Here is a 72089-nt window from a genome sequence, read left to right on the forward strand (position 1 = left end):
CTTTGAGTTTATGGAGGTGGAGGCTTAGGCAATGGTGCCCTCGCCTTTTACACTACTGGTTCAGTATGTCAATGATGTGCTCTCTATACGGGTTCACCTCCTCTTGAGTCTCTTCCATACTATCATCAATACTAATCTGAACATCCTCATTGTCTTGAACAACATTATTCAGGATATCTTCTTCTTGCATCACTTGGTCATCATCGACAAGTCTCCTTTCACTTGAGGTGGGTGCATTCTTGACTCTTCCACTTCTTATGATAACAGCCATATCATGCCTCGTATTGTTAGCACCCTTTGGGTTCACCACCGTGTCACTTGGTAGTGTACCCTTAGGATGAGAATTTAGAGCTTGAGAGATTTACCCCATTTAAACGTCTAGATTGTGGATTAATGTGTTGTGTGAGGCAAGTTGGTCATCCTAATCGACATTCTTTTCCATCATTTGTTTTAACATATTCTCAATACGTCCCATCTCATTATTTAAAGAACTTGAACGATGGAAAGGATAAGGAGATGGGTTGCTCGGATGTTGATATATTGGAGGCCTTTGAAAACCTAACCTCGGGTTGCCTTGATTGTTTCCCCAACCACCTTGGTTGTTGCCTCCCCAATTTCCTCAGTTGATTCCACTCCAATTTCCTTGATTGTTAGAACTCCAATTGTCATGGTTATTTCATGGTCTCCATTGTTGTTGGTTTGGACCTTGGAAGTTGTTTCTTTGCTCTTGAAAATTATTCACATATTCCACTTCTTCCTCTTGCTCATTATAAGAATAATCTTGATTAAAACCGTCATCATCTTGCACATAGTTCTCCACTCGGGTTTACATATGTGTACCCTTGGTCTTCTTCTTATTTACCAAATATTAACTCCCTCCATAGCGTGAACTTGCTTAGGAACTTGCACTTAATTGAGTTGGGCCTTTACTAGTTGAGTCATGGTAGTGGTCAATTCAACAATGGCTTGCCCATAGTCTTGCAACTCTTTGTGAAGGTGGATCAGATTCGGATCACCTTGTGGGACATTTGCCCGATATTGTCAAGCTGATGACGTCTCCACCATCATATCTAGGATGTCAAACGCCTCCGCATAAGGCGTAGTCATAAAGTTCCCACCAGCTAGCCGATTTATTGTACATTGGTCGGTTATGTTAATCCTACGATAAAAGGTTTGTTGCAACATGTTTTTCATCATATAGTTATTGGGACATTCTTTAACTGTTGTTCTATATAGCTCCCAAATTTTGTGTAGTGGCTCATTCGGTTCTTGTTTCAATGCCAGGATCTCATCTCGAAGTGTAGCAATATGTCTAGGAGAGAAAAATATTAGTGATGAACTTGGCTGCCAACTCATCCCAAGTGTAAATTGAATGGTTCAGCAAATATTCCAACCCATCAAAAGCTTTCCCCAGTAGAGAGAAGGAAAAAAGTCTTAGCCTCAATGCATCCTCAAAAACATTCGTTTCTTGCTCCCCCAACATGTATCCACAAAGCCCTTCAAATGTTTGTAAATATTTTGGTTTGGTGCACCGGTGAAGAAACCCCGTTTCTCAAGTATGTGAGCATCAAGTTGGTGATTTGAAAGTTACTCGCCCTAATACTTGGAGGGACTATAACACTAGCATAAACTTCATTGGGAAATATCTGGTGTTGAGCCGCTCGTGGTGGAGGTGAGGGTGTAATGGGCACATTGTCTTGTAGTACTCGGCCTCTCCGATTAGCTTGTGGCTCTTGAGGTACCTCATCGAGTTGTTCCTCCTCGCTGTCCAAGTCCGCCAAAGGCATATTTCCGAGCTCATCGTTTGCCATGATTGTACCTAAGATTTCTTAAATAAGTTAGTAACACGGAAGGGAAAGAAGATATTCAAATAAACACACTCAAATATATAGCTAACATCATTTTAATCTCCCTGGCAACAACACCAAAAATTGATCCACTCCCAATCCACACTCAATAACGAGTGAAAGAGGTCATTGGAAGAATAGTACCCAACTATGAGTCAAGATCGATTTTCTCATGGAGCTAAGTATGGGTGTTATAGTGCACACTTGATGAGTGTAGAAGAAATAGCTTAAATACACTTCCAAACAGGATGGTTTTGCAAATTACTTTTATAAACTATACTATCAATGATTACTTAGAGAAATAAAACTAGAGATTGATTAATTCTTTTTCGTTGTTTTCAAATAGGTAAAAGGCCTAGGGATGTAACATTCACCTAGGTGTTAGCTTAATGGGTTAATTATGTTAATACTTATTTTAGTGCTTGAGGTGTATTATAGCTCTCAACTCTAAGTTACCCACTCGATACCTCTCGGTCATAAAGTAACATTTCCCAATTTGGCTTTCTCAAACCCAAAATGTGTCTCAAGATAAATATTTGATATGACCTCAAGTCGGGTTTTCCCTATCTCTAGTTCAAACCCTTTAATAAGGCTAGTCAAAATCCTTAACTAGCCCAATTTCTTGTTAGCCAAGTTTTTCTAGACTAAGTGTGATGACCTTCCATGTCATCATGCCACATAGGCATCATTTGGCATATATTAATGCCTTGTGGAAGTTTACATAAGAGGAAGACTAGCATTTGTGAGAAGATTCTAGAGAAGTATGGACATTTCCTTAGGAAGACCCTAGATCCCTTTGGATTTGCTAAGAAAGTCCTTGGAATCTTCTAGGTTTGTAGAGAGTTCTAGAAAAAGCCCTTATATTGTAAATATTAAGGATTTGTGTAGCAATTAATATTTACACACTAGCCCCTAGGAGACTAGTATATAAATAGGGGACGTTCATTTGTAATTCACCAAGCAAAAAATTCAAGTTCTCTCTAATACAAAGTTTTCTTTAACAATTCTCTTATGTTCTTTCTACCATTCTCTTAGCGATCTTGAGTGTAGTAAGGCTGACTTGGCATAGCAACAACATGAGCAAGTTGTGCAAGATCATGAGAAATTTGTCAAGTGTCGCACGTGTACTTAGTTAACAACTAAGGATGTGACAACTTGGTATCAGAGCAAAGGTTACAACTAAGGGAATGACGAACGACGAAGAAATTAACACTACCAACACCCAAGCGAACATCATCCAGGATTCTACTAGCAGGATGGGTCATAGCAGAAAGAGTAACGCCACTAATAAGAGCTAGGATATGCTACATGAGGTTGTGTCAAATGAAGGGATTAAATACCAAGAACCATCTGCCATTGAGGTGAGAGAGGATGAAGGGGAGGTCCTGCCCGAGGACGTCTCGCTCGATAAAGAGTGGTGATGAAGATGAATGCAGGGATGGATGCCGTGGAGATCTTTGGCCAACGCTTGGGGAAGGTAGAAGGAACCCTTAGCGTTCTTGAGGGTTACACTCTTGAAGAGATTGAGAGTATCTGAAATGACTTGGAGGGACGTACACAGTCTAACATAGAACTAAGGCAGACCATCACTGCCTTAGAGTGCAGACTCATGGAGTCTTTGAGTACTATCGATGCTATGAAGTCAAAGATAGAGTCACTCGAGAAGAATATTGATGCTGGCGTGATCGAGGAAGCCAACAATGTTGTGGTAACGAGGGAGGCCAAGATCAAGGCTCTCAAACCCCCGGTGTTCAAAGGTGTTCGTGATGCACAAGAAGTGGAAAACTTTCTTTAGCACTTAGAGAACTACTTTAGGCATGGCAAAGTGAGGGATGACGAGGCCATGATCAACACTGTCGTGTTGTACCTCTCAAAGATTTCCATGCTATGGTGGGGAAGGAAGATGACCAACGTGGATAAAGGTCTATGTACTATTAGCACGTGGGATCAGTTCAAAACTGAGTTCAAGCGACAGTTCTTTCCAAACAATATCTTGTACGAGGTAAGGCGAAAGCTTAGGGAGTTGAAGAAAACATGGAGCATATGTGACTATGTCAAGCAGTTCACTACCCTTATGCTTCAAATTCCCAACCTGAACAATGATGACTTATTGTTCCGCTTCATGGATGGGTTGCAAAATTGGGCTCAACATGAGTTACAATGTCGGCAAGTCACGGATATAGACCAAGCCATAGTGGAAGCCGAATCATTGATGGATTTCACGCATGACAAGAACGACCAAGGCAAAGGCAATGAATCAAATATTAACAATGTCAAAGGTGGGGGAGACCGTGGCAAAGGCAAGGAGATACAAAAACAATACACAAGACTCAAGATTTCAAAAAGTCGAGTGGCCCGTCAGGGCTATGCCAAGAAGAAGTCGCAGGTTGTGAAGAAGGGATACTATATATGCGGAAGGCTGCATGGCTTTAGAAATTATCCTGACCTAAAGAGCCTCAGTGCCATGGTCTGTGAACGAAAGAAGCGGCCGCAAGGAGAGATTTTGGGAACCGCACAGTTGGATATGATCGGATTATATGGAGCTGTCACAAAGCAAGCTATCTAACCTACCGAGAATGGAAATCAGTAGGTGGATCTCACCATCAACAACAAGTCGGCTCGTGCAATGGTGGATACTGGAGAAACTCATAACTTCGTGAATGAGGTTGCTGCAAAGAGACTAGAATTGAAGCTTGCTCCAACCAACTCTCGCATCAAGACCGTGAACGCTGAGGTACGAAATGCTCGCGGGGTAGCTAATGAAGTTGGTATCAAATTAGAAACTTGGAAAGGTATGATAAACTTTACCGTAACCACTATGGATATATTTGACATCATATTGGGGCAAGAATTCTTCAGACATTATCATACATTGATTGACCCCTACCTCCAATGTCTCTTGGTTATGGAGCGAGAAGGATCTTGCATGGTACCTACACTGACTATGCCACACGGACAGAGCCAAGAAAAACTTTCAGCTATGCAGGTTGTCAAGGGGATCAAAAAGAGGGAGCCAACGTTCATGGCAACCATTGCAAGTCTAGAGGAAGACAAGAGTTTTCAAGAGACACTGCCACCTTACATAGAGGAGTTGTTTGAGCAAAATAGATATGTCATGCCCGAGGAGTTGCCTAAGCATTTGCCTCCTAGGCGAGAGGTGGATCACAAGATTGAGTTGGAGCAAAAGGCTAAGCCACCCGCATTCGCCCCATATCGTATGGCACCGCCTGAACTAGAGGAGCTCAGGAAACAATTGAAAGAGTTGTTGGATGCTGGTAACATTTTCCCATCAAAGGCACCTTTCGGCACACCAGTATTGTTATAGAAGTAGAAGGATGGATCGTTGCGCTTGTGCATAGACTACCGAGCACTTAATAAGGTCACAGTGAAGAATAAGTACCCGATCCCGCTTATTGCTAACTTGTTCGATAGACTTGGGCAAGCCAAGTACTTTACCAAGGTGGATCTTCACAATGGATACTACCAGGTTCGCATTGCAGAAGGGGATGAGCCAAAGACAACATGTGTGACGAGATATGGAGCCTTTGAGTGATTGATGATGCCCTTCAGATTAACCAATGCACCAGCCACATTTTGCACCCTTATGAACAAGATTTTCCATCTCTACCTTGATCAGTTCGTGGTAGTCATCTACAGAAACACCTTGGAGGAGCACATGGAGCACTTAAGGAAGGTTTTTCAAGTCTTACGAGATAACGAGCTATACATAAAGAGGGAGAAATGCGAGTTTGCACAATCAAAGGTGCACTTCTTAGGCCATGTCATTAGCAATGGCGAGCTACGCATGGACGAGGCTAAGGTATATGCTATCTAGGAGTGGGAGGCACATATAAAGGTAACTGAATTGAGATCCTTCCTTGTCCTTGTTAACAACTATTCGGTTCATCAGTGACTACTCAACAAAGGCTGCACCATTGACTGAGTTGCTAAAGAAGAACAAGCCATGGGGTTGGACGGAGCATTGTCAAAAGGCGTTTGAAGGCCTTAAAGCAACTGTAACAGAGGAGCCAGTCTTGGCATTACCTGACTTTGCCAAGACATTTGAGGTGCACACAGATGCCTCAGACTTTGCCATTAGGGGTGTTGTGATGCAAGAGAAGCATCCCATAACATTTGAGAGCTGCAAGTTTAATAAGACGGAGCGATGTTAACCGATGCAAGAGAAGGCGATGACTGCTATTGTGCATTGCCTTCATACATGGCGACATTATTTTCTCGGGTTGAGGTTCGTGGTGAAGAATGATAATGTGGCTACTAGCTACTTTTAGACGTAGAAGAAGCTCACGCCAAAATAGGCTACGTGGCAGGATTTCTTGGCCGAGTTTGATTATCTGCTGGAATATAAGCCGAGAAAAGGTAACATTGTAGCCGATGCTTTGAGACGGGAAGCCGAGCTTGCTGCCATCACTTCAGTAAGTTGGGACATTCGCAAGGCTATAAAAGAAGGCATGCAGCGTGATCCAGTAGCCAAACAGCTTATCGATTTATCCAACTAGAGCAAGACGAGATGTTTTTAGGTAGAAGCCGACCTATTACTTACCACGGATCGGTAGGTCTACGTGCCTAAGTTTGGAAACATTAGACGGCGGATCATAAATGGAGAGTCATGACATAATGTGGCTAGTCATCCAGGCCAACATCGCACTAGGACCTTAGTTGAGTCAATCTATTATTGGCCACACATGCAAGATGATATAGAGTGTTATGTGCAAACTTGTCTTGTATGCCAGCAAGACAAGGTTGAGCAACAATAGCCCGGAGGACTTTTGGGGCCACTACCAGTTGCAGAGTGTCCATGAGAGAGCGTGACTATGGACTTTATCACTTGCCTACCGAAGTCTAATGGTTATGGTACTATTATGGTGGTCATAGATAGATTTTCTAAATATGCCGCCTTCATGGCCACCTCATCGGGTTGCACAGCCAAGGAAGCCGCCAAGCTATTCTTTAAGAGCGTGTTAAAGTATTGGGGCTTACCAAGGCATATCATTAGTGATCGAGAACCACCCCCCCACTTTACTAGGAACTTTTGGAGAGAGTTGTTCGACATACTTGGCATGGAACTGCACTTTTCTACTAGTTTCCACCAACATACGGATGGACAAATGGAATGGGTCAATGCCTTACTAGAATGCTACTTGAGGCATCATATACGAATGCATCAGAAAGATTGGAAAATTCTCTTATAACTTGTAGCGGAGTGAGTCCATAGGGCATGCAACATAATCTGATTTGCAAGTGTAAGGGGCCATTTCATATAGTTGCCAAGGTAGGCAAGAACTCATATAAGCTTGATATGCCATCGTATCTTAATATCTACCCTTTTTTCCATGCCTGCATGCTTAAGCCATATCATAAAGATAAGTATGATCCGAGTAGGGCCAATCAAGTCGAGCGCCTCTTATTATCACTGTATCATATGATCGAGAGATTGAGGCTATCATGGATTACCAGGCTAGGCAAAAACAAGGGCAAAAAGCCATCGTTTTGTTCCTCGTCCATTAGAAGGGGAAATCACCAGAAGAGGCCACATGGGAACGATATGAAGACTTATAGCAATTCAAAGATAAGATCCGAGAGTTTATGAAGCAACATCGCATCGCGGTCGTTACAACACTAGGTCGGGGAGAGTGTGATGACCCGCCATTTCATCATGCCATATAGGCACTATTTGGCATATATTAATGCCATGTGGAAGCTTACATAAGAGGAAGGCTAGCATTTGTGAGAATATTCTAGAGAAGTATGGACATTTCCTTAGGAAGACCCTAGATCCCTTTGGATTGTCTAGGAAAGTCCTTGGAATCTTCTAGATTTGTAGAGAGTTCCAGAGAAAGCCATTATCTTGTAAATATTAAGGACTTGTGTAATAATTAATATTTACACAGTAGCTCCTAGGAGACTAGTATATAAAGAGGGGCCAGTCATTTTTTATTCACCAAGCAAAAAATTCATGTTCTCTCTAATACAAAGCTTCTTTTAACAATTTTCGTGTGTTCTTTCTAACATTCTCTTAGAGATCTCGAGTGTAGTAAGGCTGACTTGGCATAGCAAGAACGTGAGAAAGTTGTGCAATATCGTAAGCAAGTTGTCAAGTGACGCACGTGTACTTAGTTAATGACTAAGGACGTGACACTAAGTCCCTCTTTCTTAAGTAAAGACCAAGTCAAAAAGGCATGAACCAATGTTTGCAACCATTAATTCTAAAATTAAAGCATGAACAAGGCTAAATAACAAATACCCAATCATAAATAAGTATTAGATTAATTACCTATACCGTTTACACAATAGAGTTGGGTTACAACCCTAGTAAATATCAAGCTACTCATAGTAGAAATAGAAGAAAATAAAGAAGAAACACTAATTAAAGCCATAATACAAAATTAAAATGATAAACTAATGTGTTTTTAACCCAAACTGGTCACAAATTACTAAACGTGGTAAACTACAACGACTACAGCTCAAAAAATTACAAAACTTGACCTATAAAGTGATTCCCGTCTATTTATAGTGGCCCAAAATTAACTAACTAAAATGCCCTTCGGGAGGTTCTGTGGCTGCACAATTCCATGTGTGGTCTGAACTTTGCTCGAGTCTGCAGTTTGAGGGATTCTGCAGCCGCACAATTTGATCTGCGGTCGCACAATTTTATGTACAGTCTGCACTTCTGGCAAGGCTTCGGTATTGGTCATTTTGCACACTCTTTGAACTTTTTGAATTCTTGTCAGTGCGACTATATTCTGCAGCCGTGCAAATTATGTGCGGCATGCACTTCTTTTCAATCAACTTCTGAGCTTCAATACTAGATCTACGGCCGCAGAGAGAATTATGCGGTCCGAGCTTTCTTTTACGGCTACTAAAATACTTATGCAGACCACTCTTTTGGTCTGCTATGCCCCTTCTTGACTTATGAACCGGAACACTCCTTTTTAGTTAGATTTCTTCTTTAGAGTCCAAATCTCCAACATTCCTGTAATTTGCACACTTTTATTAGTTTTGGGAACATAAATCAACACTTTCAGACTAAAACTAAAGTAAGAAGGTACTAATTAGTGGTCAAAATCCACACATATCACTTCTGCAACTAGGATTCAAACAAAGCCACTATGATAATTCATTGTTCATCAAAGAAATTGATAGTGACAGAGTTATCATCCTTGTGTACGTAAATGATCTATTGATCATAGGGAACAATAATAAGCTATTATGTGATGCTAGGTAAAAAAAAGAATTTTATTTGTCAAAGGAAGTATGCACTGGAGTTGATATCCGAAGTAGGCCCGGGTGGTGCAAAACCATCTGCTACACCATTAGAGTTAAATCAAAAACTCACATATATAGAGTATGATAAATGCATTCAGAATGGCATACAAGAAGGTAATTAAGCACTTAAGAATCCTAACTGCTATTAGAGACTAGTAGGAAGATTACTATATCTTACCATGACTAGACCTGAAATTGCCTTTGCAGTTCAGGTCTTGAGTCAGTATATGCACTACTCCAAGGTGTAACACATGGAAGCTGCTCTTGGAGTAGTGAGGTATATCAAAGAGGCCCCTAGCTTGGTGTTTCTTATTCCTACAGAAAGTACAAACAAGTTAGTTGCCTACTATGATTTTGATTTGGAAGAACGTGTAGAGACGAAGATGTCAATTATAGGATACTTGGTCAAGTTTAGAAAGGCATTGATATCCTAAAAATCAAAGAAACAGATGTATATGTCCAGGAGTTCAGTTGAAGATGATTTTAGAAGTATGGCCTCATATGCAACATAAGTTACTTGGCTTGTGGGGTTGTTCAAGGAGCTTGGAGTCAGAATTCAGTAGCCTATAAGCCTGATATGTCATAGTAAGGTTGCTATACAAATTGCAGCTATCTTCCATGAAAAGACTGAACATATTGATATTGATTGTCATTTTGTTAGGGATAAACTCTATCAAGGAATACTGAAGACAGAATATATGCATACTAAAGACCAGCTAGTAGATCTGTTGACAAAGAGCTTGGGAAGCTTCAACATGATCACTTGCTAAAAAAGTTGGGAGTGAAGAATATATATCAGCCATCATCTTGAGGGAGAGTGTTAAGTAGAGTTAGAGTGATAAGCTGATAAGTTACTAGAGTTAGAAGCTTAACTGTAGACTGTGGTTAGAAGTTAATTTAGCTAGCACAGTAGTTAGGAAGTAGTTATACTGCAGCTCTTTATAAATATGATATACATTCATGTATAGGTACACGGTTGTTCATTTCTTCAAAATAACAGAATTAGATTCTCCCATTCTCTATGTGTTGCCTTTTCTTGCATGTCATCATCCTTGAGCTCAACCTTTAGATCCATGGTTGCTAACAAGTTCTAATATTTGCAGCCATTGCCTTATACATGTAATAAATATAATACTAATGATTTTATATATGTGGGATCTAAATATAAATGGGTATACACAGTGAAAATCCAGCCAAGTGGGGAGATTGAGAGATACAAAACAAGATTAGTCGCAAGAGGATTCAAAATCAAAGGAATAGACTATGGTGAGACCCTTTGAACAGAGGCAAATGTCATTTCTATTAGAATCTTACTTTCCTAGGCAACACAACGATCATGACTATTATATTATTTAAATGTGAAAAATGCCTTCTTGCATAGGGACTCAACAAGGAGGTGTATATAGATATAACACATTGATATGGAACGAAAGGGGAGTCAATTAAAGTATGTGGATTGAAAAAAGCTATGTTTGGATTGAAGCAATCCCTGAGGGAGAGGTTTGAGAAGTTCAGTAAAGTCATAGTTTAGTTTAGCTACAAAAGGTGTGCTTATGATCACACATTTTGTAATAAAGGGTAAGAAAGTGAGTCGCATCATAGTAAATATCTATAATATTTAGTGCATGAATGAAGCTATAACAGAGCATGTTCACGATAATCAAACACGGCTTTGTCAGTTGCCTGTGATAGGAAAAAGAAAACTTGATGAGATAGTTCATGCAGGGCATTCCCCTAAAGCTCGAAGAGCCTAATTGGTCTGATAGCTGACGAGCAAACCTTCCATTCTTATGTTTACATCACTTATCTCTCTCTCTCTCTCGCATTGACCGAACAAAGTTTTCAAATGAGCATCTTATGGGGAACTCATAGCTTGTACCTTCCTTCTCACAGTCATCTATATAACTCAAACAACAATGGTTCGAGCAAAATGGCAGTTAGTCTTCCTCGTCTCTTTCGAATGGGCAGCAGAGCTCTTCTAGCATCAACATGGATTGACCAGAGACTAGGAGTAGTTATCATCTTTTTTCATAGTATTCATCCAGCAAAAAAAGGAAAAGACCACTTAGTATAGTTTAATAGAAAAGATTAGGAATACGCTCGTAAACTGTTGCGAAATCAGTGAAAATGAGAGAGATGTGAGTATCAATCATTCTGCTACCATGCTCAAAGAGTGCTTTCCAAAATATGGAAAAAGAGCACTTAAGATTGCAAGAGATGAGAATCAACTTGAAGTCTTCTTTTATTGCCTAGGTGTATTGCTGATTCTTTGTGTTATTACTATTAATTAATGGTCCGAATAAGATGAACTAGTTTATTACTCTTTTAATGGAAGGGAATTATATTACACTTGTATAAAAATGTTAGCGAGATGCATCATTATATTACTTCTGTAAACAGATAAACTAGTCATTTTATTTATTTATGTGGATATATTATTATATTTTCATAATTTTTATATGCGACTATGGTTTTCGTACTTCAAAATAGAGATGGAGAGAAATGTTACTCGAATTAATTATACAAGAAATAAAAAAAAGAGTATCCTTTTTACATTTCTTATGTGTAAAAGAGAGACCTTTTATATGTAAAAGTAAATCTCTCATATATAAAAAAAAAAAAAAAGACAGGATCATGAAACTAAAAATAAGTTTGTAGAGACTTACAAAACTATTGGACCCTATAAATTTAGATGACAAACAATTAAATTTATGTTGAACATGCTGAAGTAAACCTTTAAATAGGAGAGGGGTGTCTTCATATCACAAGTTCACATGGAGTCGACAAAGGAATTTATTTGATAATTGATCAATCGTCTCCAATTTCTACGTGTTGAGATGAGTATGTCATTATATTTTGATGATTAACAAACCATAGCGAATATCCATATTTCATGTTCCATGTTGATGTGGTACTAGCCTGGTATGCAGATGAGATATGATGTGTTTGTGCTTTTGGTTGAGGTCCCGGGGGCCTCGGGGTGATTTCGAATGGTTGACGGAAAGATTTGGAGTTGGTTGTGACAGCTGAAGTTTCCCATTGTTGTCATAACCGCACCTGCGGCTAAGGGACCACAGGTGCAGTCTCACAGAAGTGAGATTTGAATCGCAGAAGCGGAGAGGACCTGGGAAGGCAGAAACCGCAGAAGCGGTTGAAGAACCGCACCTGCGATGGCACATGTGCAGATTGTGCATCACAGATGCGAAAGTGGAGGATTTGAGTGATGACCGCAGAAGCGGTCCATTGATCGCAAAAGCGGAACCGCAGGAGCGGGATTTTGGCCGCAGATGCGAAATCCCTTGGCCAGAAGGTATAAAAGCATTCCTTCGCGATTTTTGAGTTGGTCTTCATCATTTCAAGTTGGTTTTGGAGCTTTTGGGTTATTTTGAAGAGGGAATCAAGGGATATCATCTGGAGGTAAGATTTTTGAGTCTAATAATCGATCCTATGGCATTATTTCACGAATTAGGGCTGTAATTAATGAAATTAAGGGTTAGAATTGGGAAACTAGGGCTTGGTATTGGAGACCTAGACTTGAGATTTTGAGGGACCATTTGTGGTCGGATTTTGGTACTTCTGATATATATGAACTCGTGGGGAGATAAGGAATCTATTGATGTGAATTTTATCGAATTTTGAGACGTGGGCCTAGGGGTCGGGTTTTTGGTAATTTCGGGATTTATGTTGTAAATTGATTATTTACGCATGGGATTCATTCCCTTAGCATATTTTGATGTCGTGATTCTGATTTTGGATAGATTCGACGTGCATTGAGTCCGATTCGAGGGGCAAAGGCGTCACGGGCTAGAGTTTGGATCGGATTGAGGTGAGTAATGATTGTAAATGTTGTCCTGAGGGTATGAAACCCTGGATTGCACATCGTTGTGCTATATTGAGGTGACGTACACGCTAGATGACGAGCATGGGGTCGTGCACTGTTGGGGATTGCGACTTAGTCCATCCCGAATGATTGTTTTACCGCATATTTGATTGAAAACTGTTTGTTATCATCATGTTTTGGGCCGAATGCCAACTATTTGAACCCTTATCCTCACTAACTTGACTTTATACTTGTACTCAGTCATGCTATATTCTACTGTTTTCATAACTTAGCCATGTTTACTCTACTTTAACACTTAAATGATATTTTAAATAATATTTTGGGCTGAGCACCATGTTTTACTGTTGCCCGAGTGGCTTGTGAGATTCTGACTGAGCAAGGCCGAGGGCCTATATTGTGAGGAAACACTGATTATGATTATGAGGCCGAAGGCCTGAGATTTGTACGCCACGAGGTGGCTTGTTGATATGAGGCCGAGAGCTTAGTGATGATGCCATGAGATGACTTGATATTGCGCTTGGGATGTAAGGGGCCCCTCTAGGAGTCTGCACACCCCCGATGAGCGCGGGTACCCATTGTGATGTGAGATATAGCCCGAGGGGCTGATTATTGTTCCATATGTTACCCGAGGGGCTGATTCTATTTGTATTGTGCCCGAGGAGCGTTTCTTTATGTGTTTACCTTTTCTAGTTGCCTGTCTTTTACTTGTTTAACTGTTTAAAAGGGGATTTTAAGAAGCTTAAACTGAACTAAAGAGACTTTGCATATTTTCACTGTTTTTTACTTTTACTGGCTTTTACTGCTTCCTTATAGCCTGTGATGTGCCTTACGTGATTTTTTATTTCTCAGTCTTTATTTATGATTATTACTCACTGAGTTGGAGTACTCACTTTACTCCCTGCACCCCATGTGCAAATTCAGGCATTTCAGGTCCTGCTGGCGAGGGTTGAGAGCTTCCAGCAGATTTCGAAGTTCATAAGGTAGCTGCTCGGCGTTCGCATCCCCGTGTTTTCCCCCTATCTCATTTCATTTCTCTTATTAGTGATTCTGTAATAGTTGTGTAGACTCTTCAGACTTGTAGTATATTGATAGATTCTCATGACTGGTGACACCCGATGTCGGGCTGCGTTGGTTTTAATTCCGCAAATTGTACTGTTCACTACTTATTTTGGGATTTTATCATGTTAAGGACTTCATACTTATTATTTTAATTGCTTAAAATAAAGTGGGAATATGTCAGCTAGCCTTGTCTTCACGAGATGCGCCATCACGATCAGGTCCGGGTTTAGGGCCGTGACAATGCTGATCAAAAGCGGGATGTCAAAGTGACCATGCAAGTTGGATTCCCCAAAAATTCATGTCCGTGCCCTAAAAGATATATGTCATTTGAAGAAGTTCGTGGTCAAAAAGAATTTTGTAATTAAGGAAAAGACTTGCGTGGAAAGAGAAGGTTGAAGAGTTGGAAACAAATAAGGAAACCAAATAAAGTAGGAGAGGTTTTCCTTAGCCGAAATATTATAGGTTTTGGAGCGTTAATTGAAGAAGATTTTCGGCCAACTTTGCAGCTATAAAAGGAGACTTTTTACCGCAGTTCAAGGCTAATACTATTGAGACAAACCACATAGAATCACTTTTGACAATAGCAATCACAAAAAAAAAATACTTCTGGAGAGCCAACCTAAGAAGATGAAGTTGCTCAAGTTATTTAGTTGTTAGGTTGAGTCAAGTGTTCTACTATGTAACCTATTTGCTTTTTAAGAAGTGTAATCAATAGGTTAGTGCAGAAACTTTGAGTTTTTGTTAGCTTCCTAAACTAGAGTTAGTTTGGGAAGATGTTGCTATAATTAAGTTGATTGTAGGGGTTAGGGTACTTGAGCTATTCCCCTTGGTTATGGAGTTGTAACTTAAAAGTGCTCTTTGAATTTTAGTGGAGTTTTGAGGAAAATCCTACTGGGTAGGTCATAATTTTCTCCCTTGAGCAAGTAGATTTTTCACGTAAAAATCTCTGTGTTGGTTAATTTTTCATAATTATTTTTGTTTGCATAGTTCAAAAAAATCATATTCTTTAAAATCATAAAAATCGGGAAGACACAATTCAAAACCTTTCTAGTATGTGCATCCTAAAATAACACTACGTCTACCTCAAGATGCAACACGTTTGGAATAATCACGTCATTTTACATTTCCATTTGATCATTGTATTGGCCAAAATATGCCCTAAGGGAATTTAATGTAAAGCGAAATTAAGGAAAAATATGCGATCGGGTCGACCAGGAAGTGGTGGGATTCATGGCCGGGCTATCAAAAACGGTCAAGGTCAAGTACCAAGGGCAGAATAATAATGCTAGTTTTTATAATAAAAAGATAGTGTAGGGCATGTAACATTAACTTGATAAGAAAACTTTTCAGAAGAAGACTCCTTCTCTCTAGCAAAGAAACAAACTTTACATTTTGTAATATTCTTGTACACATTATCCCATATCTTTCCATCAGATCCAAGAATAGTTCGAATATTCGAGAATTTGTCTATTATTAATCATTATCAGAGCAGACAATCATCCACCTCATTCGTTATTGGGTGAATCGTTCCCCCTATTTACATTAATACTATTTATTGCGATTTATTGCATAATATTCCTTCATTATTGCTCACATCTTTTAGAATATTAAATGTGCACTACATTTAGTTTTCCACCAACTTTATCTTACGTTATCCATGCTATCAAGTTCTAAATCAATTTAGTTTCTTCTAGATCTACAACTAGCACGGATTGCTAACACAAATAAACAACAAGAACGAAATTCCTTTTCCTTGTACACACAGATCTGATATGGTAGGTAACAGAGAAGAAAGAACTAGGATAATGGGTGACCTCACAACCAATCTCTTGCCAGGCGAGGCGGGTCACCTCTCCCACACGGCAATATCGCAACATCCCACGGTAAAGGAGCTTCCTTGTCCATGATGAAAGAGACGCCACCAGCAGTAATAAAGCTCCCTGAGGCTTGGCTAACTGATACACTAACCAGCACCCTCCACAAGCCCGCTCAGGATATAGTCTTAGAAAATGCAAGGACTTGCGTTACACCAATAACGGTCGAGCAGCATGGCCCTTTCCCTCCTCCAATAACAGGTATTACCACAACATTGTTAATAGTGTAGGTGACGACACCCTCACAGCCATTTTGAAAAAGATGGAGGAAAAGGAGAATGAGAACAGAGTGCTTCGGGACCAAATGAGAGAATACCAAGAAAGGATCAACAAAATACCAGGTGCCCCAAAACTCTTGCCAAAGAGAGATGTTGGTCGGTTTGTCGAGCAACCATACAGTGATGAAGCGGTCCCTATGCCATATCAAAGACCTTCAAAATGCGTTTCTACCTGAAAATATATGATGGTACGACCGATCTCGAGGACCATGTAACTCACTATGTCACCATCGTGAAAGGCAATGACCTTGCCAAGGAACAAGTATCCTCTATTTGTTGAAATAAATCGACGAGACCCTCACTGGAAGAGCATTAACATGGTATTCTCAGCTACCCACGCCTTCCATTGAACTATTCGAAGAGATGGCCGACAAGTTTGTAACGGCCCACACCGGGGACAAAAAGGCAAAGGCAAGAGTGAACGACATATTCGCTATCAAACAATCACCAGGAGAAGGATTGAGGGACTTCCTCGCCCGGTTCAACCAGATAAGAATGACCTTACCAAGCGTATCAGAAGGAATAGTCGTCGTAGCTTTCTAGAACGGGCTAAACAGAAATGGTTCAAGGGCAAAAAGAAAGTTGTTAAGTCGGCTTAGGAAATGCCCTCTGACTACTTGGGATGAAATACATAACGCCTATTGTGCCGAGGTCCAAGCAGACAATGACGACCTGAATGGGCCAACTCATCGATTAACCTCAGTACAAGCCGAAACCTGGAAAGATCGAAGAAATGATATTAGGAGGGACTTTGTATCTCCACGACCTAACCGAGAACGACATCTGCCATATGTCAGAAGTGCCATCGTGCCCTCTTCATGCCACGAAGAGGGACCACCAAAGCCAAGGATAGGGACTCACCGGAACAAGAAAGGTATGCCCCCTTTGTTATCTGCTCACAATTTTTGCATGTCACCTTCAGAAATAGTCTACACATTGGAGAAGCCCAGACCGAAGGTAAAGTGGCCGCAAAAGATGAGGTCAGATCGAAGCACCAGAAAGTCGGATGCAATTTGCGAGTTCCACCAAGAACAAGGACACAAACCGAGGATTGTATCGCCCTAAGACAGGAGGTCATAAACATGCTTCGACAAGGACACATCAAAGAATTGTTGAGCGACCGGGGAAGAACAAACTTTGCTAGAGGACGTGAATAGCATCAGGGACCGCCAAAATGGCCCTCACTTACCCACACCATCCAAATGATCATTGGTGGCAGCGACGATGCTTCCATCAGCGACGTAATGTTCACCATGACCCATAATCTCAAATGGTCTATCACTCACGAACGGGATGACGAACTCAAAGAAAGTATCACCTTCGATAAGTCAGATACCCACAGTTTGGCTTTCCCTCACTATGATGACCTTGTTATCACTTTATGAATTTTAGATACATATGTGAGATGCATTATGGTAGACGATGGGAGCGGCACATGAATTACAAATGTTATTTCTCTCCTTTTATAGCTATTTCTAAGTACTATGTTTCTTTCCTCTTATAATAGAGCCATTATGAGCAATTAATAGCATTAATAAAACGTTATAATTGGTACTTGCACAAATGAAACTCGAGGATAAGATAGTGTCGCATTGCATCACGCTAACAGGTTTTAACAATGTAGTTGAACAAACATTTGGATGAATCACACTCCCCGTACTAGCCGGCGGCGTCACTATGGAAACCACATTCCATATCATGGACCAGGACACGTCATACAACAGCATAATAGGGCGACCGTGGATACACACCATGAAAGACATCCCTTACAACTTGTACAAAGTCATCTAACTTCCAACTCCATGGGAAATATTCATCATATGAGGAGAACAACGCATATCTCGGGAATGCTACCGCATCGCCCTGGATTGTATCGTCACTCAACAAATGAAGGGCAAAGCAAAAGAAGCATAGCAATTAACAGGGCCGAGGATGATCTGTAATGAGAGAGAGGACGTCATTAGAGACCCTGATGTGGTAGAAGCTGCGGAATCGACCATAGAAGACCTCGACCCCGCCCAACTAGACGGCAACGACCACAGCAAGAAAGCTTACATCGGCTGCAAGCTTCAAGAACTAGGTAAATTTCGCCAATTCTTAACTAATAACGCAGACTTGTTTGCTTTTAGCCATGCAGATCTATCGGGTATCCCGAAGGAAATCACTACACACAAGTTGAACGTCGATCCATTCCACCCCCTGGTGAGGCAAGTTAGGCGTAAGTTCAACTCCGTGATAAACGATGCAGTACGCATGGAGATCAAAAATTATTGGAAAATGGCTCTGTCAGGGAGTCAAAATACCCCGATGGCTCGCCAATGTGGTCGTGGTGAAAAAGAAAAATGGGAAGTGGCAAATGTGCGTAGACTTTAGAGATTTAAATAAAGCATGCCCCAAATATTCATTCCCATTACCTCATATTGACTAACTCATCGATGCAACGGATGGGCATGAATTGCTGAGTTTTCAGGACGCCTACTAAGGCTATAACCAGATCCGCATGGAAGAGGAAGATCAGGAAAAAACCACTGTTATCAACCATCAGGGAACGTACTGATACAAAGTCATGCCTTTCGGACTAAAAATCTAGGGGTAACGTACCAAAGGTTGGTAATAAAAATGTTCAAGGACCAATTCGGTAAGCCGTTGGAAGTCTACATAGACGACATTCTGATCAAGTCCAAAAGGAAATAAAATCACATCGACCACTTGAAAGAAACCTTCAACATGCTCAGGCAATACAGAATGAAACTAAACCCAAAAAATGTGCATTCGGTATGGCTTCAGGAAAGTTCTTGGGTTTCCTACTGTCGCAGCGAGACATCGAGGTCAAACCCGACCAAATCAAAGCTATCAAAGGGATACAAGAGCACTTAACCACCAAAAAATAGGTTCAGAGGTTGACTAGACGTATCACTGCCCTTTCAAGGTTCATCTAGCGATCATTTGATAGGTGTAACAAATTCTTCGGTGTACTCAAAAAGGATAACGACCTCCGGTGGACCTCCGAGTTCGTCCAAGCCTTGAAGGAATTAAAGGTTTATTTGTCGCCGCCACCATTGCTTTCAAAACCAGAACTCGGGGAGCGCCTTCTCGTCTACCTCGTTGTATCAGAAGTAGTTGTGATGCTGTCCTGGTCCGAGAAAATAAAGGTACACAATCTCTCGTCTATTACATTAGCAAAACACTAATCGATGCCGAGACGAGGTAGCCCCACCTCAAAAACCTGGCCCTAGTCTTGGTCGTAGCTTCACGAAAGCTTAGACCCTACTTCCAGTGCCACCCACCTCGGTAGTCACGACTTTTCCCTTAAGAAGTATTTTGCATAAACCCGAGCTATCAGGAAAGCTAGCCAAATGGGACATAGAATATAACATATTAACCGTGAATGGTGATAAAGTCACAAGTCCTCACCGACTTTAGTGCAAAAATAATACCTGAAGTCGAAAAAGAAGCCACACATGCTTCTCCTCAATCACAGGACCTCTAGATTTTGTACACTGATGCCGCTTCTAACGCGTCAGGGTCTGGACTGGGACTTGTACTTGAAGTTCCAACAGGCGAAGTGATTCGCCAGTCCATAAGATGCCCGAACATAACTAACAATGAGGCCGAGTATGAGGCCGTAATTGTAGGGTTAAGGCTACTACTAAAGTATGGGGCGAGACGGGTAAAACTACACTATGATTCTCAACTTGCCGTCAACCATGTCACAAGGACTTTCTAGATCAAAGAGGAAAGGTTACAAAAATACCAGAGTTTGATTAATGTTAGCTCGACCAGAATCCCCGAGCACAGAACACCGAGGCGAACGGCCTCGCCAAATCAGTAGTGGCCACCAAAAATATTACAGTCGGAGAAAGAAACGTGGTCACCCTCTTCCACTTATCGATAGATAAAATCAAGGTAAGAACCATAAACCTAAATTGGGATTGGCGTAACCGTATTGTTACATATTTGCAGGATGGCATACTCCTAGATGATAAAAAAGAATCCAAGAAACTACGAATGCAAGCAGCCAAGTACAACATCATCTATAACGACTTATACAAGAGGACGTATGGCGGCCCCCTAGCGAAATGCTTGGGCCCAAATTAGACGCAGCGCATCCTTGAAGAATTCCACGAGGGAAATTGTGGAGCTCATTTCGACAATCGAGCTCTGGTCAGATGCCTCATACGGGTAGGCTACAACTGGCCCACTATGAAAAACAAAGCCACGGACTTTGTAAAAAAATGTGAGTAGTGCCAAAAGTATGCCCTAATGACCCACCAAGCCGGCGAGCATCTCCACTCAGTCACTTCCGTTTGGCAATTCATCAAATAGGGGATGGACATAGTGGGGCCCCTCCTCATGGGACGAGGTAACAAACGATTTCTTTTTGTTTTAACTGACTATTTTTCTAAATGGGTAGAAGCAGGGGCATTCTCCCAAAAACGTGAACAGGAAGTGATCGCCTTTATATGGAAAAACATCATATGTTGTTTCGGCCTCCCTAAAGAAATCGACTACGACAACGGACCCTAATTCACAGGAAAAAGTGTCGCTAAATTTTTTGAAAAGTGGCATATCAAAAGAATACTCTCAACACTGTATCACCCTGCGGGTAACGGACAAGCAGAATCCTCCAACAAATCAATACTGAACATTATGAAGAAAAAACTCGAAGACGCCAAGGGGCTATGGCCGGAATTACTACCAAAGGTACTTTGGGCCTACCGAATAATGTCGAAGGCGAGCACAGGAGAGATGCCCTACTCATTAGTCTATGGGACTGATGTTGTAATACCGGTCAAGATCGGAGAGCCCAATTTGAGATACTCTTACAAGAGCGGGCCAGGGAACAACGAAAGAAGAAGGTAGAATCTTGACGAAGCCGAAGAACGAAGGGATATGGCCTATATAAGGATGATCGCTCAAAAATAACAGGCAAAACATTATTACAACAAAAAGGCAAATGTCAGACCACTCAAAGTCAGGGACTAGCACAAAACTAAAACACAAGCGAGCAAAAACTCACGAAAAGGCAAACTGGGAACAAAATTGGGGCGGCCCATACTATATCACGGAAACAACAAACAAAGGGTCATTCCAAATAGAAACAATGGAAGGAAAACTACTACCAAACAACTGGAATGTTGCACACCTCAAGTACTTCAACTTTTAAGAAAAAACGTCCTCCAAGTCGTAATCTTTTTTCCCTCACTTGAGTTTTGTCCCAGTTGGGTTTTCTCACGGAGGTTTTTAACGAGGCGACAAGGGGGACACTTCAAGTAGAAGTGAAAACTGATGGAGGCACATGACAACTAGTTCATTGCTCAACCTCTCGATATACTTCTCCAGGTTGACCAATGAAGGGACTAGAATGCCAGCCAACACTAGATAGACGAACTAAAATGCCGGCCCAGAAAATATGTAAATTTCTCCAAGTGTAGGACTAAAGCATAAAGGCATGAAGTTCGTCCATAATTTCACCAAACGCATAGCCAAAGCAACGTTGCCTTAACACCTATTTGGCCCTCAGCCATAATTAAATAAAGGTTACATTCGACCTCATTTGAATTAACTAAAGCTACATTTGACCTTGTTCGAATTAACACCTATTCGGCCCTCGGCCATAATCAAATAAAGGTTACATTCGACCTCGTTCGAATTAACACCTATTCGGCCCTCATCCATAATTAAATAAAGGTTACATTTGACCTCGTTTGAATTAACTAAGACTACATTCGACCTTGTTCGAATTAACACCTATTCGGCCCTCGGCCATAATTAAATAATGGTTACATCCAACCTCGTTCGAATTAACTAAGGCTACATTTGACCTCATTCGAATTAACACCTATTCTCCCTCAGCCATAATCAAATAAAGGTTACATTTGACATCGTTCGAATTAACTAAGTATAGTTATATTCGACCTCGCCCAAATTTATACCCACTTGGCCCTTGGCCATAACTAAATATGTGACATGTTCGACTTCGTTCAAACCAACACCTACTGGCCCTCGGCCATGATCAAAACTAAGTTTGGTTTCGACCTTATTTAACACACATGAACCAAGTTTCTACCACTAAAACAACCAAACAGCAAAACAAAAGAAAGAGGCATAAAGAATCAGGTACGAGCAACAGAACTGGCATTTGATACTTAGAATATTGTTTTTCTTTTTACAAAGGCTAAAACAGATGCCCACAAAAATATTTACACAAAATCTACAGACAAAAAGAAGGAAAAACAACTAACCATCGCCTAACCCAGCAGTGCCATCCACTTGATCGCCTAGGCCGTCCCCATCCGCCTCTCCGCCATCGCCATCTCCATCGCCATTGGGATACTGATCATCATACCAGGTGTCCTCTTCAATCTGATATGCACCCCCATCCTCCTCGTCATCACCAGCCTCCTATGTAGTAGGGTCATTGCCACAAGCAACCTGAGATGTACGTGCCTTTAGCACGAGCGTCCTCGAAGTCGGCCTTAGAAAATTTCCCCGCTCTCATCAGATCTCTAAATATATCCAGTTGGGCCTCGGCGTGGATCCACTTCTCATACAGATCCCGCAGAATACCAGGAAAAGCAAAAGTGCGAGAACAAGACGGCTGAGCTAATAGTTGTGCCTTCTCGACTTCGAGAGCAGCAACTCGATCATTAAGGCTTGAAGCCTCTTTCTCCAGCTCCCCTATCCGATCATCAAGCTGCTCATCTTTAAGCTTGGCCGTCTCCAAATCACTCTCCTACTCAAAACGAAGAATGAGGATTATGGCCTCCAAAGCCTCAGCTTTCCTCGAAGCCCCTAACCGAGCCAATTCCACATTCTCTATGTTCGCTGCCTTCTCGGTGACCTCACCACTCAAAGCATCCGCCTTGACTAGACACTCTAGAGCTCGGCCCGCAATGAGACCACTTGGGTTTAAAGATCGGCACATTGGGCCTCGACCCCTTTGCTCACCTCGAGTTCTTCTTCTTTATCCCTCAATGCCCTCTCGAGGACGCTGCATTTTCCGATGACTCTCACCAACTCGTCATCTTTCTCTTTCATCTTCTCGGAGAGCCTAAAAGCTGCCACTGTCACCAAACTGCCTACAAATCTCGTGGTGCTTATTGCGATACTCACGATACTTGCGCTCCATCTTCTGAAAAATGGCCTTGCACCTCTTCACTCGGCGGGCACTCTCGATTTCCAGATTCGCAATCTAAAAAAACCAAGGTCAAACAACAAGCATGAAGTACAAAGCATGGAATTTGAAAGGAAGGTCAAAAAGCCCTAAGGACGAGGCCGTCTATACTCCTTGATAGGGTAGCATCGTCCAATTCTTCGAGAGTTCTACCCTCCAAATCGGAGCAAAGGGGACCTAAGGAAGGGACCATGTTCTTCGTGTTCACCAGTAAGTCTCTATCCATGGGGATCGCAATGGTCCGCGTGGACCCTTCTAACCTTACTTCAACTCGGGTAAACCCCTCACTCATCATTTGTACCTCGTCGGCATCAAGATCGGAGCCCGTTTCATAGCCGTCCTCGGCAATACCCTTATCTCTCCCATCGGCAGACGAAGAAGGAATGTTAGCCAGCCACGAGGATGATGGCTCATCTCGTTGCACAGCACCCGGAACTTCCACAGATGGCTCCCTAGTTCCAGCCTTGGCATCGTGAAAGGGCATGCCTTCTACGGCCTCCGTTGGCGGCGGGACCTCAAACGGAAAATCAACGTCATCTTCAAGAATGAAGGTCGCCGGATCATGATCACTCCTTATCGAATACACAGGCAGACGGTCCCATCGCCGACGTCCCCCGATCTCCTTTTGCGAGAAATCAAACCCTCCTTACTTGGCAATGACTCCTCTTCTTCATCTATTAAATGACACAAGGGGGGAGTCGGAAGTTTTGTTGCTGATGCAGTCGACGATCGAGATAACCTAGTCGCAGTAGAAGGCAGAATGGAAGCAAACAATCGGGTAGGCCTGGCCGCGATCACAACAGGAGCGGACTTCGAAGAGGCAGTTTTCCTCTTACGAAATGCAGGAGAAGGAGCCCTCTATTTTCTTAAAGGTCCTCGAGCTGAAAAAGGAAAGTTAAAAAATTCACTTCCCACAATGCTATAACAAGCAAGCGGCCACAAAGTCAAAATATTTTTAAGTAAAAATAGACGAACTCACCAGCCGCGGAAGATGCCGACCTGAATTTCTTGAGAAAGGCCAGCTATTCGCGGATCCCTATCGTGTGAGGTAGAACTTCTCTAACCCAGTCATGAATATCCTCGACCAAAGGAGGAAGCTCAGTCCTGGCTGCACGAAGAAGGAATGAAATGTCAAAACACGGCTGAAATAGGCAAAGCAAACGCTTGATTAAAAAAGAGGGAAGAGCAAAAGAGAGAAATACTTACGGGCATGATTCCAAGCCTCAGGGAACCCGTCCGCGTTGGCCACCACGTCCTCGATTTTGACAAAGAAGTAGTTGAGCCAAAACTGGTGATTCGCCTTATCATCCATCTTCACCACCAAACACTTGCTCCCTCGATGGCGAAGGTGCAGCATCGTCCCCCTATGGAAACTAGGGGTGAAGAGATGCATCAAACAACAAAGTGACACCTCAACCCCGGCTAATTCCGCATATTTCGTAAGCATGCGTATAAGCTTGTAGATGTATGGAGAAGGTTAGGCCAGGCAAACGCCATAATAGCGGCAGAATTCCAATGCCAATTAGAGAATAGGGAAGTATTAACTGACTTAGAAAGGGTACGCGTAGAAAGCGCAATACTCAGGGCGATTTATTTGTATCACATCGCGCTCTGCTGGAACTAAACCGATATGGGCAGGAATCTTGAACTTTGCCCTAAACTCAGCAAGTTCAGCCACTTTCATCAATGACTCCGGGATCTCAGGGTCGTCCTCAGGCACCTTCGAAAAATCGTATCTAACCTTTTCACTACAAGGTATTATCTCCTCCACCGTAGGAAAATTCTCATCTTCAACAGCAACAGAAACACTATCATAATGGGGAGGCATACGCACTGTCAAAGGAACAGGATCGCTTGCCCTCCCAGAACTTGAAGCTATGTTAACCATTTTTCTTAGAGAGGATGTTGTAAGTGCAGAAGAATCGTGAGCATTCGGTATCACCGAAATCATGGAAAGCAGATATATGATATTGAGGCAAAGAGAACAAAAACTCTATATGAAGAATGAAGAAGAAGAAGAAGAAGAAGACATAGAGGTTTGATGTTAAGAGTGCAAAACGTAAGTAAATGGTTTCATATCCCTATTTATTAGAGTTCAAGCATGAGGATCGAGAAATCAAACCATCATTACCCAGCGTTGGTATCGAAACAGTAGAGACACAGGAAATAACACAAGGCATCAGGAAAATGCATAATAATGACGCACGATGTCATGGCGTCACTCTAAATCGATATGACCTTAGGTTGCGGCTCACGAAAGTCCACGTTACCACCTCGTTTGAAATGCCACTATTCGACTTGCTCACCTAAACTTTCCAACCACGACAAACAGGGTCCGCTCGTCGAGGCCGTCCAGGGTCGGTCTTTATAAGCAGAGGGGCTAATTGTATAGGTCATAATCTGTCCTAAGGGAATTTAGCGTAAAGCGTCATTAAGTAAAAAAGATGTTGTCGAGGTCGACCAGGAAGTAGTGGGATTCGTGGCCAGGCTGTCAACAACGGTGAGGTCGAGTACCAAGGGCAGAACAATAATGGCTTTTTCTGTAATAAGATATTAAAGAAAATATTATGTTGAATATTCTCTGCAATTGTACTAGTAGGGTTTATTAGGGACATGTCTCATATAAATAGAAAGAGAAAAGATAGTGTAGGGTGTGTAACATTAACTTGATAAGAATACTTTTCAGAAGAAAATTCCCTCTCTCTAGCAAAGATATAAACTTTATGTTTTGCAATATTCTTGCACACATTATCCCATATATTTCCATCAGATCCGAGAATAGCTCAAATATTCGAGGATTTGTCTATCATTCATCATTATCAGAAGAAACACTCATCGACCTCATTCGTTATTGGGTGAATCGTTTCCCCTATTTACATTAATATCATGTATTGCTATTTAGTGCTTGATATTCCTCCATTATTGCTCACATCTTTTAGAATATTAAATGTGTTTTACTTTTAGTTTCCCACCAACTTTATCTTACGCTATCCATGCTGTCAAGTTTTAAATCCAGGAATATTATCATTAACTAACTTTAACCCTTCATTACATAAGATTAAATTGTTTACCCAAAAATTTATATTTTTTGGTCAAAAAGTCACTTTTCACCACGTTTTATTGCAGTTTTGGATCTGTTATGCACTAAATTGGTATCTTAAACAAATACGTACTAATTGGCTTTTGAAGAATTTCTACCGTTAGTGATATCCAAAATGGGAAATTATAAGCACTATGTAAAACTAATTCAACGTTTCAACTTACTTGAAATTACGTATATTCCTTAATCAATACGTGTTTTCCTACTTGTGTCGGCTTTCATTTAGGATTTTTTTCTCTGTTGAGTATTATCACTCTTAACTCGTGCGAAAAATTATTTACATTTGATAGCTGAAAAAATGTATAAAATTTGTATATATATATATACACACACAAATTTTATACAATTTTTTAGCTATTATTTTTACAACGGCTGTCACTCTTCCAAGAAAAATTTTCAGAAACCACTATTGTTTAGTGACTATTAACTTGCTATAGCTACCATTTACTTAATTACTTCCTATAGCTATATTTTCATTTGTTTTAGAGTGTATTCAATGTATTCAAGCTACTATATTCATGAATACAGCAGCAAAACTCAGCGAAAAATAGGGAAGTCCAACTAAACATAGATTGAATTCATATGTATTCGCGAGTTGTATTCGTGAATACAGAACGGAAATCTGTGGGGGAAAAAGGTCTCTTCAGCTGTTTAAAAACGGTAAATGAATCAATTAACGCGATAGACTCCTAATATAACTCAACAAACTCAATAATAACACGCAGAATTTGTATTTTCAGTTATAGAAAAGATTCTCAACCGAAAAACACCCCAAAACAGAGCAATCTTCAGAGATTCAATTCATCCTTTCTTTTTTTTTAGTGGTATATTTACAAATTGGTTTTTACACAGATATGACGCATAGCAGGTCATCTATAGTGCAAAACATATGAATACATAGTGCAGATACATTTGAATACATATATACATCTGAATACATAAATTATATTAATTAAAAAAATATATGAATACATTCTACAATACATTGAATACATACTACTGAATATATACTGATGGACAAAACAATGAAACAAAGTGAAGCTTTGAAATTATATAATTATATTGAATATAGTTAAATACAGTGTATATATTGAAAAAGTAGAAAAAACTAAAGACAATGAAAACAATGAAATACATATAACACAGCGAGATATATTTAATACAATAAAAATAAAGTATCTTTTCCTTTAACCCCTGAATCATCATCCATAAGTTTTCTTCTGTTTTCCGCATCAGGAAGTGTTGATTCTTTCGAAGATTTCTCAAATTGGCTTTTTTCGATGTCGGGTAACCCTCTTGTGAGTTGTTGAATCAGCCATTGGGAATGAAATTTCGAGTTTTCTGGTGAAAGCATAACAATGGTGCTTATTTCTAAAAAAATTAGTAAAGAGAAACAGAAAAAGCAATGTACCACCAAAAATCTAACAACTTTAACACTTACCATAACTTTTTGGAGCAAAAAAATTTAAAAATTTCCCGAGACAATGGAGATGAATCGGTGGAGAATCGTGGTTGTATTCACGGAGAAGAAACTGGCGTTGAGAGAGAGAGAGATGGTGGAGAGAGATCGTGGTTTCTGAAGTTGTATACTATACGGTGGTCTTGTGAGAGAAAGAACAAAAAGTAGAAGAGAGAAAAATATTACTCAGCGTATTTAATGGCTAAACGATAGGAAGTGACCATAAATACATATTTTGCTATAAAACCTAAGAGGTAGCTGTAGAAAATAATATTTTAAAAAAATTTATGTGTGTATATATATATATATATATATATATATATATATATATATATATATATATATATATATAATTGAAGGACATAGGAGAGGTGATGTGACATTCTCTAAAGCCAGAATTTTTATTTATCTTTTACCTCAGTTTTTTGCCTTTTTCCCCTTTTTAAAAATTAATTTGATATTTTAAAATATCCAAGAGTCACCTCATTAATTAATTCCAGACTAATTGCATCTGTTCAAATTATTAAATTAAAATCCTAAAAGTCACTATTATACAAACGAGCGTTACTCTGTATTAGAATCCCAAAAGGAAATGATTGTTACTCATTTCAATCCCTTTAAACTTCCTTCGTCCAGTCGCGTCTCTTAACTCAAACTTCGTCTAAGATCTCCTGATCATCATCATGGGTAAACTAGGATATATATGAGTTTGTAACATTATTTTACTAAATTTCAACTCTTTCTCTCTTCATAATATTCTACTATTTTGAGTTGTTATTTAGAGTAATGCATACTGATCTTACATGGATGAAACTATTCACGTATAATAATTACATCCCTACAGATTGTGAACCTAAAGCTTTGATCTTTTTCTGCCATGAAAGGTGAACATCTGCATAACCAAATTATTTTTAATTCGTTTATTGCTTAGATAGTTTCAATTGGCCAGCCAAGTAACCATTTGCAAGTCTACTGGCATTATTATATTGTTAGCGAAAAATTCAAAAAGGTATGATTCTCTTTTTGAAATTTATTTTCCTGTTTTGTTTTCATATGTATCTTTTCCTTGTATATTTGCTTCTTTTTTATCTTGTGCCTTGCCTTGAGCATTAATAAAAAACTTACTACTACTATTTACCTATTTTCTTCCTTTCTTCTTCTTCTACTTTTTTTTATTTTGAGATTTGTTTGTTCGTTTCCATGTATGGTTGGAACTTCATTTATCTATGTATTCAGTATGCTGGGTTTCTATTTGATTGTAGGTTGTAGCAACAAAGTTTGAATTAAAAAATTTGAACTATTTACTTAATTAGCTTAATCATGCAGTACTCTTGGATAGCAATACTTTGAGGGGCAAAAAATACTTTTTACATATTTCCCAAGAGAACGGAACTAGCACTATAATTCCGAGTCACTTATCCAGTATGTGAGTGAGCCGGCCCTACGGATCCCCTTTGTTCAATGGGGGAGGGGTCATGCCTTCCCAGCCCGCTTAGTTTCATAAGTCTAAATAATTTGGGGCACAGAATATGTTGTAGATTTGAAGTAAATTTTTTAATGTTTTTGTTTATGAATGCATTAAGTGTTTACTTTTAACAAATCATCTATAATTTATGTCATCGTGAGATTGGGGAAGAAGAGGAGAGTATGAAATGTAAAGTGATTAATTTCAGTACCTGTATAAGCAGGATTCGTGGGAGGGATGGAGCTTACAATATCCTAAAAATTGAAATGTTATCGTGGGTGTGATTGTTGAGAAGTAAGAGAGCATTTGACTTATTAATTAGCATATTATGTTTGTTTGATCTTGAGTTTGGACTAGTTGGATAATAACGTAAAGTGGGTGGTGCTGTTAAATTATCCTAATTTGAGCCAAAAGGCAAGGCTTATATGTATTTGAACAAAGTAATAAAATAGGGTTCTAGAATATACGTGGTATTCAATAGGAGATGTGATGTGGTTACTGTAAGTTGACCGCATTACTCCTAAAATAATTAGTTTATAGAAATGGGTTTAGTTGTTTCCTGGATAATGAGTATTTTTTGACATTCTTGATTCTTATAAAAAATTTAAAACTTTTTTTTAAACTTGACAAACATATAGCAATAATTATTAAGAAACCATGAGCAAAAAACTTTATGTGGCTTATCAGTTTTAGTGCTTATTGTATGTGTTTTATCTGATATGCCAGAGCTATCAAGAGAAATTGACTGTGGATAACTGAGTTAGAAATGGAGTTCGCATTATTCAACTTCATGTGACTTTTCAGTTTAGAATTATTTAGTTTTTTTGAGATATGGAACAATATCATCTTTTTCTTTATTTTTTCCTCATTTTCAGATTTTCATAGAATTACTTTTCTATCTGTTGAATTGTATGGATTGAGTTCATCTAAAGGTTTACCTATATTAAAAAAAATGAGAATTAATTACAACAACAAAGGAGATCTATAGGAATTAGTAATGGTTTCTCATTTGGATGTGAAAACAAAATGGAAAAAGGTTATTCACATGAATGCCTGTTTTAGTGTGTTCTTAAATTTGTTTTTTCTATATGTATACCTTGTACTATATGTTCCTTTTTTTCTAATGGTAGTATAAAATTTTTATTCCTTTATATATATATATATATATATATATATATATATATATATATATATATATATATTAACAATAATTACAAAAATATATATCTAAACGTGCGAAGCGCAAACAAATTAACTAGTTATTTATAATAAATAAGGTATAAAGTTTTGCTATAAAAAGTAAAATTTTCATTTTCCCAATTCCAGTAGTGAAGGCCTGAATTCATGTAGAGCAACCTCATCATTAACGTGAGGCCCAAGGTCAAAAAACGTCGTGGGCCTTCCTAATAACTTGACGCCCAAAATCCTAAAAAATGAAATACTCAATCAACAAGACCCATATATATGCATCGTGCTCACTATATGGGGTGCATAGATAGTGGGCATTTGTATTTTTAACCGTTTTTAGATCACATTTTAACTTCTGCTTGCTTTGCAAAAAAAATTACAAGTGTACCCACTTTTTCGCGTAACTTTAGCATACGGGACTGAAGTAACAAAGACAATCACGCAAAACTTCAGCATTATAGTAGAAGGGCCTGAAACAGCAAAAATTGCTGAACCAAGTGTGCTGAAGTTTTTGTTTGTAATTGTTGAACTTAAGCATAGTAGCTGAAGTTTTGTTCTCTATTTGCTGAAGTTTTTGTTTGTAATTGTTGAACTTAAGCATAGTAGCTGAAGTTTTGTTTCTATTTGCTGAAGTTTTTTTGTCCTGGATTCATTAGTTTTCAAAAACTTCAGCAAAAGATGCTGAAGTTATTTAGTTCATTTATAAAAACTTCAGCACTAAATAAGCCGAAGTTTTTTTGTCCTGGATTCATTAATTTTGTCATAAAGCTTCTTCAAAAACTTCAGTAGAAGATACTGAAATTATTTAGTTCATTTGCAAAAACTTCAGCACTATATAAGCTGAAGTTTTTGAAAAAGCTTTCTAACATACTAGATAAATAATCAGATTGCAAACAGTATTTAAATTATAAATTTTGGAAACAATAAACGTGAAAATAATAGAATTATCATGAAAAGAATCACTACGTGTGACCTTAAACTTCCCGTACGTGAAAATATTCATAAATTATTGTCTACTAACTTACATAATTATTTATAATTTGTTTTTAAACAATCTGATAAACATATATACTTATGGCAATCATCCCATGAACTTAAGAAGAAGAAAACGATGGAGGAGAAGGAGGAAGAGGAGGAGGAGAAAAGGGGCTGAAGTTGTTTAAAAAGTAGATACAAATAAAAAAATAGGTATAAGTTAAATGGGGGCGATCAAATAGGATGACCCATGCAATTTTTACATAGATAGTCGAAGGTCAATATTAATATGACTTCAAATAAGTTTCAAGGTAATTGCAAAACGAAAACTTGAAAATTAGATGAACCTTCGTTTTCGTTTTGTTCACATTTCCGTTTATTGATTCATCAACTTGCGCTTTTTCCAACTCTCGTTATAATACGTTGCGCCTTCCCTCGTCACTTCATTTTGTTTGGTATGAATTATTCGTAGTACATCACTCTTGATATATGGTTCGTGAAAATACGGTTTAATGTCTAAGAAATCATAAATTGAACCATATTTTTGTATGGTAAGACGACAATTGTCCACCTAGGTTTTTTTTTTCTCCATCATTAATGCTGTTTAAATTTATTTTTTTTTTGAAAAAACATAAAACATTAAAAAATATTGTGAGTATTAACTTATGGTGAAATCCCTGTTTTAGCCCTTTGATTTTAATTTTCTTATAAACCATGCATAAACTGTATTATAACATAATAATACAGCCTGTATTCCAACGCGGCTACGCCATTAACATATCCGTACAAGACGATTCCACTCTCCAGTCTCCAGTCTCCCGTCTCCACTTTCTTCACGTACAACTACCCTTTGCTGTTTTTCACAGTGAGCCAGGCCCCTTATAAATACACTAGTACTAGATTTGAGTTTTCGTAATTATCTGTTTCCAAATTGATTTTCAACAGGAGTGATTTTGAACACAATGGGTAAGGTAAGATTTGAAATTGTTTCTTTCGATTATTTCTCACAATATTTTTTGAGCGATTGACTGAAGATGATGTTATTGGCTAATTGTGGTTGTATTTTTGCAGAATACGAACAAGCAAAATGAAGAAGAGATGAAGAAAGAAGAGCAGCAGAAGAAGGAAGGAGAAAAGAATGAAGGAAAGACGAAGAGCGAAGAGCAGCAGAAGAAGGAAGGAGGCAACTTAACCGTGGTTTTGAAAGTTGATTTTCACTGCGATGGTTGCACCCTTAAGATTATCAAAGCCGTTCGAAGTTTTGAAGGTACAATGCATGATTATTCCTTTAAATTTCTCTAATATTCTTCGTTTTTTTTTGTTTCCCTAAATTGTACTGTTTGTTCTTCTTCTTCTTCATCGTTATATCTTGCTCTGTTTTTGCCATCAAGTTAGATCTCAGACAGATTGATTGTTGTGAGTTGTGAATCTGATTTGCTTCTTCGATTTTCCGCTCTATTTTTGCTTTTGTTTTCTCGTCTCTGAATATTAGTATTCATTTATTCTTAATAACTGGTTTTTTACGAGTAAAAATAAAGGTGTGGAGAAGGTGACTTGTGATGGCGAAGCGAACAAGGTGACAGTAATAGGGAAAGTGGACCCACTGAAGCTAAAGGAGAAGGTTGAGCGGAAGACGAACAAGGCAGTTCAGCTTGTCTCTCCGTTGCCTAAGGATTGCAAGAAACAGAAAGTCCCTGGAGAAAATGGTGAAAATAAGAAGCAGAAACCCAAAGAGAGAGAGGTATTGGCTACTTACACTGCATATTCTATCTGCTCAATGATTCTGCACCTCTCTGTTTGCGTACGTCGTTTTCATTCTGTTGCATGCTACTTCTTTTCTCTTTAATTTGTCGGCGCAAGTTAGCATGCATTTCATGGTACGACTCGTTGTCATTATTCAATTCCAGTGTATTTCAAATTTACGTTGCGCTTACAGCGCATTTTACTTAAAAATGGCAAGTGGTGGTTTTCCGATATTGAATATACTGGGAATAAGCCACAGCCTAATGGATTTTTGTCAATAACGTTCGTTAGTTCTGAGAAACTTGAATATTACTAAAATAATTAATTATCCGTTGTAGCCTCCGTTTACCACTGCGGTACTGAAGATACACCTACACTGTGAAGGATGTATCCAAAAGATTCAGAAAGTTATCACTAAAAACAAAGGTGAGACTAATATTAAAGATTCTTCTTCTTCTGTCTATTTTAACAGTAGTTTTTATCCGTAATGTCCTGAATGTTGACGGACAATATGAATTGCAGGTTACAAGGAGATGAAAATGGACATGGAAAAGGACTTGGTAACAGTGACTGGTTCAATGGATATGAAGGAATTGGTGGAGGACTTAAAGAGGCAGCTAAAAAAAGATGTTGTAATTGTGCTGTCGAAGAAGGAAGGGGGAGAGAAGAAAAATGGCGGTGGCGGTGGCGGGAATGGAAAAGGGAAGGATGGGCAAGGTGGCGACAATAACAAGGCGTGGCAAATGGATAATAATGGAATGCAGGTTCACTATGGGTATCCGTACATGGACATGTACTCTGCAATTCAGGCTTCTGAGATTTTCAGTGATGAAAATGCTCATGCTTGCAGTATTATGTGAGACAGTATTTGCTAGTGTCTTTTTGGTAGAAAAGGATGAGAATTGTAAATAAACAATAGGGGGGTGGAGATGGTTATCCAATTTTATACTATATGTCAGTCATTAGACTATAGGAAGCTAACTATTGTTGAAGTGGCTTAAGTTTGAACAATACCATTACCTTTCTGTTAATAAAACTTTTAGTTGAAGGCTGGTTGAAGACATATTTATCTTGCATATGGAGTTGGAGCAATCCTTATGAAGTAGTATTTGATCTATACTGTTTTAGTTAAAATGGTTATCACCATCGTCTTCTTATGATTTGTATTTTGCACATGAAATGATCCGAATAGGGTAATTATGATCTGTGATTCCATATTGGTATCGATTAAGTAATTTATTATACTAGATCGGTTTATATCGCAAAAGATGAAACTATTTATTCATCAAATGTTGGAGTTATTCTGCACACAAAATAGAGATGTTAATATCAAGAGAGACTATAACTATCATTTTGCAGCCATCCGTCAATTTGTCGGAGTCACTATTGCCATTTGGCAGCACCTAATGTATAAGTTCCTGCTAAGAAAAAAAAGCTGAGCAACTTTTTTCACAAGAAATACCCACGAATCACGTACGATACAGAAAATAAAACAAATTACTACTTCTGTTTAGACCAATGCAGGGACATTCTGAGATGCAGACTATAGGCTTAGACGGACGGACACTCTGTTTTCTTGTGCATTTTTTCCAATGGTCCCCCTCTCCACTTTAGGAATTTTTCTGCGAATTTATGTATTAGTTTCTCTTACCCAATATCAACTTCCTACTTTAAAAGTATACCAACAATCTATTTACCGTCTAAATTTTAAACTTTGATTCGTAACAAATTAACTTTCAACTAGTATCATGTTAGGAGAATTAGTTTTCTGCCACTAATTACGGTAGATAATATACAATTCTAATCATTCTTTTCGTCCCAAAAAGAATAATGGATTTGTGTTGAAGTATTAGGTGTATGGTTAGTGAAATGTATAACTGGATGTAAGCTAAGCTAAGTTAGTGGAAAATTTAGTTTGTTAAGTAGGTAGTTAGTAGCTAACTTGGTTGTATATATACACGGCTAGTGTACAGTGTTTGTAACAGAAAATGAAGGAACTCTTTCTTCTCCATTAATGTGTAAGTGCCCCTCCTTCATTCTCAAGTTAGCAGCTCAGATTAGATCTAGGATTTCATCATGGTATCAGAGCTCGCGTTTATGATTCACGCTTCGTTATCAATCTCCTAGATCTAAGTTGCCTTCAGTGTTAGTGTTCTGATAAATTTTTCGATATCTTTGAAGTTATGGCTAATTCGAACAATTAGCAGTTTCTTCTCTATTTTTTGCTTCTTCATCTGAGCTCGAGTTCCTCATTAACAATGACGGTCGAGAATGAAGAAATTGACCCAAGCATAGCAGCTACTGGCGGTAGCTCAACTTTAATTGACCAACATCATCCCTTGTTTCTCCAGCCATGTGATACTCCAGGTAGTTCTCTGATTTCAGTCAAATTAACTAGACCTGAAAATTATATAATGTGGAGTAGTGTAATTCATGTTACTTTACTAGAAAAAAGTAAGCTAGGGTTTGTGGATGGTAGATATCCTAAGGAGAAATTCAATGTATCTCTTCATGAATTGTGGGAAAAATACAATGCAATAATACTCTCTTGGATTATGAACTTAGTAAGTGCTGAATTATTGTGTGGTATGGTGTATGCCACGAGTGCTCATAAGATTTGGATGGATCTCAAGGAGAGATTTGATAAAATGAATGGTTCTCGTGTGTTATATCTTCATAAGCAGATTGCTACACTAACTAAGGGAATATCATATGTGCCTACTTACTTCTCTAAGTTGAAAGAATTCTGCACAAAATTCGATGCTCGTATGCCCTGCCCTGGGTGTGGCTGTGATAAATCGAAAAAATATGTGGAGCATTTTCAGTATCAAAGGTTACTACAGTTTCTTGTGGGGCTACATGAGTCCCATTCTCAGTCAAGCAATCAGATTTTGAACATGTTGCATGTCCCTTCCATCAATAAAGTTTATGCAATGATCATATCTGAGAAAAGCATAAGGTCTATGTGCCATTCATCACAGGTCTCTTAAGTTACTAAAGGCACTACCTTGTTTAGTAGTAAAACTAGAGGAATACTAAACAACAGTACTGGTATATTCAGTGGTAAAGGGTACAATAATGCCACAAAAAATCATACTCATACTGGAGGACTCAGCAACAATTACCCTAGTGGACATAGTTATACTGGAGGGAGCAACTACAGGTCCAAGAAGAATACTATATACTGTGACTATTGCAACTTTAAAGGGCACACTAGGGAGACGTGTTATAAGCTAAATGGATATCCTCTAGACTTTAAGACCAAGAAGAAAGCTGGATCAGGAAATACAACTCATTTTACTCAGGAAACAACAGGTGCTACAAGAACAATCAAAATTTCACAACTAATTTTGCAGGTATTCACAAGTTCAATATGGTGCAATAACTGTACGGGGGACTCAGAATGTGATGATAAATGTTTCATGGTTCACTCAAGAATGGTATGAGTAGATAATTCAGCTACTGGGAAAAAGAAGTGAGGGGAACAACTCAACTACAACTACACCATTTCCAGTAGGTATGACATCTTGTGTAGTGACTCCAGAAGTGTTAGCTAAGTGAATAGTAGACTCAAGTGCCTCGAGTCATATGGTGCACATTCTTAGCCTATTAGTTAATCCTAAGAGGTTGACTAATGGTAATAATAGTACAGTTCAACTGCCTACAGGAAATGTTGCTTCCATAAGTCACATAGGATCAACTTATATTGTTCAGGGCCAAACAATTAGCAATATATTTCATATACCTGATTTCAAGTACAATCTGTAATCTGTCTCAAAGCTAACAAAGGAGATAAGATGGGCAGTGATGTTCTTTCCTGATTTATGCATTTTTCAGGAACTCTCCGGTGGTCAGGTGAAGGGGATTGATAGAAAAGATGATAGTCTTTATATTTTCTACTCTGCAGGGGTCAATATAACCGATATCCAAGCTCAAGTTCCCAGAATAATTCCTAGGCTATTAACTCCAAAAAAAGCTTACCTACTATAAATATGATCACTAAGAATAGAATAATGGATGTAGCCTTATGGCATAGGAGGTTAGGACATGAGCCTACAATGACTTTGAAAACCATGATTGGATTCCAGCATCATAATTATAAAAACTCTGATGACACTTGCATTGTATGCCCTTTGGCAAGGCAAACAAGGCTACCATTTCCTCTATGTACTACTACTAATTTTTGTTCATACATTGCATGGTGATGTGTGGGGACCCGATAGATGTTACACCTCACAGTATTATGTCGATGTTACATCCCATAATATTGTACGTTAGATTTGTCGTAAGATAATTGACATCAGTTCAAGGACAAGATTATTTTGAGATTATAAGTGTTATGCTATTTATAACAAGTGATAAGTAAAGCTGTGAAGGTAAAAGGTTAAACGAGTTGAAGAAAATGAGTTTTGTCGAAGTTTAACATTTTGAGTTAAAATACGGTCCAAGCATTAATACCCTGTATTTATAGACTAGTATCATACAAAGTATCATATGACCATGATAGTAAGGTATATAAAGAGTGTTAAAAGTGATTAGTATTTTAAATAATTTGAGATAATTCTTAATTATGCAGATAATTGGTTAATTATTAATTTTTGGTGGGAGATTAACAATGTAATTGGAAATTGGTGGATAAGTTCGGAGGAAACATTACTCCAAATGTGGCAGCAAGGGGTTTAATTGCTAAGACTAAGCAATGACTCTTGGTTCATGAGACTAGGTGGCATATTTAGAAAAATTATTGGCTAAGTCCACAATAGTGGGGCCCACAACCCATAATTTTAAGACACCTTCCTATATCATTAAGAGGGAGGTGTATGTTGCTAAGTAACAGATATAGTCTCAAAAATGAATTCATATGAAACAACATAATACTATAGCAACGTGAGATTTGCGATTCTAAGGAAATACGGTGCAATCTTTCTCAAGGATATCATACGGATTTTTTCCGATTACGATCTCGCCGTTACGTGTTTCATCATGATTTATGTGTGTTAGAAGGATTGTCAAGAGAATCGGCTCAGGTATGTTAAGGTTATCCCTTATTTCCTTTTGGCATGATCCATATGATATATACGAAACGAGCAAACACGCAACTTTCACAAATGACTCTATTCTTAAAAGTACTATGGGTTCCTATGTTCATGATTCCATGTCCTATTATTCTATCATTTGTTCATAGGTCTTAAAAAATATGTAAGTTGATAGAGTTTATTTTATGATATTAATCAAAAGCGTAATGATCTTAGGACATATTGAGAAATCTTATTAACTCACTTCTTATACATTGTATTCAGTTATACACACACATTGACCCATGAACAGATGGCGTTGTATATGTATATATATATATATACATATATACATATATATATATATGTATGTATGTATGTATGTATGTATGTATATAGGGTATGAGGAAAGGTTATGGTGTTATATACGCACCATCATCTGATCAGCTAGTATACGTTGATGATTTTATCCATAGTGGCTGAGATGATATGATGGAATGCCCTTAAAGGCTTGATGATGTTATGTACACATATACCTATGCATGGTATGAAATTTATACATATATGCATGACATTATAAATGTTTCATGATTCATAGAGCTATTCAGACTTACAGGTTGAGTCCTTTACTCCATATTTCTTTCATGCCTATTGTATACGGCTTTTCCTGCCTTACATACTCGGTACTTTTTTTGTACTGACGTCTCTTTTGTCTGGGGACACTGCGTTTCATGCCCGTAGGTCCTAATAGACAAGTTGAGAATCCTTCAAGTAGGCTATCAGTTCAGCAGAAGGTATTGGTACACTCCATTTGCTCCAGAGTTGCCTAATTGGTCAGTATGATTTGGACATGTATTAATTAGTATGGCGGGGCTCTGTCTTGACCTTTATAATATTTATCTACTCTTAGAGGCTTGTAGACAGATGTTATGTACATGGATACTTGTATGGCCTTGCCAGCCTGTGTTTTGAGTATATAAAGGATCATGTCGGCCTTATAGGCCTGTACGTTATATGTATAAGTCTGTATATCATGTTGAGTCATCCCCTGTCGAGTATTCGCTCATGATTATTCTAGTTATCTCATGGCAGCCTTTTTGGTTCATTTACCTATGATAATATGATACATAAGATATGTTACGTTGGTACTCGGTTGAGTAAGGCACCGGGTACCCATCGTGGCTCATTGGATTGGGTCGTGACAAAAGTGCTATTAGAGCAATTCTATCCTAGGGAGTCTACAAGCCGTGTCTAATAGAGTTTTATTTATGGGTGTGTTGTGCACCACACTTATAAGCAGGAGGCTACAGGGCATTTAGGACTGTCACTCTTTTTTCTTACTCTAGATCATGTGGTAGAGATCACTTGTAAGAATTAAAACTCCTAAATTCTATTTTATTCGTAATACAACGATACTTACATCTAGAAAGATGGTTGGTAAGAGATATAGCTGTGGAAGAGTTGAGTCAGAGGAACTCAATTTTGCATTATGCTTATGATGAGTAAATGTGAGGTCTTCAGCAGGTCATGTGTATACTAAAATGTGTAAGCTTCTTGATAAGGAGTCTTAAGGCATGGTAAAAAGCAATGAGAGCATCGAAAGGTAGATACAAGTTTTAACAAGTAAAAGAAGCAAGGTGAAGAAAGGGTACGAGGTACCCAGCTAGTGAAGATTATCATTATTTACCATTCAGGAAGTGAGATATAAACATTTGAGTTACCTTCAACAGTAACAGAGATATGTACAATTGTCACGACCCAAAATCTCAACCTGGTCGTGATGGCGCCTCTCGTGAGGACAAGGCCAGCCAATCAACAAAACAGTACATCTCTTTATAATTACTTAGCAGGAATAAGCCTAAATCATGGGCAATATAATCTTAAATGCAGAAATAAACGTGATAGAACAAGGAAAACCCTCCCAACTCAGCCCGAAATCGGGGTGTCACAAGTCATGAGCTACTACAGAGTTTACTAATATTTTACAAAGTCTGGAATTATCATAAATAACAAAGATAAGGGAGAAAACGGGGCTGCGGACGTCAACAGCTACCTCGTTACTCCTAGTCACCGCCTGGTCTGGAAAGAATCAGCGCTCAGGAGCGAACTCAGCTCTGCCTGTATCTGCACACATGGTGCAGGGAGTAATGTGAGTACTCCGACCCAGTGAGTAATAAAAATAAATAACGACTGAAAACATGAAATCTCATAACGGCACAATATAGCGCTATCCCAAGCAGTAAAATCAGTTATACAGTAAAATAGTGAGTATCAGATAATTCTTCTTTTAAAACAGTAAAGACAAATAATTTCCACAGTAAGGATAAATCAAAAGCTTGCCCCTCGGGCTCAATATGTAAATCTCAGTATAGTATCAGCCCCTCGGGCTCACTCCCAACTCACCAGCACACAACATCAGCCCCTCGGGCTCACTCCCAACTCACCACACACAAGCAACGGCCTCTCGGGCCCACTCCCAACTCACCTGGGTACCCTGCGCTCACTGGGGGTGTGTACAGACTCCGGAGGGGCTCCTACAGCCCAAGCGCAATATCAATAGGCCTGAAAGCCTTCACACATCACACACGAGGCCTGAAAGCCTCCTCATATAACACTCGAGGCCTGAAAGCCTCCTCACATCACTCAACATATCCTCACGTATGGCCCTCGGCCTCAATCAGTCCAGAAAATAATCATAAGCCTCTTGGGCATCAGTAAAACAATAGTGCTCAGCTCAACAGCATTATAAATATCATTAAATCTCGAGTTGAGTATAAATGTAGCTGAGTTCACAAAATAATATAATTCAATTGGACTGAGTTCAAATAATATTTCAATTCGTGAGGAAAATAGTGATGTAAATTCACAAAAGATTTCAGATAATTGGCACGAAGCCCAAATATGGCAATAAGCCCAATCATAGTGAAAAACAATAAATCTTTATCAATTACGCGGTAAAAATATCAACTGGGATGGACCAAGTCACAATCCCCAATAGTAAATGACCCCGCGCTCGTCATACAACGCGTGTCTCATCTCAACATAGCAGTATGTTGTGCAATCCGGGGTTTCAAACCCTCAGTGCATCATTTAAAATCATTACTCACCTCAAGACGGTCCAATGTCTACTCCGCTATGCCCTTGCCTCTCGAATTTACCTCTTCACGCATCGAATCTGGTCAAAACCACAACGAATACATTACAATAGGCTAAGGGAATATAACCCAATCGAAAAGACTCGAAAAATATCGAAATTCACAAAATTCGCAAAACCCGAGCCCCGGGCCCACTTCTTGAAAAATTAAGAAATTCATATCACCGGATTCCTCGTCTCGCCACGAGTCCGTACATATAAAGTTTACCAAAATCGGAGTTCAAATGACCCCTCAAATCTTCAAATCTTATTTTCAAATCCCTAGGCCTAAATCTTCAATTTACTCCTCAAAAACATGTAATCTAGTCGGATTATTCGATGATAATTCAATATTATGGAGTAAAAATAATCACAAGTGACATACCTCAATATTTCCCAAGATTTCTTGCTAAAAATCGCCCAAAATCCGAGCTTGGAAGTCAAAAAAAAGAAGACCAAACTCGGACTGCTGGACATTAAATCTGTCCAGAAATTTTCGGTACTGTTCACGCGGGGGTACTATTCATGCGCGTGAGGTCACTGTTCACCCACGCGGTTACTGTTCACGTGCAGGTACTGTTCACTGCTGCAGAAAATACAGCAGCTTTTAAGAAATTTGCAGCACCGCCATTTTTCACTAAAATGGCTCTAACTCCATCATACGAACTCAGAATTAGACGATTCTTGTTCCTATGAGTCACAAATAATAATACGAACACAACCCTTCAATCAAAAATCAATTCGGAGCTCGTTTGCCCAGTTCAATACCCATTTCGCTCGTTAAACAATTAACTCACATTTCACGTCAAAAACCCAATCGCGACTTGATGAAATTAAACCAAAATTTCCAGATCAGTCCTATAATTCATGATTTAAATTCTGGAAGTCTCGAAATCAAATTTGGATCTCTAGAACTAAAAATGAACCTTTAGATCATTACATTTATGCTCAAAACGGCAAAAATCTTCCAAAAATGACCCGTTGGGCATCCGAAACACACCCGAGGCCCCCGGGACCCCGACCAATAATACCAACCAGTCCCAAAATACATTACGGACTTGCTCGAGGCCTCAAATCACATCAAACAACGCTAAAATCATGAATCAACCTCCAATCCAAGTTTTATGAACTTTAGAATTTCCAACTTCTATTTCCGATGCCGAAACCTATCAAATCACGTCCGATTGACTTCAAATTTTTCACACAAGTCCAAAATGACATAACGAAGCTACATAAATTCTCGGAATTCCATTCCGACCGTCGGATCAAAATTTCACCTATCAACCGGAAATCGCCAAAATACTAACTTCGCCAAAATGAGCTAATTTCTTCACCGGACCTCCAAAATTAGTTCTGATTGCGCTCCTAGGCCTTAAATCATCCCCCGAAACTAACCAAATCATCGGAATTCAATTCCGAGCCCTCTAACTCACAAGTCAGCGTCCGGTTGACTTTTTCAAACTAATTCTTCCTTAAAGAGACTAATTGTCCCATTTCATACCAAACTCGATCCGAATTGACTCAAATTCACCAAGTACACATATTGAAACATGAATAAGCATTTAACGGGGAATACGGGATGAAAATACAGGAAACGACGGTTCGGGTCGTTACATTCTCCCCAACTAAAACAAACGCTCGTCCTCGAGCGAGTTAAGAAACATACCTGGAGTTTCAAATAGGTGCGGGTACCTGCTCCGCATCTCCTGCTCGGTCTCCCAAGTAGCCTCCTCCACGAGCCGACCTCTCCACTGTACTTTCACTGATGCTATATCTTTTGATCTCAATTTTTGAACCTGTCGACTCAAAATAGCCATTGGCTCCACATTATAAGTCAAATTTTCATCTAACTGTACTGTACTGAAATCTAAAATATGAGATGGGTCCCCAATGTACTTCCGGAGCATGGACACATGGAATACCGGATGAACACCCGACAATCTAGGCGGCAAAGCAAGCTCGTAAGCCACCTCTCCAATCCTCCTAAGTACCTCAAATGGTCCAATAAACCTCGGACTCAACTTTCCTTTCTTTCCGAACCTCATAACACCCTTCATCGACGAAACCTTCAGCAAAACCTTCTCGCCCTCCATAAATGACACATCTCGGACCTTCCGGTCCGCATAACTCTTCTGACGCGACTGAGCTGTGCGAAGTCTTTCCTGAATCACCTTCACCTTTTCTAAGGCATCCTGGACCAAATCTGTCCCCAACAACCTAGCCTCACCGGGCTCAAACCAACCCACTGGAGTTCTACACCGCCTCCCATATAAGGCCTCATACGGTGCCATCTGAATACTGGACTGATAGCTGTTATTGTAGGCAAACTCTGAAAGTGGTAAAAATTCAACCCAAGAACCTCCAAAATCAATCACGCAGGCACGCAACATATCCTCCAATATCTAAATAGTACGCTCGGACTGTCCGTCCGTCTGAGGATGAAATGCTGAACTTAACTCCACCTGAGTGCCCAACTCGTGCTGAAAAGTCCTCCAAAACTGAGAAGTGAACTGAGTACCTCTATCCGAAATAATAGTAACTGGAACACCATGCAACCGCACAATCTCCTGAATAAAGATCCTAGCCAGCCGCTCCGCAGAATATGTGGTACACACCGGAATGAAATGCGCTGACTTGGTCAGCCTATCCACAACGACCCAAATCGAATCAAAATTCTTCAAAGTCCGAGGAAGGCCACTCACGAAATCCATAGTAACTCTCTCCCATTTCCACTCAGGAATAATCATCTGCTGAAGCAAACCGCCCGGTCTCTGATGCTCATATTTCACCTGCTGACAGTTGAGACACCGAGCCACATATCCCACAATGTCTTTCCTCATTCTCCTCCACCAGTAATGCTGTCTCAAGTCCTGATACATCTTCGCAGCACCCGGATGGATGGAATACCGCGAACTGTGGGCCTCCTCAAGAATCAAATCTCTAAGCCCATCAACATCGGGCACACAAATACGGCCCTGCATCCTCAATACGCCATCATCACCTATAGTCACATCTTTGGCATTATCATGCTGAACTCTGTCCTTAAGGACAAGCAAATGCGGATCATCATACTGGTGCTCTCTGATGCGATCATATAAGGAAGATCGAGAAACCACACTAGCCAATACCCGGCTAGGCTCAGAAATATCTAACCACACCAACTGATTGGCCAAGGTCTGAACATCAACTGCAAGAGGCCTCTCCCCAACTGGGATGTAAGCCAAGCTCCCCATACTGACTGCCTTTCGGCTCAACGCATCGGCCACTACATTGGCCTTTCCCGGATGATATAGAATGGTAATATCATAGTCTTTAAGTAACTCAAGCCATCTCCGCTGCCTCAAATTAAGATCTTTTTGTTTAAATAAATGCTGAAGACTGCGATGATCAGTGAATACCTCACAAGATACGCCATATAAATAGTGCCTCCAAATTTTTAAGGCATGAACTATAGCAGCCAACTCCAAATCATGAACAGGGTAGTTCTTCTCATGGGGCTTCAACTGACGAGAAGCATAAGCAATAACTCTACCCTCCTGCATTAGCACACAACCAATCCCAACTCTGGAAGCATCACAATATACCGTGTATGAACCTGTAGCTGATGGTAACACCAACACTGGAGCTGTGGTCAGAAGTGCCTTGAGCTTCTGAAAGCTCTCCTCACACTCACCGGACCATACAAATGGGGCACCTTTCTGAGTCAACTTGGTCAAAGGCGATGCAATAGAAGAAAACCCCTGAACAAATCGGCGATAATAGCCTGCTAGCCTAAGAAAACTCCGAATATCTGTGACTGAGGATGGTCTAGACCAATTCTGCACTGCTTCTATCTTCCTTGGATCAACCTGTATACCCTTGCTGGACACTATGTGTCCCAAAAATGCCACAGAACTTAGCCAAAATTCACATTTGGAGAATTTTGCATAAAGCTTCTCCTCTCTCAATCTCTGCAACACTACACGCAAATGCTGGGCATGCTCCTCCTGGCTACGCGAGTACACCAGGATATCATCAATGAATACAATAACAAATGCATCCAGATAAGGCTGAAATACACTGTTCATCAAATGCATGAACGCTGCTGGGGCATTGGTCAGCCCGAAAGACATAACCAAAAATTCATAGTGACCATATCTAGTCTTGAAGGCAGTCTTGGGAATATCTGACTCCCTGATTTTCAACTGGTGATAGCCCGAACGGAGATCAATCTTAGAAAATACCCTCGCTCCCTGAAGCTGATCAAATAAGTCATCAATGCGAGGCAAAGGATACTTGTTCTTCACTGTTACCTTATTCAACTGCCTATAATCAATGCACATTCTCATTGTGCCATCTTTCTTCTTCACAAATAAAACAGGTGCACCCCACGGGGACACGCTAGGCCGAATGAACCCCTTATCTAGGAGTTCCTAAAGCTGCTCCTTCAATTCTTTCAGCTCTGCTGGTGCCAAGCTGCTCCTTCAATTCTTTCAGCTCTGCTGGTGCCATACGATATGGTGGAATAGAAATGGGCTGAGTGCCCAGCACCAGGTCAATACCAAAATCAATATCCCTGTCCGGTGGAATGCCCGGCAGGTCTGCAGGAAAAACATCGGAAAAATCCCTCACAACTGGGACAAAATCAATACTAGGAGTCTCAGCTCCAACATCCCTCACAAATGCTAGATATGAAAGGCAACCCTTCCCAACCATACGCTGGGCCTTCAAGAAAGAGATCACTCTACTAGGGATATAATCAGTCACACCACGCCACTCGATCCGTGGTACACCCGGCATAGCCAAAGTGACTGTCTTAGCATGACAGTCTAGAATAGAACGACACGGAGATAGCCAATCCATGTCCAAAATGACATCAAAATACACCATGCTCAATAGCAATAGATCCACTCGGGTCTCCAGACCCCCAATAGTCACCACACATGACCGGTACACACGGTCTACAATAACAGTATCGCCCACTAGGGTAGATACATGAACAGGTAAAGCAAGAAACTCACAGGGCGTACCCAAATAATGAGCAAAGTATGTTGACACATAAGAAAAGGTGGTACCGGGATCAAATAATACCGAGGCATCTCTGTGGCAGACTGGAACAATATAGCTCTTAACCGTGCAATCAACTTAATTAATAGCAAACTCCCCAACTTTGATCAAAGCCATATAACAAAACGCACTCAATAAATCATAACGCACATACTCTATTGTTGCTGTAATACCATAGTGAGATTGAACTCACTCCTTCATAAGCTTGTGGAAACACAAATCATCTGAAATTTTAACTCTTCTGCAATTCTTGCATTCAATCACACAACAGTTAAGCCCACTCTCTAGGCAGCATAATTTAGATTTCAACGCATATTCTTCACTTGTAAATGAGATCTTCTAATAGACAACATAAGGATCACACCACCTTAGAACACTCCGCATGAGATAACCCACCTATTTTGCCTCCAATTAACATTTTGTATACCTTCCACTGTCATACACATTACAAAGTCACTTAATCTTCCTGAGTCTAAACTCATACCGTAACACGAAATTTACTTCACTCCAAATAGGAGACATGAAAAGATTATTCACGCGCCCATAACTCGGGGCTACACATCCAATTACAATGGAAATCAAACACTTAATGGTTCATCTATCATTAAGTGTCATATAGATACATCTCGCAGTACTAACATACTCCTCACGTAGCTATCCAACCATCATTCCCACTAATAGGGACAATACCAGACATATAAGTTCAAAACACTCGCTCGCACAATTAGCACCTCGGTGCTCAAGCCATAGGCAAAGATCCGTCCTCAAGTCCTTCAGACTGGCCCAACATCAACTCACAGAGGTCACATCTCTCCCTTCGATCAGGTAATCACAAGCCATCAAGGCACATCTAATACTGAGCGCTCGTTCGCGCATACGAACACGTGGAAGGAATTATAAGAGTCACTTTTTCAAGCTGAATCAAAGACGCACGATAAGAATTCAAGAATATGAAGTCTTTCCTAAAGGTGCTTCAGCCTCTCGAGGATAAATACAGACGTCTCCATACCGATCCATGAGACTCTGCTAAACCTGCTCATGACTCGTGAGACCTATGTAACCTAGGCTCTGATACCAACTTGTCACGACCCAAAATCCCAACCCGGTCGTGATGGCGCCTCTCGTGAGGACAAAGCCAGCCAATCAACAAAACAGTACATCTCTTTATAATTACTTAGCAGGAATAAGTCTAAATCATGGGCAATATAATCTTAAATGCAAAATAAACGTGATAGAACAAGGAAAACCCTCCCAACTCAGCCCGAAATCGGGGTGTCACAAGTCATGAGCTACTACAGAGTTTACTAATATTTTACAAAGTCTGGAATTATCATAAATAACAAATATAAGGGAGAAAACGGGGCTGCAGACGTCAACAGCTACCTCGTTACTCCTAGTCACTGCCTGGTATGGAAAGAATCAGCGCTCAGGAGCGAACTCAGCTCTGCCTGTATCTGCACACATGGTGCAGGGAGCAATGTGAGTACTCCGACCCAGTGAGTAATAAAAATAAATAACGACTGAAAACATGAAATCTCATAACGGCACAATATAGCGCTATCCCAAGCAGTAAAATCAGTTATACAGTAAAATAGTGAGTATCAGATAATTCTTCTTTTAAAACAGTAAAGACAAATAATTTCCACAGTAAGGATAAATCAAAAGCTTGCCCCTCGGGCTCAATATGTAAATCTCAGTATAGTATCAGCCCCTCGGGCTCACTCCCAACTCACCAGCACACAACATCAGCCCCTCGGGCTCACTCCCAACTCACCACACACAAGCAACGGCCTCTCGGGCCCACTCCCAACTCACCTGGGTACCCTGCGCTCACTGGGGGTGTGTACAGACTCCGGAGGGGCTCCTACAGCCCAAGTGCAATATCAATAGGCCTGAAAGCCTTCACACATCACACACGAGGCCTGAAAGCCTCCTCATATAACACTCGAGGCCTGAAAGCCTCCTCACATCACTCAACATATCCTCACGTATGGCCCTCGGCCTCAATCAGTCCAGAAAATAATCATAAGCCTCTTGGGCATCAGTAAAACAATAGTGCTCAGCTCAACAACATTATAAATATCATTAAATCTCGAGTTGAGTATAAATGTAGCTGAGTTCACAAAATAATATAATTCAATTGGACTGAGTTCAAATAATATTTCAATTCGTGAGGAAAATAGTGATGTAAATTCACAAAAGATTTCAGATAATTGGCACGAAGCCCAAATATGGCAATAAGCCCAATCATAGTGAAAAACAATAAATCTTTATCAATTACGCGGTAAAAATATCAACTGGGATGGACCAAGTCACAATCCCCAATAGTAAATGACCCCGCGCTCGTCATACAACGCGTGTCTCATCTCAACATAGCAGTATGTTGTGCAATCCGGGGTTTCAAACCCTCAGTGCATCATTTAAAATCATTACTCACCTCAAGACGGTCCAATGTCTACTCCGTTATGCCCTTGTCTCTCGAATTTACCTCTTCGCGCGTCGAATTTGGTCAAAACCACAACGAATGCATTAAAATAGGCTAAGGGAATATAACTCAATCGAAAAGACTCGAAAAATATCGAAATTCACGAAATTCGTAAAACCCGAGCCCCGGGCCCACTTCTCGAAAAATTACGAAAGTCACATCACCGGATTCCTCATCTCACCATGAGTTCGTACATATAAAATTTACCAAAATCGGAGTTCAAATGACCCCTCAAATCTTCAAATCTTATTTTCAAATCCCTAGGCCTAAATCTTCAATTTACTCCTCAAAAACATGTAATCTAGTCGGATTATTCGATGATAATTCAATATTATAGAGTAGAAATAATTACAAGTGACTTACCTCAAGATTTCCCAAGATTTCTTGCTAAAAATCGCCCAAAATCCGAGCTTGGAAGTCATAAAAATGACCAAACTCGAACTGCTGGACATTAAATCTGTCCAGAAATTTTCGGTACTGTTCACGCGGGGGCACTGTTCATGCGCGTGAGGTCACTGTTCACTATTCACCCACGCGGGTACTGTTCACTGCTGCAGAAAATACAACAGCTTTTAAGAAATTTGCAGCACAACCATTTTTCACTAAAATGGCTCTAACTTCATCATACGAACTCAGAATTAGACGATTCTTGTTCCTATGAGTCACAAATAATAATACGAACACAAACCTTCAATCAAAAATCAATTCAGAGCTCGTTTGCCCAGTTCAATACCCATTTCGCTCGTTAAACAATTAACTCATATTTCACGTCAAAAACCCAATCGCAACTTGATGAAATTAAACCAAAATTTCCAGACAGTCCTATAATTCATGATTTAAATTTTGGAAGTCTCGAAATCAAATTTGGATATCTAGAACTAAAAATGAACCTTTAGATCATTACATTTATGCTCAAAACGGCAAATATCTTCCAAAAATGACCTGTTGGGCATCCGAAACACACCCGAGGCCCCCGGGACCCCGACCAATAATACCAACCAGTCCCAAAATACATTACGGACTTGCTCGAGGCCTCAAATCACATCAAACAATGCTAAAATCATGAATCAACCTCCAATCCAAGTTTTATGAACTTTAGAATTTCCAACTTCTATTTCCGATGCCGAAACCTATCAAATCACGTCCGATTGACTTCAAATTTTGCACACAAGTCCAAAATGACATAACGAAGCTACAAAAATTCTCAGAATTCTATTCCGACTGTCGGATCAAAATTTCACCTATCAACCGGAAATCGCCAAAATACTAACTTCGCCAAAATGAGCTAATTTCTTCACCGGACCTCCAAAATTAATTCTGATTGCGGTCCTAGGCCTTAAATCATCCCCCGAAACTAACCGAATCATCGGAATTCAATTCCGAGCCCTCTAACTCACAAGTCAACGTCCGGTTGACTTTTCCAAACTAATTCTTCCTTAAAAAGACTAATTGTCCCATTTCATACCAAACTCGATCCGAATTGACTCAAATTCACCAAGTACACATATTGAAATATGAATAAGCATTTAACAGGGAATACGGGACGAAAATACAGGAAACGACGGTTCGGGTCGTTACAACAATTGGCCACACCTATCTCAGTTATGCCCTATGAGAGCTGACAGATATAGTTTAAGAAAATGATGGGTTATCAGGATCCGACTGGGGTTAAAGTAACCCAAAATGATGGATGAATTATTTGTGTTAGTTGACATTTACGAAGGATATTGCAAATGTGCTAATAGATCTCCTTGTGAGACACCCAGATGGTGCACTCTAAAATACTGCAGCTAGATATGAATACTAGAATGTTAAAAAAATAATTACAAAGACAGGCACTGAAATCCTGGAAGGGATAAATATTACCTTAGTATGACTCTCATCCCTAGTAGAGAGAGAATGTTAGGCAACCCGAAGAGCCAGTGGATGGAGCAAGAGGAGCTAAAAGCAAAAGAATGTCTTATTGAAGTTTTCAGAACAAAGTGATAAACAAAAATGTTACCAGGGAAATAAGAAGAGAGTTAATGAAACATTATGAGTAAGATGTGATACATGAATAACAACGGTAAATCAAAAAAATAACAGTATTATAGTATCTATAGTCAAGGGAAGGAAAAGATGAGAGGTGACAGGCCTTGAGACAACAAAAGATTATAGGCCATAAAGTCAAATCCTCATTTCGAGAAATAAGTTCATGACTCTAACGTGATTACCAGAAGGAAATTTATACCCCCAGAGTAATAGAAATCAGTATGGGCTGGTGAACAAGATAAACTAAACATGAATTAGGACTGAGTGATTTGATAATAGTCGGTATCATGAGAATTTCAGAGATTGCATTCCGACGATAATAGGATGGACGACAGAAGAATACCCTTTAAAGGTTATTCAGGAAGAAGCTTCCCTAAAGCAAGCAATGTGAGCAAAGTTAAGCTTAAGGGACTATGTGTGCTAGTTACACTAGGTGTCACCCTCGTGAGTAAGGAATTTCGTTATACTTGGTATAGAAGGATTACCGCAAGGCGAGTAAGGGTCATCGATGATGTGAAAAGATGCCAAAGATGAAGAGGTAAAACATCTATAGGTAGATCGTCGTAGCACTAAATCTTAGTATTCCCCTAAAGAAGGGAATATGGAGTGATGTGGTATTAAGTTATAGTTAAGTGGTTTAGGTAACTATGGAATAGTAAAGGAAGGATGCGATAAGAGTGAGAAAGGATGAGATTGCACTTATTCAAATCCCATAGATAGGTTACAACTCGAGAACATTACACAAGCACGACTGCAGGGAGAGGCAGTATGGGTTCTTGCCCAGATGTTATTGATAAATAAGTGTGAATGAATACTTTATACATAAGGAGACAGTACGTGAGGTAAGTTAGGACAAAAGAAATAACCCAAGAAAGATTACGCAGAATATTGATATGAAAATAGGTCAATGAGTAGTTAGTAGTTGATTCAGGAAGAGCCTAATTATGGCTAGACAAGAGGATACATACAAATCAACAGATCGAGCAAGATAAACATAGTGAACCCCAATATGGGGAATTCAGTCTCACAGATATGACATCAAGATCCTTAAGAAATATTTAGATAGGAGTTGGGGTAATTAAAGGAGCCGTATAAGTGTTACAGAAATAAAAGAGAGTGCCACTAGGAAACAGTCAAAAATTTCAGTTCAGAAGCAACCCTACGAGCACAACGGCATGGAGATAAATAACTAGGGATAATTATAGACGAGCAAGAACATAAAAAAATCCATCAAATATATGATGTAATTAGCTTGCAACTTTACTAGAGCTAGAAGGTATCCCTAAGTACTACAACAAAAGACTAGCTGAGAAAATAAGGAAAAAGGCTTCAACCTAAGCATAGTAACTTGAAGAAGAAATGGGTTTGTAAAAGCAATCTCACTACAACATTGTATGCACTCCATAAGAAAGTGGCACCTATCGTGGCTAATGAGCGGGAAGTGAAACCAAAAGTAATATTTGAGATCATATGAGTTGCACAAAAATTTCGGCATGCGTGGGAACTAAGATAAAGCTACTTAGAAGAGTACCAACCTCATAAGAAGTCAGTATGGTGCTCCCACCAGATTGTGTATGCACTAGAGGTGCAAGTATTATAAGAGAGCTTCAAGTTGTGGATGTGAATTATACCTATGTAGAGGGGGGGGTTATGAAAGAGATAAAAAATATGATGTGAGATTTTAACGTAAGTAAGGTAAAGATGAACAACGTACAAGATACTCAGGTGTATACTTCAAATAGAGGGGTAGAAGTGCTGGGATTCAGGATCCAGGAATGATAGCGGTGTCATTAGTGGCATATCTTCCAGCCTATAGGTTCTAGGTACGGAGAGGTCTAGTTAAGAGAGTAAATAAGAGTTAGAGACGATGTGATGTCTCTCTTGATGCTCTAGAATAACATAAGAAAATTTATAGTGCAAGCAAGTTGAAGGAAGGTTACGAGTAAGTACAAATAGATATGTGTAGGTCACAAGCTAAAGTATGGTAGAGTGACAAGGTTTTAGGAAGACAGGAGTAAGGATAAGAAAAGGTGAGTGAGAAGGTGACGAGAATGGATAAGTCCTTAGGATTAAGCCCATGAAAACAAGAGAGCTGATGGTTTCTCTAAGTTATAGAAAGCTCGGTATAGCCTGAATGAACTCAATGGAGTCTAAAACTAGTACTCCCTCCATTCCAGTTTATGTGAACCTATTTCCTTTTTGGTTTGTTCCAAAATGAATGACCCTTTTCTAAATTTGGAAACAATTTAGCTTAAACTTACAATTCGACCCTTAATGAGAAGCTTTTATAACCACACAAATACTCTGGGCACTTTTTTGACTTGTTTAGGACCACAAATTCCAAAAGTCTTCGTTTTTTCTTAAACTCTGTGTCCAGTCAAACAGGTTTACATAAATTGAGTAGCATTTAAAAAAGATGGAATGCTGCCCTATTAGTGGAATAAGGGTGTAATTGTGATAGATAAAGGATGAGATTTGGGCCTTCAATTGAGTAATGATTTGAAGAAAAAAAGGGATTTCATGAATTGCACGGGATTAGAATACCCCCATAAGATGAATCACATTATTCTATGAAATACAGTTATTTAAGTATAGTATCGTCCCTAGGTGGATCAGGCAAATCACTTCAAATGTTCCCCGATGCGACGTAAGCCCTAATGGCAATGTATTACGTAAGAGGTTTCAAGTTATCAGTGGTAGATCATAGATCAACATTGAGGTGAATCAACAATAGATGGATAAAAGTTACAAAGTATAAGATAAGATTAGTCCGTCATTCTTAATATGAACAGTAATAAGGAAGCATTAAAGGACTTCGATTTATACATATAGGATAAGCAACAAGAGTAACCTGGAGTTGGGTAGCAACCCTCGATAATAATAAAATCAAAGTAAGAGTTATGGTATAGTATGACCTACCTAGATGCAGTAAAGTCATACAGATGGATAACCGGGTCTATGAAACAAGATATAGCAATAGTCATAAGTTCGACAAAGTACTGAGCAAAGAACTTCAGTACACCTATAGATGCCCAGAGGGACATCTTGTCAAGTTCTGTATACGTTCCCAAAGTGGGGCCTAGAGATTGGCTAAAAGCTGGAGGGAAGAGTCGCATAGGCGCACAGACAAGGAAAAAGTTGTACATCCTGCATGACAGAAGGTAGAAACAGTTACGAGATTGGAAGAATTCTGACCACAGACTGTGGTGTAAGAAAGAGGACTAAAGGTGGGAATGCCCTAGACTTTGGATTTATTCACAGAACAGTTGCCTAAACGGCAAGGACAATATTGAAACCATTCATACGAACTATCCGGTTATGAGACTGATAAGTACATCAATCAACATTAGAGGACGAATGTTCCAAAAGGAGGAATGATGTTACACCTCACAGTATTACGTTGATGTTACACCCTATAGTATTGTACGTCGGATTTGTCATAAGATAATTGACATCAGTTCAAGGACAAGATTATTTTGAGACTATAAGTATTATGCTATTTATAATAAGTGATAAGTAAAGCCATGAAGGTCAGAGGGTATACGAGTTGAAAAAAATGAGTTTTGTTGAAGTTTGACATTTTGAGATAAACTACGGTCCAAGCTGTAATACCCCGAATTTACGGACTAGTGTCATACAAGGTACCACATGACCATGATAGTAAGGAATATAAAGAGTGTTAAAAGTGATTAGTATTTTAAGTAATTTGAGATAATTCTTAATTATGTGAATAATTGGTTAATTATTGATTTTTGATGGGAGATTAACAATGTAATTGGAAATTGGTGGATAAGTTTGGAGGAAACATTACCCCCAATGTGGCAGCAAGGGGTTTAATTGCTAAGACTAAGCAACGACTCTTGGTTCATGAGACTAGGTGGCATATTTAGGAAAATTGTTGGCTAAGTCATCACAATAGTGGGGCCCACAAGTGGGGTCCACAACCCACAATTTTAAGAGACCTTCCTTTATCATTAAGAGAGAGATGTATGTTGCTAAGTAACTGATATAGTCCCAAAAATGAATTCATATGAAACTTCATAATACTATAGCAACGTGAGATTTGTGATTCTAAGGAAGTACAATGTAATCTTTCTCAAGAATATCATACGAATTTTTATCTATTTCAATCTAGTCGTTACGTGTTTCGTCGTGATTGACGTGTGTTAGAAAGATTGTCAAGATAATTGGCTCAGGTATATTAAGTCTATCCCTTCTTTCCTTTTGACATGATCCATATGATACACACGAAACGAGCAAACACGCAACTTTCACAAATGATCCTATTCTTACAAGTACTAGGGGATCCTATGTTCTTGATTCCCCATATGTTCTATTATTCTATCGTCTGTTCATGGGTCTCAGAAAATATGTAAGTTGATAAAGTTTATTTCATGATATTAATCAAAGGCGTAATGATCTTAGGACATACCGAGAAATCTTATTAACTTACTTCTTATGCATTACATTCAGTTATACACGCACATTGACCCATGACCAGATGACAATATATATATATATATGAGATATGAGGAAAGGTTATGGCGTTATATATGCACCACCACCTGATCAGTTGGTATACGTTGATGATTTTGCCCACAGTGGCCGAGATGATATGATGGGATGCCCTCAGAGGCTTGATGATATTATGTACGCATATACCTATGCATGGTATGACATTTATACATATATGCATGACATTATAAATGTTTCATAATTCACAGAGCTATTCATACTTACAAGTTGAGTCCTTTACTCCATGTTTCTTTCGTATCTATTGTATACGGCTTTTCCTGCCTTACATACTCGGTACTTTATTTGTACTGACATCTCTTTTGCCTGGGGACTCTGCGTTCCATGCTCGTAGGTCCCGATAGATAGGTTGAGAATCCTCTAAGTAGGCGTTGGTGCGCTCCATTTGCTCCGGAGTTGCCGATTTGGTCAGTATGATTTGGACATGTATTGATTGGTATAGCGGGGCCTTGTCCCAAACTTTATGATATTTATCTAATCTTAGAGGCTTGTAGACAGATGTCATGTATATGGATACTTGTATGGCCTTGTCAGCCTATGTTTTGAGTATATAAACGATCATGCCGGCCTTATAGGCCCGTACGTCATATGTATAAGTCGGTATATCATGTTGGGTCATCCCATGTCGAGTTCCCTCATGCTTTATTGTAGTTATATCATACCAGCCTTTCTGGTTTATTTACCTATGATAATATGATACAAAAGATACGTTACTTTAGTACTCGATTGAGTAAGGCACCGGGTACCCATCGCGACCCATTGGTTTGGGTGACAAAAAAGTTATTACCTATGATGGAAAGAAATATTTTTTAACCCTTGTAGATGACTATTCTCTATATACTTGGGTATTTATGTTGCCTACCAAGTCATAAGTGATTTTTGTTCTTAGATCCTTTATTTCTATGATTCAGAATGTTTATTCAGCTTCTGCGAAAGTCTTTCAATCAGATAATGGTAGTAAATTTCTCAACTCTCAAGTATTTGAGTTGCTGCAAACTAAAGGAATCATTCACTAGAGTCTTTCATGTATACTCCACAACAGAATGGAGTAGCTAAGAGGAGGCACCAGTATATTTTGGAAATGGCTAGATCACTGAGGTTTCAAGCTTCTGTACCTCTCAAATTCTGGGGTGAATGTGTCACCACTACAGTGTATATTATAAATAGGCTGCCTTCAACAGTCCTTCAAGGCAAGTCTCCTTTTGAAGCTTTAAATGGTCATGTTCCTTCTTTGGACCATATGAGAGTGTTTGCATGTCTAGGCTATGTTATTGATGTGAGAAAATCAGACAAGTTTGCTCTTAGAGCTATCCCAGCTGTATTTCTAGGCTATTCTATGACTTCAAAAGGGCTACAAAATGTATAATCTTCACTCTAAAGGCTTTACTATCAGTAGAGATTTGGTTTTCAAAAAAGATATCATCCCTTTAAAATATGCCTCTAGTACTATTTCTTCTATATTTCCTGTACTACATCTCAATAATCATACTCTTTTCTCTGAGAACAAGTTACCTCCACACCATGTTGCACCTAATATTGTATCACCAGATGATACAACTCCTCACAATTACTCAGAGAGTCTCTTTTGCACTTCATGAGGATGTTGTAGAGCCCTCTGTTGATTTTCCTATTGATTCAGTAGTCATCCCTACTGATCCAATCCTGTATCCATCTTCTATATTGCATGTTGCTGAACCTACTGCCAGTACAAAATCTAGCAAAGACAGTAGACCACCAATTTGGTTGAAGGACTATGTTACTCACAACAAAGGCAAGGCTCATTGTTGCTGCCCTATTTCTACTTGTGTTAGTTATTATCATGTTTCTTCTTCCTTTGGCAATGCCTTGGCAGCCTACCCTGCCATCATAGAACCTCAAACCTTTGGTGGAGCAATCAAGGACACTAAGTGGATAGCTGCTACGAAGAGTGAAATCTCAGCTCTAGAAGAGAACATCACATGGAGTATAGTTCCTTTATCTCTAGGAAAGGTACCAATTGGCTACAAGTGGGTGTTTAAAGTGAAATACACTTCTACAGGTGCAATTGAGAGGTATAAGGCCAGGCTTGTGGCCAAGGGGTACAGTCAACATGAGGGTGTTGATTACACTGAAACATTCTCTCATATGGCCAAGATGGTCACAGTGAGATTTGTTCTGGCCATTATTGCTGCCAAGCAGTGGTACATCTATCAGATGGATGTCCATAATGCTTTTCTACATGGAGAATTACTTGAAGAAGTCTACATGGAGGTTCCTCCTGGGTTTGCCAGCCAGGGAGGGAAACAGATGGCTTTCAAACTTCACAAGTCTTTATATGGACTTAAACAAGCCCCTAGACAATGGAATAAGAAACTTACAGATGCTTTGACTCAACTTGGTTTCACTCAGAGTCACTTTGACTATTCCTTATTTACAAAAAATGTGTAGACAGAGTGGGTGATAGTGCTGGTCTACGTTGATGACCTGTTGGTCATAGGTAGCAGTCTTAGTCTAATTGTGCAGACTAGAAATGACTTGAAGCTGAAACTCAAAATGAAGGACTTAGATGAACTTGAGTTCTCTCTGGGAATAGAGTTTTCCAGATCAAAGAAAGGGATAGTTATGAGTAAAAGAAAATATGTTTTGGAGTTGATTGCAGAGTTAGAGCTCGGTGGTGCCAAACTTGTTGATACACCCTTGGAGACCAGTTCAAAGCTTACTTTTGTTGAGTTTGACATTTTCATGAACAAAGACTTTTCTAGTGCAGTTAATGCAAAGGATAAAGAACTAGAAAATGCTGGACCTTATCAGAGACTGATTGGCAGACTTCTTCATCTCACTATGACTAGAATTGATATCTCATATTTTGTATAGGTGCTCAGTCAGTTTATGCACAAACTGAAACAATCTCATATGGATGCTTTAAGAGTAGTCAGATATATCAAGATTGCTCCAGGTCTTGCTCTATTGATGCCCTCAAAAGGCTCATGAAGACTTGAAGCTCATTGTGATTTAGACTGGGGTGGTTATTTACAAACTAGAAGATCTGTTACAGGATATGTAGTCAAGTTTGGTGATGTATTAATATCCTGGAAGTCAAAAAAGCAGGAGACAGTTGCCAGAAGCTCAGCAAAAGCAGAATTTAGGAGTGTGCCATCAATGGTTTCAGAGTTAACTTGGCTTACAGGACTGTTTTCAGAATTAGGAGTTGAGTTGCCCTTGCATATAGACCTACACTATGACAAAAAAGCTATAATTCAGATTGCAGTTAATCATATATTCTATGAAAGAACCGAGCATATTGATATCGATTGTCACTTTGTGAGGGGAAAATTATGCAAGGAATTGATCAAGACTTATCATGTATCTACCAAGGAACAACAAGCTGATTTACTAACAAAGAGTCTTGGGAAAGTGCAACATGACTATCTACTATCCAAGCTGAAGTTGAAAGACTTGTTTCAACCATCAGCTTGAGGGAGGGTGTTGAAGTATTAGGTGTTGTGTTTTTTCTTTAAAGAGTGTGAATGGGAAATGGAAGAAGCACCTTTTGGATTGCACATCTCCATCTCGCCCTTCCTTTGTCTATAAATTTAGAGGCTTGACCTCATTTTTCAGATATGAAAAATCTGAAAACTTCTCCCCTCTTTTCTATATTGTTGCATTATTTTCCAAATAAATATAAGTGTCAAATATGATTTGCTCCGTTTGTTGAGTTCGCTGAAGTTCTATAATTTGTAGTGCTACTATCACAGAATAGTTATTCCGTTCTATCCTGGCAAGAATTAATCCATAACCTTGGGTAACAGTGAGGGGATTAAATTTCTTAAGGACACACTACGCATTCAGTTGGCTCGAAATTATTTTACGATTTGTTTATTGAACTAAAGTTTGTTTGCTTCTCTGATTTTGAACACAGTAATACCAACAATCTTAAGGAGTTTAATAGAATTGTTTTTAAATGAATAATAGAGAGATAATTCAGAATGAAATTCTGAATGTTAGTCAGCTCGAAGAGAAGCAATGAAATGAATTATTTCGGATGATCTTAGGCAATATGTTGGATTCATATTCATTGGGGGGGATCTTTTGTTAAGATGAAGGAGGTATCACGAATTGGGAAGCGAATAGGAAAAGAAATTTAATCTATTCTTCGCTTTGGTCTTTCGATTGATTATTGCAATTAATAGTCGAAGAAGAAGTAAGAACAACCTAAATAGTGCACTGTTTGTGAGAAACCGTGTCTAACAAAAGTTGTTGAATCTTTCACCAGAGTAAAGGAATGTTCTGTTACAGTTGCGGATACATGTCTTAAATAAAAAAAAATTGTATCTTGTTGCGTTGTCAAGTCTGTATGTCGCAAATTTGAAATGTTGTTGCACTATAGTTGGAGAAGGAATTTCAAGGAAAATTTTTGAGTTTTTACCGTGGCCTTGAAGTTTGAATATTACTACTGTTTGAAAAATAAAATGTTTTTTTGGTAGCTATGTCTTTAAACTCTCAAATACAAATTGACCAGCACACGGTGTATTAGTACAAAACTGGCCACAAAATGAGAAATTAATTGGCATGATGTGGAACAAATGGCCAAATGGGAGTTTGAAAAAGACCTTCGCCCCATGCAAGTGGCTACGTAACTTTTCCAACAAGTTCCTAACTATTATTTAGTTGCAATTGAAAAGCTGAAGGGCCACTTCAAATTTGTTGTTTCCTATAGAAGATAAAAATGACTTCTTTTTCCTATAGCATATGCGTGGGTTCTCGTAGGTATCTTTCCCATAGTGAATAAATTGCTTCTGTGATGATCTTTAAAAGAAAAAATGCATGCCATGGTAAGAAATGACATGTGTTAAAGATTATAGGCAAAATACATAAGTTTGACACCTAATCTATGGCCCAAATCCCCCTTACATACTTTCTGAGGACATATATAATATTACACATGCAACATTTTAAAATTGTGCCTAATACACGCTACTTTTGCCAGATGGCACGCGCGTGTTTAACCAAAAAAAATGAGCGCGTCAAACCAATGCATTATCCGTCCAAGTTTTTATATATGCACACATATCTAAATCTTATTTGTCCCCTTATTTTTGTTAATTTAATAATTAAATGAAAAAAAAAGATATTCAGGCCCTTCTTCCCCATTTGGAGCCCTTATAGTCCCCAGAATTCGCGCGACAACCACAACTTTCTCATCTCCTCCCTCTTGTATCTCCTTTAAGAAAATGTCAACCATAACTCGTAATGCCGGCAATGACCTCAAGCAACAAGCCGAGAACTCCATTGCCATGTCATAAGTTCCACTGTCAGTTCATGGTCAACAAGCTCAGATCTTCTCCGCGGGGGTGGAGCTATCAGATCTTTCGGCAAGCTGGTGTTCTTCGTTCAAATCTGGTCTCGTTTGGTTATAAAAAGGCAAACAATGACGACCTTCATTTTTCGGTCACTGTTATAGTGGCAAACCCATCGGTAACAACGGTGATTCCACACCATACAAAACCTACAAACTAAAAAAATGGTGAATATTTTATAGACTAAAAAAATGGTGAAAATTCATGTTAATATTTTGTTCTGGTGGGAATTTGCCATGGCTATTGGAGTTTAGAGGAGGAGGTCGACGGGTATGGGGGGTCAAAAGAAGATGAGAAACGTGGAGGAGGGGGCTTTGTTTCTTTTTTGTTTCTTTTCTTTTAAATATAATCAATTGGTGTAAATTTAGTTTTTTTTCTTGAGTTAGGACATGTGTCACGACCTTATTGGCGCTGACCTCACACATATTTTGAAAAGCTGATTAAGAAAAAAGTGGTGTTTATTAGCTACACTTTAGAAAGGTTGCGTGTGTAATATTATTATCATCCACATAAAGTATGTAAGGGGGATTTGGGCCATAGATTAGGTGGGTACTTATGTATTTTGCCAAGATTATATTTATTACTCCTTTATCCAAATGAATTAATGTTGGTTGGCAAATAATTTTGATTTACATGCATATGTAAACTATGAGAAAGATTTTTTCAAGTGAGGTAAGAAATGATCTTAGACTTACATTAAGACTGGAAAATTATTGCGAGATCATGAAGATGATATTTCATATGGATATTCATGTGTTTGTTTGATAGGAAAATATATCAAACTGTTGAAATGTTAAGGATTTATAATGGTTTAGTTAGAAAGCCATTTGAAAAGAAAATTAAAAATACTAGTGATTTTCAAACCTTGCACTGGAAATTAAAATTCTCGTGATTTTTCACACCCATAATGGAGATTAAAATCTTCGTGATTTTCTATTCTTTCTTCGAGATCAAAATCTGTGTGATTTTTTACTCGTTCGTTGAGATTAAAGTCTTCGTGACTTTCTACTCATTTGTAGGAAATTAAAGTCTAAGTGACTTTATACTCATTTTGGAGATTAAAATCTTAGTGATTTGCTACTCCAATTTATTATTCGATTTGAAGATTAAAAATTTCATCTTTTGTTAAATTTGATTTTGTCACATATTACTCGGTTTGAAGATTAAAAACTTTACCGCTGATTAGATCTAGTTGTATCAGATATTACTTGGTTTGAAGATTAAAAATTTCACCGATTATTAATTTTGAATGTGTCAGATTGGGTTGAAGATTAAAAACTTCACAATTTATTAATTCTGGCTCTGTCGTGACACAAACAAGAGTTCATGTGGTTGGCTCTATAAAATAATAGGGGCGAAAAATATGAATCTTCCTTTGAAGAAATATGTTTAGAATATGGTGTTATTCATCAAACAACGACCACATACACGCCCCAATCGAATGTGATTGTGGAAAGAAAGAATCGATCATTAAATAAAATGATGAATACTTTGTTGGTAAGTTCTGGTTCACTCCAGAACTTGTGGGGGAAACTATTCTTACAGCTAACCGAATACTCATTCGCGTTCCCTAGCAAGACACAATCTATTCCATATGAAAAATAGAAAGGAAGAAAATCCAACTTGAAATATTTCCAAGTGTGTGCCGGGGGGGGGGGTATTTGAGTAAAGTGTGAGTTCTTAAACCCAAAAGGATAAAAATCGGATCGAACACCGTTGATTCCGTTTTTATAAGATATGCAACAAATAGTAAAGCATATTATTTTCTGATTCATAAATCAGAAAAATCCCAACATTCACAATAATACGGTAATCGAATCATATAATGTTGAATTCTTTAAGAATATTTATCTGTATAAAAAGGAATGTGAGTCATCTAGTGAAATATCTAATCGACTTTGGGAAAAAGTAAAGGAAAGTACACCTAAAGAGGTGAATCCAAGACATAGTAAACGTCAAAGGACAACTATTTCCATTGGATCAGATTTTTTGACATTCTTGTCGGAAAATGAGCTTCAAACTTTGAAATAAATTATGCCTTCCTCGAAAAGAAGCAGTCAATAATGAGATAGAATCCATATTAAATAACCATAATTGGGAGTTAGTTGATCTTACTCTAGGGAACGAACCATTGGGTTAAAATGGATTTTCAAGAAATGGTACTATTGACAAATATAAGGCAAGATTGATTAAAGATTAAGACAACGAGAAGGTCTTGATTACTTTGATACATACTCACGGGTAACGAGAATTACAACTATTCGGATGGTAATGGCGTTAGCCGCCGTGTATGGCCTTGAAATCCATCAGATGGACGTAAAATCAACCTTCTTAAATGAATATTTGGAGGAAAAAATTTATATGGAACAACCTGAAGGGTTCATGGTTCCTGAAAAAGAAAAGAAAGTGTGTCGACTTGTTAAGTCACTTTATGGACTAAAACAGGCACCCAAATAATGGCATGCGAAATTTGACTAGAAAATGTTGTCAAATGGTTTCAGACTAGTGTATTTACATTAAGAATACTCTGAGTTATGTAGTCATTGTTTGTTTATACATGGATTATATGTTGATAGAAAAGGCACATGAAATATGTGAAATGTGGGAGCATTTAGCTTATTCATAACAAAAGTTAATGTTAGACGTGATGTATATATTATCTAGAAGAACTAGATGTACGATTCTTCGAACCCTACGAATCCTTAGGGATATTGAAATGGTAGTCGGTGAATTCATTACTTGTTCAGTCTTAGTGACGACTAGTGATGAAACTACAAATTCGAAAGTTGTTTACGTGCCTTTCCAGAATTGATTTGTTCTTTCTTGAACATTTATAATGTTTAGCTCTTTTATGAAAGGGTGTCACCTGGAAGTCTGCAACTTTTCATGAAAAGTGCGTTTACATGTTTGTATAAAAATGACCGTTCATGAACAAATGTATTATACACTAGTCTATAATTAGGTGAACCAACCAATGACCATGACCAAAATCCGTTCCAAGTTGGAATTGTTTCATGAATGAAGGTGCTATAATTTGCATATCATATAGACGCATGAATAAATAGCATACAAATGCTTGAAAATGGCGGAATGATTGTGAATTGTGTTATATATTAAAAGGTTTTGGCCACAACTGATGCCAATCATTCTAGTTGTTGTTAAAATATACTATTACTACATTAAGTGTAGTCAATAATTCGATATGCAATCGAAAGTCGAGACGTATTAGTCTACAACATAAGAAAGTTTACATTGAACTTTTATGACAATGAAACGAGTTTTGAAGTATTTGAAATATACTCCAAATTATGCTTTGCACTATAATAAGTATCCCACGATAATAGAGGGGCATAGTGATGCAAATTAAATCACCGGTTCAACCGATTTTAAATAGTCGGTGGAGGAATGATGTCTTGAAAATCGTGTAAATAAATATGCATTGACCGCTCTACAGTAGAGGCTAAGTTTATAGCCTTAGGCAAGGCCGGTGAAGAAGCTGAATGGCTCGGGAATTTCTTGAAAGATATTTCATTTTAGCCAAACATTTGGCACCTAAATGTATACATTATGATAGTCAAGTGGCAATAGGCAGGGCAGGGAGCGTTATGTATAAAAGAAAATCTCGTCATAATAGACGGAGATACAATACCGTTAGACAATTACTCTTTAGTGTTGTTATCACGACTGACTACGTAAAGTCAAGAGATAACGTGTCGGATCCACTTACAAAAGGCCTATCTAGAGAGGCAGTTGAAAGGTCATCGAAGGGAATGGGGCTAAGGCCTAGGACAAGTCATCATAGCGGTAACTCTACATAGCAGGCTGGAGATCCTAAGAGCTAGGTTCAAAGAGATCAAACAAAGTTATGAATGACGGTTCAACATTGTCAAATAACTCAACTCATTCTCGTGATGAATACAATGCTCAGAAATCAAGGTAAAGCATTAATGCTTTTTGATGAGTCAATAAAGCTTAAAGCTTTCTAATAATTTGCTAAGTCTGGCAGGATATGACCAGATAGTGTGTCTATAGGATTACACATTTAGAAATCACCTATGTGAGTGTGAATTATAAGCCGCTTTAAGGGGAATGAAAGTAAAGACCACCTCTAATCACTAATGAAACCAGACGGTGTTCATGGTTGAAATAAACACAACCGTGAGAACCAAAGACGGTTAAGGATTGATGATGTGACTTATGGTTGTCTAGGTATACACCAAAGCTCGACGGTTCAAAGATATCAAATCTACCGATTGACCAAGTATATCCGATATACGTTCACTACGGAAAGTTCAAAGGGAAATCTACTTATCCAGATGCAATTAATCCTTACTTGCGAATCACACAGTATTTCCATGCATGTTTTTCCACAAATATCCATTACCCATTCATGTGGGGATTGTTGCGTTTTTCCTTTAAAGAGTATGAATGGGAAATGGAAGAGACACCTTTTGGATTGCACCCCTCCATCCCACCCTTCCTTTGGCTATAAATTTAGAGGTTTGGCCTCATTTTTCAGATATGGAAAATCTGAAAACTTCTCTCCTCTTTTCTATATTGTTGCATTATTTTTCAAATAAATGTAAGTGTCAAGTGTGATTTGCTCCGTTTGTTGAGTTTGCTGAAGTTTTGTGATTTGTAGTGCCGCTATCACATAATAGTTATTTCGTTCTATCTTGGGACGAATTAACCCATAACCTTGGGCAACAGTGAGGGGATTAAATTCCTTAGGGATACACTGTGCATTCAGTAGGCTCGGAATTATTTTACGATTTGTTTATTGAACTAAAGTTTGTTTGCTTCTCTGATTTTCTGATTTTGAACACAATAATACCAATATTAGGTGTATAGTTAGTGGAATGTACAGCTAATGCCAGATAAGCTAAGTTAGTAGAAAGTTTAGTTTGTTAATTAGGTAGTTAGTAGATAACTTGTTCGTATATATACACGATTAGTGTACAATGTTTGTAACAGAAAATGAAGGAACTCTTTCTTCTCAATTAACGTGTTAGTGCCCTCCTGCATTCTCAAGTTAGCAGCTCAGATTTGATCTAGGATTTCATCAATTTGTAACACGAATATACATCTGTTTTTCTGAATTCGTACCTTAGTTTCTTCAGTTTTAATTAAGTTACATATTCCAATGATTAGATCAAATCGTCGTATACTAAAAAAATATTTTAAATTTTTTAAAAAATATACTATTGTGCGCCGCCTGGTATTCAAACATTGGGGCACAATCTGATTCGACCCTTATCTTACACCAGGAAGGACAAAAACCCGAACCAAAGTGTCCTTTAGTAATCTTTAGTACTCTACTATTTTGTTAGTCATTTTAAGTAATTTTTTAAATATTTTGAGTGGTAATATTTAAAACCTTTTCCAATGAGTGTTGCGGAGGTCCCCTCTTCCTTTCCGTGAAAGTCCTAGAGTAGTTAATTCTCTAGTATTATTTTGGTTTTTGCATCTTTGTTTCACTAATAAGTATTTGCAGTCGACATATTTTGGAAAAACATGCATTCTTGGATCGCTGAAATTCCAATTTCACTTAATATACTTATTTAAGAGATCGAAATTCAGAAAGTGGATCTAGATACAACAAGAATAATCTAATTATTTTTTTATGTGCACCGGCTAGCAAAATCAAGAAGTCTATGAATTAGTAGTGGAGAAATGAGCGGAGGAACTATTGGTTTACTTAAAAATTCACGAATCAACTTTTTTCATTTGGGAACTATATTTCTTTCTTTTTTTGCTAGTCATTTGGGAACTATGATAGTGAGGTGGAATGAATATATCCGACCAACAACAATGTGATTCTATTACACGGGTTACAAGTTTTGTAAAACATAGCACTATTATTTTCCCGAACAAATAATTGTAACATACATAAAATTAAATTACTTCATCCGTTTCTGTTTATGTTTTAACTTTTATTTTTCGTCGAATGAAATTATTTGTCCTTATTCAACAAAAGCACAAGCTTCCTGGCCAGGGATGGCAAAGGGGAGGGGAGGGCGGGCGGGTGCGGAGCGGGTTTGGCAAAACTCACAAAAATTTCAACCCGCCCCGTCCCACTTAATTTTTTTTTTCTTTATTATTTTTCAAAACAAACTAGTTTGACATTTTAATTTGACATCAAAAAATATCTTCGCCGGATCGGATCCAATCAAATACCAAAAATATTTTCTATAAAGTAAGTCATTTTCCAGAAATTAATATATATTCCTTCATACCAAACACACATAAACTCCATTCAAATTTATAATCTAAGAGAATAATTAGTTGAGATGTTGAGCAAGAACTGACTCTAAATGATTTTTAATTTATATTGAAGAAAGAATTATGGCTGAAGGACGTGAAAGGTAAGAGAAGATGCTGGCTGAGAAGTGCAATAAAGCCTCAGCAATTAGGAGAATATTTCACCAAAATAGAATATACCTAATAGCTCTATTTATATTACAGTTTCATCGAAATGAGACGGTAAATCCACAGTTAGAGTCACTCACAAAGAGAAAGCATGGAAAATAAACACTTGAACAGTTTATCGCAAATGGGTTACTATCATTTCCGATTACTAATACGATATCTTGACTTATGTAATATCATTTTGGTGAGACTTATGCAAATTGGTTAATTATAAATCAAAATAGTATTTGTGCTAGTGAAGAAGAATGTGAAATTATAGTTGAATTAAAAAAATTCAAAGTTGCCCCGCATTGAACCGCATTAAACCCGCAACCCACCCGGCCCCGCTTTAAAAATTTTAAAAATTATTTTAACCCTCCCCGCCCGGCATAAAACAAAACCCTCCCCGCCCCGCTCCCGCCCCGCCCCATTGCCATCCCTATTCCTAGCAAGAAGAACTCTTTTTGTCTTGGTTCCATTTCACTACTAAATAAATCCAAATTAATTCCCCGTTTGGCCATAGATTTTGCCAAGTTTTTTTCACAGAAAGATTTGGCAAAACATGTTTATTTATAGATTTTGTCCATGTTTTGGCAAATTTTGAAAACAAAATTCTCAAATCCCAAAACCAGCTCTAGACCTATTTTTGGCCCAAAATATCACTGTTGGATTTTTTAACAATTTCAAAAATTACTCCAAACTTTTCTATTTTATAAAAAAGCACACCATCTATTATGACCCAGCTAACCACCATCTAATTACTATCATTTTTTTTTGGACTAATGGATCTTGTAATATTATTGCAATTTGATGAATTATAGTGGTTAGTAATTGTGTTATTATCAATTGATATTAAAATATCTATGCTTTTAGCATAGTGTATTATGTGGTTCATTATAAAAATGATAATTTTGTGTCAAATTTATCTATTTTTTCAGAACTATGGTTAATGATAATGAATGGTATCGATGAAAGTTCTGCATATACAAGATTAACAGGTTTGTTTGTTTGGTATTGTTGGGCATTTTTAATAGCTTTTAAAACTTATGGGTATAAGTCACATTTCATGTTTTTTTCAAAAAAAAAAAAAGTAAAATATATTTTGAAAAATTATGTCCAAACAAATTTTCATCTTTAAATCAAACTTCACCCAAATTAAATTTTTGAAAACAAATTTGGGAGTTTATGACCAAACACTAGCTTGAATACTTGTATTAGAAATTCCTCGAATCGATTTGTAATTTTCATAAAGGTGTAGTTGACAACTCGGATTTGCACATAATCATTTTTCAACAATAGATCCAGTGAAAAGAGGGTTGCTAAATTTATACAGATTGTACTAAAACAATTTTTTTTTACTATGTGTAATCCGTTGGATATAGATCTAATTTTTCATTTTTTTGGATTCCATGAAATTTCTTTTTCCTGTTTATGGTGGTATCATATGTCGAGATATCTTATCAATCTTTCAAGGAATTATTTTTTTGGATTTCTTGAAAAAACAATTCCTGTCTCTCCAGGAAAATAGATATCTCTTAAGAAGATTTTTAAGTTCAATTTATTTTTTTCCCTCCACCTAGACCAACTCACCAACCCGGCTTCTTAGATTTAAGGTCATTTCTGTATTTACCCCAACAATACTATTGTTTTGTATCACTGTGGAAGAAGATTTGGGCAATATCACGACCCAATTCTATAATAGGCCCTAATGGTGCCAACTGTGAACTAATCACGTGATTTTCTCTTTTTAATAAATTTTTTCAAGTAATTAAACTTTCCTTAAATTTAAAGATTCGAGAAGTAATAGATTTAAAATAAATATCACGATAGCAACTGGGTGCAATCAAATCATAGAATAAAACCAAAACCACAAGTCTACCAGAGTGTGTGCCAAAACCTGGTGTCACAAGAGTATGGGCTACTAGTAGAATATACAAAAGATTTCTATTCTACTGTCTGAAATAAAATAGACAGAACAATAACAACAGAAAGACTTCGGTTGCTGCAGAACGGCTCGGAAGGGCAGCTCACCGTGTAGGCTCATACCAGGAGTCAAGCGTGCATGCCGGACTAATACCCAGATGCACCTGCCTTAGATCCTGCACATTTAAGTGCAAAAGTATAGTGTGAGTACATAAATAACATGTTACACAGTAAGTATTCAGTCTAACCTTGAAGAAGTAGTGACGAGGGGTCGACTTTGACACTTACTATGGGCTAACAATAATATGTCAAAATTATAACTAAGCATGGATTACATGAATAATACTAAAAACTCAATAACGGGAAATAATAATTACTCCTTTTACTAATATTAAGTCCCAAGTTTATTTTCATCATTTAACAGTTTGTATCTCACGCATTGAAGCAATATCAATTATGAATAGTTCTAAAGATTTATCATGTTTAATCATGCCAAGGTCGTACGGCCCGATCCAACATAAGAATATTTAAAATGTACACTGCAGAGGGTCGAACGGCACGAACCATAAATGCATCTATCTGCTACCGAGGTGTTCGGCCCGCTCCACAAATAGAAAATACTTCAAGGAAACACAAATTTTTAATAATAGTCAAGTGTCTCATTTCAACTTCAAGTATGTGACATTTATTCTTTTACAATACTTTTATCAAATTCAATATGACTTAAGTAATTAAGTTATCAAGTATGGGCGAATATTGCAAGTATAGCATGATATGGGTCCTAGACTAGCCGGACAATAACATAATTATTAGCTACGTACGGACTCTCGTCACCTCGTACGTACGTAGCCCCCACAAATAGGAACACATATTTATTTAATTCACCTATGGGGTTAATTACCTCTTACAAGGTTAGAAAAGAGACTTATCTCGTCTTAAAGTCTCCGGTCCAAGATTGTGCTCCCACTCCCAAATTTGATGCCAAACGACTCGAAACTAGTCAAATATTATATAAAATAATCAATACATGCTCAAAAGTTCATATTCTAACTATCAAAGTGATTTCCCAAGCCTATTTGAAGAATACCTAAAATTCACCCCCGGGCCCGTGTGCCCGAATTTCGGAAATTATCGAAGAAAGCTGTTACCCATAACCCATGAACTCAAATATATGATTTTCACCAAAATTCCATAACTAATTTCGTGGTTAAATCTCATTTTTATAAATAAAAAAAACCTAGATTTTCATCTAAACCCTTGATTTTACCAATTTTTACATGTTAATCTACCCATAATCGATGTATCTAACTCATGTTGTGTAGAAATTATTTACCTCAAAATGGTAGGTGAAAACCCCCTTCCAAGAGCTCAATAAAATAGCCCAAGAGTTGAAAGAAAATGAGTTAAATGACCTAAGTCCCGCACTTAATAAGTTGTGCACAGGTCTCAGATGTCGCATTTGTGATACTTGGTTCGTATACGCGAAGTTCGCAAATGCGACAAATCCATCGCAAATGCGAACCTGGGCTTATGCTGCGAAGGTCGCAAATGTGACCAAGGAGTCGCAAATGCGGGCACTGTTGAGGTCGCAAATGCGAGCAAAGTGTCGCAAATGCGAACACTGCCCATGACAGGCTTCTTCGCAATCGTGAAGCCTATCTCGCAAATGCAAAGTTCGCAAATGCGAACAAATTCTCACATTTGCGAGACCTGCAACAGCTGCCAAGAAACACCAGAAAACTGAAGTTTTTCTCATTCTCCCGAACGTCCGAAACTCACCCGAGACCTCGGGGCTCCACACTAAATACCCACACAAGTCTAACAATATCATACAAACTTGCTCGCGATCGGAACACTGAAATAACATCAAAAATCATGAATTGGACGCCAAAATGCATGGATTAACTCATGAACTCAAAAACTTTTAAAAATACTTCTACGCGTCCATTTCCTATCAAATCAACTCATAATGATGCCAAATTTTGCGTGCAAGTCTTAAATGATGTTACAGACCTACTCCAACTTCCGGAACTGGAATCCGAATACCACATCAAAAATTCTATCCTCGGTCAAACTTTCCAAAAATTTCAAATTTTCAATTTTCGCCAAATGACCCCGAAACGACCTACGGACCTCCAAATCAACTTCTGGATGCTCCTAAGTCTAGAATCACCATACAGAGCTTTTCTAGGTCAGAATCTCAAACGGACATCTATAATGTAAAAGTCCACTTCAACCCAAACTTATGAAATTCACCCAAAATGCCATCTTTCACTATTAGGCGCCGAAACATTCCCAGATCATTTAAAACCTGATCCGGGCATACACTGTCACAACCCGAATTTTCCGCCGTCGGGATCGTGATGGCGCCTACTAGTGAAAGTTAGGCAAGCTAACAGTTTCGATTAATTTACTCTTATCATCTTTAATCTCTTAACAATTGCAAGTTAACATACTATAAACAACGGAATAATAATGCGGAAGAACAAAATTTAACAATTAAGCTAATACCAATACGAATCCATAATAATAAACTACCCAGAACTGGTATCATAATCTCACAGACTATCTAAGAAAACTACAAATAGGGTCTGAACAAAGAAAATACATGTATATCTCTGAAATAGAAAAGAACAGAAAGAAACAAGATAGAAAGGGGACGCCAAGGCCTGCAGACGCCTGGAGGACTACCTCGGGTCTCCGATGGACTGAAAGCAGCAACCCCTAGCTAAGGTTCGTATGCTCCAGTACCGGGATCTACACAAAAGAGTGCAGAGTATAGTATCAGTACAATCGACCCCATGTACTGAGTAAGTGTCGAGCCTAACCTCGGTGAAATAGTGACGAGGCTAGGACACAACAAACAAAATAACCTACAGTTAAACAGTA

At 38.5% G+C, this 72089-nt stretch overlaps 2 protein-coding genes across 3 annotated transcripts; both read left to right on the forward strand.

Annotated features, from left to right (window-relative positions):
* Positions 1-32326: 32326 nt before the first annotated feature.
* LOC104231282 (heavy metal-associated isoprenylated plant protein 3-like) lies at positions 32327-34295 on the forward strand. Of its 2 annotated transcripts, none has more exons than XM_070150185.1 (5): positions 32327-32518; positions 32619-32814; positions 33086-33288; positions 33629-33716; positions 33813-34295. In XM_070150185.1, the coding sequence occupies exons 1-5, from the start codon at positions 32510-32512 to the stop codon at positions 34148-34150; spliced, it is 834 nt and encodes a 277-aa protein (XP_070006286.1). In that variant the 5' UTR covers positions 32327-32509; the 3' UTR covers positions 34151-34295. The 2 variants fall into 2 exon arrangements, with proteins under 2 accessions (XP_070006286.1, XP_009782551.1); XM_009784249.2 differs by having other exon boundaries at positions 32327-32513.
* A 1253-nt stretch (positions 34296-35548) lies between these two features.
* LOC138871075 (uncharacterized) lies at positions 35549-56899 on the forward strand. The gene is made up of 5 exons (XM_070148928.1): positions 35549-36249; positions 36352-36646; positions 37128-37226; positions 56445-56510; positions 56576-56899. Exons 1-5 carry the CDS (start codon positions 35549-35551, stop codon positions 56897-56899), a joined length of 1485 nt encoding a protein of 494 aa, XP_070005029.1.
* The last annotated feature ends 15190 nt before the right edge of the window (positions 56900-72089 follow it).

The sequence above is a fragment of the Nicotiana sylvestris genome, chromosome 6 (assembly GCF_000393655.2).
Source record: "Nicotiana sylvestris chromosome 6, ASM39365v2, whole genome shotgun sequence".
Classification (NCBI taxonomy): domain Eukaryota; kingdom Viridiplantae; phylum Streptophyta; class Magnoliopsida; order Solanales; family Solanaceae; genus Nicotiana; species Nicotiana sylvestris.

Excerpts from the sequence above, each read along its gene's own strand:
- LOC104231282 (XM_070150185.1), top strand. Across the intron at positions 32,815-33,085 it reads AGCCGTTCGAAGTTTTGAAG|GTGTGGAGAAGGTGACTTGT; the intron begins GTACAATGCATG and ends GTAAAAATAAAG. Across the intron at positions 33,289-33,628 it reads AGAAACCCAAAGAGAGAGAG|CCTCCGTTTACCACTGCGGT; the intron begins GTATTGGCTACT and ends TATCCGTTGTAG.
- LOC138871075 (XM_070148928.1), top strand. The coding sequence starts at position 35,549 with ATGACGGTCGAGAATGAAGAAATTGACCCAAGCATAGCAGCTACTGGC. Across the intron at positions 36,250-36,351 it reads ATATCTGAGAAAAGCATAAG|TGGTAAAGGGTACAATAATG; the intron begins GTCTATGTGCCA and ends TGGTATATTCAG. Across the intron at positions 36,647-37,127 it reads TTTCACAACTAATTTTGCAG|GAACTCTCCGGTGGTCAGGT; the intron begins GTATTCACAAGT and ends TGCATTTTTCAG.